The sequence below is a fragment of the Vombatus ursinus genome, unplaced genomic scaffold (assembly GCF_900497805.2).
Source record: "Vombatus ursinus unplaced genomic scaffold, bare-nosed wombat genome assembly UNPS02014799.1, whole genome shotgun sequence".
Classification (NCBI taxonomy): Eukaryota; Metazoa; Chordata; class Mammalia; order Diprotodontia; family Vombatidae; genus Vombatus; species Vombatus ursinus.
The window spans coordinates 25689745-25761833 of NW_020954577.1; the positions used below are offsets into that span (position 1 = coordinate 25689745).

The 72089-nt window shown below is 39.8% G+C and overlaps 1 protein-coding gene across 1 annotated transcript; it reads right to left on the bottom strand.

Annotated features, from left to right (window-relative positions):
* Positions 1-18513: 18513 nt before the first annotated feature.
* Positions 18514-50918, bottom strand: LZTFL1 (leucine zipper transcription factor like 1). The gene is made up of 10 exons (XM_027872311.1): positions 50778-50918; positions 42063-42187; positions 38208-38402; positions 35615-35675; positions 33035-33109; positions 31432-31497; positions 31268-31345; positions 30216-30392; positions 22823-22926; positions 18514-20872 (listed from the first exon to the last, which is right to left on the bottom strand). The coding sequence occupies exons 1-10, from the start codon at positions 50778-50780 to the stop codon at positions 20854-20856; spliced, it is 903 nt and encodes a 300-aa protein (XP_027728112.1). The 5' UTR covers positions 50781-50918; the 3' UTR covers positions 18514-20853.
* Between the last annotated feature and the right edge of the window lie 21171 nt (positions 50919-72089).

The following is a 72089-nucleotide window of genomic DNA, read 5'->3' on the forward strand; positions in this document are numbered from 1 at the left end:
CCAGGGTCGCACAGCTAGTAAGCGTTATGTGTCTGAGGTTGGATTTGAACTTGGGTCCTCCTAAATCCAGGGCCGGTGCTCTATCCACTGCACCACCTAGCTGCCCCCATTTGTCCATTTCTCAAAAAGGACCAAGATATCAGGGAGGTGATGCCATGACTAGCAAGTGAATTGGATTTAAGTGAGTGAGGGCCGTGCAAAGTCACCAGCCTCAGTGGTAACATATAGATCAGGACGACTGGAGATGACTCCCCAAGACTTTAGCTAGGACTTGAAGAAGGTGAGGAAGGTTAAGTCGTTGGTTGCAGAGGCAGAGCTAGGACCCAGATTCCCTGGTTCCTTCCTCTGCTCTGTGCTGCACTGCTGGAGTGAACAGCTTGTTCAGAAGAAAAGGTTCCCACAGGGGAACAAACTCTTCCCCACTGTTCATGTGGGCCACCAAAGCTGAGGATAAGCCACTTGGGACGTTTTCTCTGGCCTTTCTGCCCACCTCGGCCTCATAAAGGATAAACAAGAAGATCTTTGTTTATAAAAGCCAAGTTTATGTGAATAGTCTGATTCCTAGCAGAGATAGGGAAGGAGAGGCATTGCCTTTCCCCCCACTACACTGTATATAGTATTCAGAATCCTTTTTTCCCCCTTCCATATGTATTCCTTGTGCTCAGCACACTGGGCACTAAACTTCATAAATGCATTTTCTAATCCAAACTAATTTATTACTATGTACCATGCACTGGACTAAACTCTAGGGATACAAAATTCTTGCCTTCATGAGGCAGACACTTTAATGGGAGAAACAACATACAAATAACTAGATCTGTATATGCTATCTATAGAATAGCAGGGAGGTAATCTCAAAGGAGATATTAGCAAAGGAGGAGGGTGGGGGTGGGAGACAGAGACTGGGAAGGACAGAAGGTGGGATTTGAGCTGAGTCTTGAAGGAAGCCAGGACAACAGAGAAGCAGGAGTGAGGGGTTGGGGGGAGGAGTTTTTCCAGCATGGGGAACAGCTAACGCAAAAGCAAAGAGTTGGGAAATGGAGCGTTGTGTTCAAGGAACTACCAGTAGGACAGTGTAGTTGGGGCGTAGCTTCCTGGAGGGGAGGAAGGTGTGAGGAGATTGGACGTGTAGTTAAGGGCCAGGATATGGAGAGCTTTTGGTGACAAACTTTATATTTGGACCTGGAGATAATAGGGAGCCACTGAAACTCATGGAGCAAAGGAGTGACTTGGTCAAATATAATCTTTAAAAATTTTTAAAAATTTATTTTATTTTTAATTTATGGAACAAAACAAACATCTCTATAACTTAGTACAATTAAAAAAAGGTTGCACGTGAAATTGCAGATTTATTATGTACAACTTGCTATTTATATCAAATACATAATAAAGTTATCATGTAAATTTCTTTTTTTATTCCCTCCTCCCACCCTGCCCTAGAGATGACTATCATGAGACACAAATATGTGTGTGTACATGTGTGTATATATGTATCTATGTATGTAAAATCATTCTATTTTCAAACTCTGAAAATAAATGACCAAAGAGCCACAGAGGTTATTCAACAACTGTTAACTCTGAAAATACCAAAGAGCTCATGGAGTTTGTACGCCAATTGTTACCTCTGAAAAATAAAATAAAATAAAATAAACCAAAGAGTCATAGAAATTAGAAGCAAAAAGCTTTCTTTATTCTATTAGAGAAGGGAAACCAGACCCGGTTGCTGGAGTCTTCTCTAGGAGGAGACCCAAAGCAGCAAGCCTGAGCCTTGATGCATGTAGTAGTGGCTAGACAAAGACCCAGGCAGTGAAGTGTAGCTGTGGCAATAAGGGATAACAGCAACAATGAGGCAAGTTTGATTCATGGTAGGGTTTCATGACAGGGACGTGGTTCCTACAGGTGCTTGTCTGAGCTCTGTGATTCTGTGATTTAGCTACAGCAGTGTTCATCCAGAGGGTGAGTGGAAAGGATTGTTGTCATGCCAAGCTCAGGGCACAGCTTGCCTGCTGGGCCTTAGCTCTGGAAGTCAGAGTGTCTCCTAAGAGTAGAATGAAAGGAGTGAAAAGAGAGGGGTGGTCTTGGCATGAGGATCCTGACACTATACATACTTCTATTTATCAGTTCTTTCTCTGGATACAGATGGTAGTTAATTTTATTTTTATTATTTTTATATATAATTATTTATTTCAATTTAATTAGTTAATTAATGTAACTACTTTGTAGTTAATTGGGATATTTATAATAGTCAAAATGACTTCTTTGCTCAGAGTTGTTCTTATAACAATATTGCTATTATTGTGTACAACATTGTCTTAGTTCTGTTCTTTTCGCTCTTCATTATTTTGTGTAAGTCTATCCATGTTTTTCTAAGATCACTGAGCTCATCATTTCTTATAGCATAGTAGTATTTCATCACAATCATATGCCACAACTTGTTCAGCCATTCCCCAATTGACAGGCATCCCTGCAATTCCCAGTTTTTTGCCACTACAAAGAGAACTGCTATAAATATTTTAGAATATATAGATTCTTTTCCTTTTTCCCTAATCATTTTTGGAAATAGACCTAGTAGTGGTATTGTTGGGTCAAAAAAGTATAGGTAGTTTTATACTGGCCGCACGCCGACCTTCTGCCGGCCGCACGCCGGTACCCGCTCCTCCTATAAGAAGCACACTACCAGAGTCTTACTCACACTCGAGTCTTCGGTCCTCAGCCGGATCAACACACAGAGATGAGCCATCGGGAGGAGCCAACACCAGAGCTTTATTCAGAGGCCATCACAGCAAGCCATCATAGCAAGCCCAAGCAGCAAGGCCAGAGCAACAGGGCAGAAGCCAGGAAGAGCGCGTGTGTGATCTGACCATGCTCGTTCCTAAATACCTACCTAGCCCCTCCTCCCCAGCCCGCTTACTAGCCAATGATTGTAGGGTCAGATACCGGAAGGGGCTGTCTGAGTTTAGCACACCAAGGGGGAGGGAGTGACATAGGAGGCTAGGACCGGATACAGGGAGGAGGCATCTGGGAATGGCGCATAGACAAGAGTACGTGACCTAGGAAGTCAGACTCAGGAGGTGTCTGGGGTCAGTGCTGCACAAAGGGACCCAGGAAGTCAGGAAGGTCACAAGAGGCGTCTGGGGATGACGTTGCCTATAGGGAGGGGACTAAGCAAAGGGAACTCAGTCCTCTGCCGTCCCACTCCCACGTGGCACCGCCCCTTGCCTCAGGAGCTCAAGCTCCAGCTACTTCCTTGTACCCAGCTTATCTCACAAAGCATTGCCCACTGTCTCAGGGCTTCTCCGTATCCAGCCCATCCCAGTTCACCACGACTCTGCCTACCACAGCCCCTGCCTCGACTTCCAAAATACCCAGATCTTACCCTACCCTTGCCACAGCGCCCAACCTGGTAGCTGCAAACATCAGACAGTCCCTCACATAGTTTAATGACTCTTTGGCCATAATTTCAGATTGCTCTCTAAAATGGTTGGATCAGTTCACAATTCCACCAACAATGAATCAGTGTCCCAATTTTTCCACATCCTCTTCAACATCTCTTCACTTTCCCCTTCAATTATTTTAGCCAGTCTGATAGGTATAAAATGATATTTCAAGGTTGTTTTAAATTGTATTTCTCTAATCAATAATGATTTAGAGTATTTTTATATGACTATAAATTGTTTCGATTTCTTTATCTAAAAACTGTTTGTTTATATCCTTTGACCATTTATCATTTGGGGAATGATGCATATTCTTATAGACTTTACAAAATTCTTTATATATTTTAGATAAGAGACCTTTATCTGAGAAACTGTCTATAAAATCCTCCTCCCCCCAATTTTCTGCCTTCTTTCTGATCTTGACTACATTTGTTTTATTTGTACAAAAATCTTCTAATTTAATATAATCAAAATGATCCATTTTACACTTCACACTGCTCTCTATCTCGTTATTCAGAAATTGTTCACCTGTCCATAAGTCTGATAAGTAATAGGTTCCACGTCTTCAAATTTTCTTGGAATATCTCTCTTTATATCTAGGTCAAGTTTCCATTTTGACCTTATCTTGGTAAATGGTATAAGATATTGGTCTATGCCCAATTTCTGCCATACTACTTTCTAGTTTTCCCAACAATTGTTACCAAATAATGAATTCTTATCCCAAAATTTTAAGTTTTTACACTTGTCAAATACAAGGTTACTGTATTTATTTGCTGCCGTAAGTTATATGTCTACTCTGTTCCATTGACCTACCTTTCTATTTCTTAGCCAGTACCAAATAATTTTGATAATTACTGCTTTATAATATCATTTCAGACCTGGTATAGCTAAACCTCCTTCCTTTAAATTTTTTTCACTAGTTCCTTTGATATTCTTGATTTTTTGTTCTTGAAAATCAATTTTGTTATTGTTTTTTATAATTCAGTAAAAAAATTTTTTTGTAACTTAATTGGGATGGTGTTCAATATGTAAATCAGTTTAGGTAAAATTGTCATTTTTATTATATTGACCCTGCCTGCCCATGAACAATTAATATTTCTCCAATTATTTGAATCTGATTTTATTTGTATAAAAGTTCTTTTTTATGTAATTTTGTTTACGTATATAGTTCCTGGGTTTATTTTGTCAGGTGTGCTCCCAGGTATTTTATACTGTCTAGAGTTATTTTAAATGGGGTGTCTCTTTTTTTGTAGGGTTTTGTGATATAGGAATGCTAATAATGATTTATATGGATTTACTTTATATCCTGCTACTTTTTAAAGACTACTCTTTAAATTGCTTTTTGAATTGATCTGGGTTGAATGACACTGAAAGAGAGAATGTAATCCCTAGCCCAGTATGTCAAACTCAAATAGAAATGGAACCTCAAATGGTACATAAAGATCCCTGCGGCTGCATATTGACCCCCATACCTATCCCTTTATTTCCTTTTAAATCACAGAAAACGAGAGAGAGAGAGAGAGAGAGAGAGAGAGAGAGAGAGAGAGAGAGAAAGGAAGGAAGAAAGAAAGAAAGAAAAGCAAACCAAAACCCCCAAACCAAATCAATTCCTTTTGTGTTCATATAATCTGGCCCTCACTTTCTCATCTTTCCTGAAGGCTTTTCAGTTTTAATCCTGAGTAAGAGATAGGTAGAGGCTCTACAGGGGGCAGCTTCACATTCCTATATCTCCTGCTGTGGAGCCTGGGAATTGCATGCTGCAATTTTATTACTATCGTTTCCATATCACAAAAAATAAGCACATAACATTTCCCATGCCCTTCTTATCTCAAGAAATCAAAAACCTCCCTCAAACACCTCTTTACTAAACTCCAAACTTTTGAGCCCTCCTTGCTTAAACTTTCTCTCTCCCTCTCTCTCTTTCTCTATGCCTCCAGTGGACTTCAATTACAACTCTTCAAAACAGGTCCTTTCTCATTCTCCTTTCATATTCTGATCTGATACCATTCCCTTACCTGCTTCTATTTGCTCAATTCCAGCATTCGCTATTTACCAATCATATCCCAGAGTATCTATGGAACTAATCTCTCCACTGAATTTTTTTCCTTAACAAATTTCCTTATATACATATATATCTATATCTATCTATCTATCTATATATATATATATATATAACCAATATAACCAATTAATTGCTAAACTTTTACTTCCTAAATTGCATAGTCTATTATAATTCCGGCAATTTAGCTACTAATTTACTCAAACAATTGTTTTAAACTAACTTCAATTCTATTTCTTCTCTAGGGGGTAAAATCATCTCTTTAACTAGCACAGTACATCTATCTCCTCCAAACAATGAAGAGGTTGTTTGCTTTTAATCTTAATCCTAGCTGCAAACCTCCAAAAATCCATTAAGATGTTTTAGCAGTTATAAAAACCTTTAAACCATAACATGAAATTCATCATAAAGATATTGCATTTCAGTTACAAATCCAGATTTCTGATTCATTTGTAATGCCACCTCACAATTTTTCATTAAATTGGGTGCAGTCAGAATGGGTGGCAGAGGTGGTAACTCCCAGAAGTTTAACAAGTCTAACACAGAACACAAGGCAGGAAGCCTGCAGTGGCTTATCCCTTCTGTGGAGGCACAGGAGAGGAGGGGGTCTAAGTTGTTCTGATAATGTTACAGCTGATTTTGTACTTCCCACCCCCTACAGTCTTCTCTTATCTAAGCTAAATATTTCTAGGTTCTTCAGCCAATCCTCATATGAGAGGGACCCAAGGTCCTTCACCACCTCTGTTGCCCTCTTCTGAACTCTCTCCAATTTATCGATGTCCTTCTTAAATCATGGAACCAAGAGTTGATCACAATACTCCTGACGAGGCCGCAATGCGGCGGTACCATCACTTCCCTCTTCCTGGCAGCTCTCTACCTCTCAGTGTAGCCCAAGATCTCATGAGCATTTGGGGAACTTCATCACGCTACTGATTTATATTGAGCTAACAGTTCCCTTAAAACCCCATAACATGATCAGAACAACCACGATCTATCCATGCCTCTCCCAGACTGTGCCTGTAAAATTGATTTTGATAAGAATAAAACAAGTGCCCCACCTTCTAGGAGCTTACATTTTATTGAGAGTAGATAACATATACACACATTAGGGATAAATACTGGACTCCTGGGTGAGGAAAATCCCTCTACAAGGCAGATCTGCAACTTTGAGTCTTAGAGAGTTAGTTGCCTGAAGTGCTGAGAGATTAAGTGATTTGCCCCAAGGTCACACTATACAGAAGGTATCAGGGAAAGGACGTGACTCTAGGTGTTACTGGCTCTGAGACTAGCTTTCTTTCCCTCTGCCATGCTTCCTCTCATACATTTAAGTATATAAAAATAAATACAATATTGGGGAGGGGGGATGAGGCACTAATAACTACTGAATAGGCTAATGTTGAATATAGAGCTTAAGCTGAGCCTCATTTAAGCTTCGGCAGCTTCAAAGGTCATGAGAGACAAAGGCAGAGACAGCAAAAATATGAAGGTGTGAAGGTGAGGTCGGTTTAGGTGTAAATGAATCATTCTACGCTTTGGAAGGCGTCTGAGGCTTGCATTGCTCACCTTTTTATGAACAGGACAGTAAAGACAATGAACCCGCCCAGGCAACAGGTGGCTTCAATACCTTTTCTCCTAGCTACTGAGACCCCAACGGAAATGAGGGAAATGTTAACTGACTGGTTAATATCAGGAAGAGTAGATTCCCTCACTAAGGGGATCCAGCTCTGAATCCGATAGAGGCATCAAATAAGAGAGGCCAGGATCCTTCCTGGGATGTGACAAACCTCAGAGCTGAGGCCCTGAGGGAGTTAACAGGAGAGGGTTCTGCCAGTCTTAGACTAAGATAAAAGAACATCACAGTGGGAAGAATACCGTTAACACCCAGTTGAACCAGAGGGGACAGAGACTACAGCTGCCCATCAAAGAGGAAACCCAGGGAGTCCAGCAGATAGACCTTTTCCAGAAGAGATGCTGTGTCCTTCCAGGAGGTAGCCCAGATAAGCAGCAGAGTTACTCATTCATCACCAAAACCACTCCCTGCAGTGAGGCCTCTATGGAGAAAGAAAGGATATTGAGTCCCTGCTGTCCCAGAGTCATGAGTTTCCATGACCTACACGTATTCTTTACTACTATTGTTGTATCTTAAATGTGTTCCTACCTTCTTTCCATGAACTTACTGTGTAGTCCGGAAGAGTGTGCTCCAGGTTGGAGGGAGGAAGGGAAGGAAAATGTTTTGTAACTACTGTGCTTGCTATACCACTCAAGTAAATGTCTTTTTGAAGCACTAAATGAGTATTTTGTTATTCTGTCATTTCAGTTGTGTCTGATTCTTCCTGACCCCATCTGGGTTTTTCTTGGCAAAGATACTGGAGTGGTTTGCCATTTCTTTCTCCAGCTCATTTTATGATGAGAAACTGAGGCAAACAGGGTTAAGTGACTTGGCCAGGGTTATACAGCTAGAAGTGTCAGAAGCTGGATTTTAGCTCAGGAAGACTTCAGGCCCAGCACTCTATCCATTGTGCCACCTAGCTACCCTAAAATATAGTACATGTTTTTCAATGGAATGCACACTGATAGGGGTTCATGAGCTATAGCATTAGAAGTAGTCATCCACAGACTTACCCCTAGAATCCAAGGTAGTAGTCACTCTTACGGAGACCCAACCTGCTGATAGCCGTAAGCCTAGAGGGGAAGCTACCAAAAGGAAACTAGGAATTCTGAGAGGTAGCAGTGAGGAACTAGAACATTCCAGGTATGGGTGAAAGCACAGAGAGATGTAAGATGGAATGTCACATGCTCAGAACATCAAGATCACTTTGGCTGGACCATACAGTATAAGAAAGGGAGTACTATATAACAAGGTTGGAAAGGTGGGTAGGTACCAGGTTGTAACAGGCTTTAGAAGGTAATACCTGTGCCCAACCAGAGTTGTTATCACACTGGGGCAGATGGGGGCATTGTCCCATTTGAGAGCACCCATGTCGCAGCTCAAGTCCCACCTCCTACTAAGTTATTTCATTTTTTTCCTGGTCTGACCACTATATCTATGGACTCTTCAATTTAAGATTTCTACGTCTGTTCTGGATTCCATCACATTCTCTTCAGATGGCCTGGAAGAGAAGATGTGTTGGAAACTGGCCACTAGGGGGAGATCACAAAGAATACATTGTTTTGGGGATTAATTACAGTTCTGGACTACAATGCTAACTCTTGGGATATCCAGATTCACACTCATACAGGGGGAAAAGACAAACTACCTTAGTGAGATGAGCACGTGCACATAAATCCATCTCTCCCTATATCTTTCTCTCTCTCTATACGTACACACATATCTCTTAGGGACTAATTTTTAAAATTGCATTTTACAATTTTTATTATTTTTCTTTTTAAATGATTCCTTATGCACTTAACTTTGACTCCAGAAGATCCCCTTATGTAATCAATGACTCAGACAAAGGTATGCTTATCAGATCTGCAGACGGCATGAGACTGGAAGGAATAACTAGCATGTTGACCTACGGAATTAGGATCCAAAAAGGGCAGGACACGTTCAACCAAGATGCTGCTTTTGAGAAGATGAAATTTAATAAGGGCAAATATAAACACCTACATTGTGGTTTGGTAAACACAGTTCACTGATGCTGAATGGACGGGACATGTTCAGACTCAATGACCTTTAAGATCCTTTCAGGTTCCCAGTGTATGCTATGACACCACTTTATAGGGAAAGGACATGGGGATTTCAGTGGACTTCAATTTCAGCATGAGTCAACAGTAAAGGCCACAGCGCCCTACAAAGCTGATAAAATTGTAGGCTACAATGATTGTGTCACTAAGGATGAAGGTGACATCAACAAATTAGGGCCCTTCTATAAAAGGATCGCTGGGATGGTGACAGCATTGGAGACAATGTCATATTTAATACAATAAAGGATTTTTTTTTAGGAAATAGATTTATTAGTTTTACTAGTTGCGGTTTTCTCATCTTGAGGCCCTGTTCAGTCTTATGGGGAGGCAAGGTGTTTTCTTAATGTTACCTCTGGCAAAACCCCTATGTGGACACTCAGAAAGACCGGAATTGATAAACTCGAGTTGGATTTCTAAAGCACCTTCTAGTTTTAAGAACCTAGGATGTTACTGCATTTTTTGTTTTTTACCGATTTCCTCAAAGATAGCTCCAGTGTGACAGTGTCTTTCTAGACACATATCATCAATAGAGCAGCTGCTATTCCCTATCACCTCCATATCTACTTAAATCTAAAGTCAGAGAAAGCCATCAGACACCATAAACATCACCTTTCCTAGAAAATGTATCCTATAGTCACTTAAATTCCTCAACTCTATTTAATGCAATTTTAACAGGCATTTATTAGGCACCTACTATATACCAGGAACTGTGCTAAATACTTGGGATACAAAGACAAAATAATCCCTGACTTCAAGAAGCTTAATTCTACTGGTGAAGATGATACGTCCACATAAAAGTATCTACAAAGTAAATACAAGTGAATTGGCAGGGAGGTAGTAGCATCTAGGCGTATCAAGAGAGGCATCATTCAGCAAACAGTGCTTGAGATGAGCTTTGTAGGAGGTGAAAAATTCTAAGAGATAGAGAAGAGGAAGGACATTCTAGGGAAGGCAAGGGGAGAGAGGAAACAGCCTCTACAAAGATAGGGAGGTGGGAGATAGAATACTAAAAACAAAGAAAAGGGGCAGCTAGGTGGCGCCATAGGACACAGAGCACCAGGCTGAGTCAGGAAGACTCATCTTCCTGAGTTCAAATTCAGTCTCAGACACTTAACTAGCTGTGTGACCCTGGGCAAGTCATATAACCCAGTTTGCCTCAGTTTCCTCATCTGTAAAATGAGCCAAACAAGGAAAGGGCAAACCACTCTAGTATCTTTGCCAAAAACAAACAAACAAACAAACAAACAAACAAAACCCAAATGGGATCATGAAGAGTCAGACGTGACTGAAAATGACTAAAAAGCAACAAAACAAAGAAAATCATATTTCTTCATATTGTGCTGTAAGCTTGACAAAGGGCTTTACACATAACAACCCTATGAGAGAGGTAAGACAAATATTGTTATTTCTATTTTACAAAACTGAGGTTCAATGGAGTAGGGAGACTTACCTAGGGTCACATAGCCTGTGTCAGCCAGGATTTGAACACAGCTCTTTTGATTTCACATAGCATTGTAATATAACATGTCTGGGCAGTTAAGTGGCACAGTGCATAGAGTACCCACTGTGGACTTATTCAGACTTCAGTTCAAATCTGGCCCCAGACACTTACTAGCTGTGTGACCCTGGGCAAGTCACTTAATCTGGATTACCACTCAAAAAAAAAAAAAAAACAAGATAAGAAAGTACTATAACATGTGGTTCCCATTCACCAAAGGGCCAGGAGCTGTTTCAGTCCTAAATACATCTACAGGTTTCTTTTCTATACTAAGCAGTTTCAAGGTGGGAGAGACTAGTCAAGTGAAGTCAATAAGCATTTATTAAGTGCTTCCTGTGTGCCAGCTATTGTGCTAAGCTGGAAATACAAATGCAAGAAGAAAAGAAAGACAGTCCCTACCCTCAAGCAGCTTACATTCTAATGGGGCTTACATACTAACACATAAAAGGATGCTCAAAAGGGTGGGAGGAGGAAATATCCGAGATGGGGCTCAGTGGGGAAAGAAATTCAGAAAGTCAAAAGTAGAGCCTGGGAGAGGAATAAAGGCATGAACATGGCTGGCCTAGGCACTCCCTTAATATGGAGGTTCTGGGAGGAATTGACCGGTCAAAGTAAGAAGCTAGAGATGCAGAGGGGTCTTCCAGGGTGAGAAGACTATTGGTGCCCAAAGAAGTCCAAAGAGTCAGGAGCAAGGCTCAGAGAGGAATGAAGGAGTGGGTAGTACCTCCCTCGAACCCAGGACTTGGGATCAGGATTCTTGGGTTTTAGACTTACTCCTAAGACTCAGTAACACTTTATTCCTCTGCTTTAATAAATGATTGTTGATTGACTAAGTGTTGTGGAGTTCAGAGAAAGGAGAGATAAAGCGTGACCAGCAACCGTGTCCTGGAGGACTTAACACTTTCAGCTCCAGAATTCCTGCTTTGGGATCCTGTTGTTCAGTTTGGTGAAGGTCTTACATGTCCTTCTTTATCTAGGCAGTACGTGTTTGTGTCCCTATTAGTAATAATGATGATGGTAATAATAATAATAATAATAGCTAGCCTTTCTATAGCACCTACTATGTGTCTGGCACTCTTCTAAGCATTTTACAATTATTATTTCATTTGATCCTCACAACAACCCTGAGATGAAGGTACTATTATTATCCCCATTTTACAATTGAGGAAACTGAGGCAGACGGGATTTAAGTGACTTGCCCAGGGTCACACAGCTAATAAGTGTCTGAGGCTAGATTTGAACTCAGGTCTTCCTGATTCCAAGTCCACCCTATTCACTTCATCAACAGCTTCCTATCACTTCACGCTGTGCTTGGCACATAGTAAGTGCCTAATAAATGTGGTTTCATTCATTTACCATTAGCTTTGTGGACATAACAACAGCTGTGAGGCTAATAATATTAACACTACCTCCCTTGCCAAGGTATCGTGAACAAAGATCATCATAAACCAAAAAGCTCTATGAACATCAGGGTGGTTGAAGGATGACGCATTTGGATTTCCTTCTCACCGCCAGTGAAAGATCTCATCAATGTGGTTAATAGATGGAGGCCCAGATACTCCTTTCAGGTAAAAGGCAAATCATCAAAGCCACTATCTGCTCAGTAAACAGTCATTTCTTTAAAATATCTGACCTGTGGCATTACAAAAGGTTCTCCCGACCTTTTCCCTCCTCTAACATCAGACCTCTTTATATAGCCTTGGTTACAGACGAGGAGAACCCAAAGAGAAGAACGTGGAGGGAAGGGGTGGTAAAGGAATGGCCAGGCCATCTTTTGTTTCTAATGTGGGTCATTTTTGGTTGGGATCAGTTCTGTCGTCAGTGCCTGATATTAGGGCTGACTTCTTTTCAGAATCCCAAAGCATCATCACTGGCTGCACGGGGATGAAGGACTTCTATCAAAGTCTAATCCATCCAATGAGAAGTGTTACCAACAAACAGAAAGAAGTATTTAAACATGAGACTGGGCATGATGGATCTACCCCTCAGTTGAGAAAATGACCCCTTTAGCTTTGGGAATAGCCTCCTTCTGATAGCTGGGAGTCAACCATTCCTTCATTCAGCATTTATTAAGCACCTACTCAGAAGAAGGATGGTCCCTGCCCTCATGGAATTTCCAAGTCTATTGAGTTGGGGTGGGGTGATAGATAACTATTAGGATATAGAATTCCATGAGAAATGAGTGCAATAGAGGAATGACTGAAAATATAAGGTGTCTTCCAATGGGAGAAGGTTCTTCCTGCCAGGTGAGGGGATCAGGGAAGGCTTCCTGAAGGAGGCAGCATTTGGGTTGGGCACACACCTATATAGTCACCATTTGCAACTAGGAATAAAACAACATTTTGCTGTTTGCATTCAGCTCTACAAGATTTATATGTTAATACACATCAGTGATCTTTGGGTTGATTTGTTTCCAGTTTCTTGAGGATGCTCTCACAAATTGTCTTTAGACCATGGAGACTGTGCCTGTTTGTTTTCTTAGGGATAATCAGCAAAGAGACTGTAAAACTCACCAAAGTCTGGGGGCCTGAGTGTTTCAGAAATCCTAAGCTCATTCCTCTCCAGGTTGTATTTCTTTGCTATGCCCCAGCTCTTCCTCTGAAGCCTTCCTGCAACCTTGGAATTTCATACATCAAAAGTACTTTCTGCCCCCTCAGCCTTTCCCTCTGATTCAATAATGTGCTGATAAAAAAATATTTAACAACCAGCTCTTCAGGAAAAAAAATAAAGATATGCAGGACACACTTTTAAGTTGTATCTGCATTTTAAGCATCATTTTCTTCAGTCTAGACATTCGATAAAACAATAAATCAAGCCCTCATTTGTAGTGTTTGCCAAAGTCTGAGGTCTCAATGTTCACACTGAAAATTTAACCATAGACTCTCTCTAGCTGGACTGAACTGTCTCCATTCCAGCATCCAATGGCTTCTCTCAGAACTTCCATATAAGAAGGGCTCTCAAGCCAGCCACGTCTCATTCCCCTCAAAGCTGCATACTCCTAACTTCCTCTTTTTTGTCCCTGAGGTAGGTGTCTTTTTCCTATCTCGATCAATTTTTCAGCTGTTGTCTTTCCCCATTAAAAGTAAGCTTCTTGGGGACAGGAACTGTATTCCCAGCCCTTTAGCACAGCCCCTGGCATTTTCTTGTTCTGTCACGTCTGACTCTTCGTGACTCCATCTGGGGTTTTCTTGACAAAGATGCTGGGGTGGTTTGCCATTTCCTTCTCCAGCTCATTTTACAGATGAGCAAACTGAGGCCAACAGGGTGAAGTGACTTGCCCAGGGTCACACAGCTAGTAAGTGTCTGAGGCTGGATTTGAATTCAGGTCTTCCTGACTCCAGGCCTGTGCCACCTGCCTGCCCATAGTAAACTCTTAATAAATGCTTTTTGATCAACTGAGTTCTCCTTTTGATGTATTAAAGAAATCACTATTTTAACCACAGGTGCTTCTGAAAATGGCTCTAACTTTACTGTACAGAGCTGGAAATGAGGGTAGGATACTTGCCACAGCTTCTCAGTCCTCCCGGTTCAAGGTCTTTCTCCTCAGATTTACCTGGCGTTCTTTGATTTCTCTCCAATCTCCCCCCTCCCTATTTCACAGTATGCCCACGTGCACACGTTGCCATCTTGTATCCCTACCTCCCCTTCAGAATAATGTAAGCCCCTTGAGGGCAGGCGCCATTTTGATTTCTGTAGCCTCAGGGCTTAGCCCACTGTTTTTCATTCAGGAGATACGTAATATCTATTTAACTGAATTGATTCAAGGACAATTTAATTTATATTTTCCATGAGACACATTTTTCTGGTGTTGCATATCTTTGTGGTCGTTTACGAATCCAAGTGGGTTTGTGATTGATAATCATTCATTTTCCAAAAATGAAGAAAGGCATTGATCGACGAAGAGTATTGGATTTGGAGTCAGAAAACAGCAGGCCTCTCGTGGCCACCTCCACGTGGGCCTGCTTCTGAAGACTTTGGGAGCTGTCTTTCTATCCAGACAGCCAGAAGGGAAGAAGCATTCATTCCCTCCTAGAGCTGGAGCTACGGAGGATCTCTAGGGAGGACATGGAGGGAAGAGGGAGGTCATGGGGGTCTTCCTCTCTTTTCCCTCCCCCAACCCCATGGAGAGGTCAAAGCTAAAGGGACAAGTGGGAGACGTGACTTTTTTTTTTTTTAATCACGTACTCTCAGGAGTCGGTAGTACTAAAAGAGAGAGACAAAAAGATTGTTATAGAGAGAAACTAGCTTTACCATTTACTAATCATATGGCTTTGGGATAAGCCACGTCACCTCCCTGGGCCTCAGTTTCCATATTTATAAAATAAGAGAAAAGGGCCACAAGAGATGATCTCTTAGGTTATGCTATTGCTCTGATCCTCATGAGTATAACTTGCTTATAAGTTAATTTCTTCCTCCACAAAATGGTGTGGGGAAAATACTGATCTATTTATATAGTCCTGGTAGACAAACATTCTAAAACACTTGAAAGTGGGTAAGAAAATAAACCCAGCCTTCTGCAATTGTCTGATTGGCCTGAAAGGCCTGGAGGAGGGTCTAAAGTGAAGGATATGTGGCCTCTGATCAGCGGCCTAGTGGAGCTGGGATTCACCTGAAGGTCCCTGGCCAGGAGGCTGTTTTGAGCTTGGCTCCTGACTTTTCTGGGCGACTTTAGGAAAATGAAGAGACAACTTCATTCATTCCACTTAAATCAGCAAGAATGCTATTTTAGACAAAGTTTTTTTTTTTAACAATCCTAAACAAAGAATCCTCTATGTGCAAAACATTATGGAAAGACTAAAATAAATGTTTCCAACCTCCATGAAAATAAGTGTTGGCCTGCATGCCCAGGGCCTGAAAGATATGTGGAAGCTGGCTAAAGGAAAATTCAATTCACTTCAATCTGATTTAGCCAACACTTATTAAGTGCCTTCTATTGCTGTGATTTGAGCCTACCAACTGCACTAATCCCTGGGGTACAAAGACAAAAAGGAAACAATTCTTGCCCTCAAGGGGCTTAAATTCCACTGGGACAGGGGAGAGAATACCTATACAGAGATAAGTAAATAACGAAAATCAGGCCGAGTCTTAAAGGAATTAGAAACGCTATCTCTCCATCTCGTTCCCTTTTCATTTGTCCCTAACCTGGACATCCCCTCCCCCACTTCCTTTCCCAACCCCCACCCCCCAGACAGTAATGTAGCACGACCTTGACTGTTTTTTACATAAACTGATGCGTAGGTTCTCATAAATAACTGGTGGGAACAGTACACAGCGGGGGCTGCTTCAAAGGGCCTGGACTGCAGGCCAGGGGAGCTCATCTGAAACCTATGGACAAAGTTGGCTTAATTAAAAACTATTATGACTTCTTTCTGGGTGCCCTCCAAAGACAAGCTACTTTAAATGGGCCACAGCCGCTCATTAAGAAATGTGAAGGAAACAGCGGGTAGCGGAGAGACGGCTGATTAATCCTTAAATTCTTTCCTTGACTTTGGCTAAATTTCTGATTTTTTTCCCCCAGCACAGGCAATCAGAATTAACTGGAAACTGTAATTTATATGAGAAAAATAGATGTCCAAGACCTCCGAAAATATTTTGGGGGGCCAAAGTGCACCAAACCATTCGAGTAAATGGTTCAGGCCCTGCTGTGATGCTACGTCTGGTGAGGCGCCACCGGACTGACTCAAACAAGGCCCTATTGTGGGGCCTGGGGTTCACTCCCTCATTTAATCCAAGGGAAATGGCTCTCTCTCAATCCCATGTTTGCAGAACACACACAACACATACGCCTCATTTCACAAGCACAAAAATAATTCAACTAAGATTTAATGTCTTGAGACTGTGGAATCCAGAAAAATCTCTCCCTCCCTCCCTCCCTCCTCTCTCTCTGTCTCTCCATCTCTCTCCCCCTCTCTCCCTCTCTCTCTCTGCCTCCCTCTCTCTTTTCATGTCTCTCCCTCTCCCTCCCTCCTTTCCTCCTCTATCTCTCTCCCTCCCTATGTCTGTCTGTCTCTCTGACTCCCTCCCTCTCTCTCTCTTTCCCTCCCTCCTTCTCTTTCCCTCTCCCTCCCTCTCTCCATATCTCTCCTTCCCTCTCTCCATGTCTTTCTCTCCCTCCCTACCTCCTTCCCTCTCTGTCTCCCTCTCCACCTCTGTCTTTCTCTGCCTCTCCTCTCCCTCCCCCCTCCCCAATCCCGGCCCCAGTGGGATAAAGAAACAGTAGAGGAATTGTTGCTCCAGAGGGAGATGAGCATTTCTGTGTTCAGTATTCTACCCAAGGTGAGAGCTTTTCCAGCTCTCACTCGGAGGCCATTCACTTTTATTTTACACGTGATTCTAACAAGCTTGATAAGAATGGCTAAATGCTGCAGGGTCAATGCCGTTTCTAATACAGATTGGCAGGAATGGGCAGTCTGAGAAAGCTGAAGGACACACCCAGACACTGATGTAAGATGGGGAGGTGGGGGGGCGATGATCGTCCTTCAAGGAATCTCAGATCTGCGGTGGCACCCTAGCATAGCCTTCGTTAGCCAGGCTGAGGGTGATTTGCAGGAAATGGTATAGATATTGAAAATCTAAAGTAAATCAAGACCTAAATGTAATAGATGTTTGTGAAGGGAGGTCACAGAGAGGAAAGAGGCAGGGTGCCTTCCATGGGTACCATATGGGTCCTTTGCCACTGTTCAAGTTGTTCCTGCTTGCCCTTCCAGTAAGATATCACTGGGTGAAGGACTGCCCTTATCCACTACTGCTCTCTCCAAACCCTCCCTTCTTCCATCTTCCCTATGACGGTGGAGGGCACCACCATCCTCCCTGTTCCCCAGGCTCCCAACCCTGGTGTCCCTCTCACCCCAACCCCACCCCATATCCAGCCTGTTGCCAAGGTCTGTCAATTTCCCCTTTACAGCATCTCTATAAGCCCACCCCTCTTCTCTGCTGCTGCCCTCATGCAGACCCTTACCACCTCACAACAGGTTGATCTGTCTGCCTTGTTTCTCCCCACTCCGGTCCATCCTCCACTCAGCAGTCGGTGATCCTCCTAAAGGGCAGCTTTGTCCACGTGCCCCCACCCCTCCCCTTTCCACCTTCCACCTTCTTGTACCTCTCGAGACCCCCACCTCCCCTTTCAATCCACTGACACCGGCCTCCTGTTTCTTGAACAAGACACTCTGTTTCCTGCCTCCTCCCTGGGCATTTTCATTGACCTCTCGCCTGGAATGCTCTTCCTTCTCCTTGCTTCCTGGCTTCAAGTCTCGGCTAAAACCCCACCTTCTACGTGAAGCCTTTCCAGATCCTCTCAATTCTAAAACCTTCTCTGTTAATTATATTGCTAATTTATCCTGTATTTAGCTTGTTTGTGCATGGCTGTCACATCATCTCCCCCATTAGATTGTAAGCTCCTTGAGGGCAGGGGCTCTTTTGTCTTTGTTGGGATCCCCAGCACCAAGCACAGTGCCCGGCACTTACTAAGTACTTACTACTGTCCAGATTCTGTGACTATTCACACATCCATCTTAACCAAAAGTTCTTTGAGTATTAGCTAATAATTAGGCTACCATAATCTACTATGGCCAAATTTCTGCAATCCATTTTCTCAACAGCAGCACAAGACTCTGTCAGGGGCACAGGATCACTGATCTGAGAGTTTAGCTAGTTCACCCCCTCATTTAACACATGAAGAACCCAAGGTCCAGAGACGTCAGGATTTGCCCAACATCCAACGTGAGTGAACGGGAACGCCGGGATCTGAGCCCCTTCCCACGGTCCAACGCTGCCTTTAACAGGGCAGAAGGAGCATCTTCAGTTTAATGTGTAGATATGAGTAACTCTTTTCCTCGTAAGAGAGTTAAGATTTATTTAATACATACAGATTAAAGGTGTCGTACATGATATGAATCAAAAAGATAAACATATAGTGAATAGAAGAAATTCACATGAAGACTCCTTAACTTTTTGATTCTTCCTACAAAGGGTCGGAGTCATTACAATTGAGCAGAAAACTCGTCCTTTCAGAGTAGATGCCGTGACGATAGGAGCTAGGAATAAAATAAGCATTATTATTGAATGGCATATCACTCAGGAGATTGAACTAATATTCCTAAAAGTGGAAAACAAGAGACCTAAAAGAAAAAGAAAACTTCCTTGTTAAATGAGGCATATATTAAAGCTAAAATTTGCAAAGAAATGAGAATTTTACATTTTATTTTGCTGAAGATTGTTAAATGCAGAATTCCAGCTTAGGCTATGAAGCAGCAGCGTGCTGATCTGGACCACATAACAGCCAATTAGTGCACCTGGTGGTGGGTGAGGTGAGATTGGAAGAGCCCAGAATGAAGGCGTTTTGTTAACCTGGGGATGTGCCAACCCAACATGACGGACCAATATTACACTATGCAGAATTACTACCAAGGAACTACCAAAAGGTCAAAGCACGGCTAATCAGTTCTATATGTGACCACTGCAAACATACTCAAACCCTACTAGTGAAAAAATTCACTCCCCAGGTAAGTGGGAGCACGGCTCTGGAATGATCGAGTTTTTGGTCCCAGGATAACATTACCTCTAAGCATTACTGTAAATAGTTAATAGGTCTTGAGAAAGACAATATTGCTAAAATCCGTGCTTAGGGTTCAACAAAAGAGTTCAAAAGGACACTGGGAAGGCTGAGTCACAGAGCTGTAATAAAAGACGCCAAAATCTAAGATAAATGCACATTGAAAACTCTACTTTTCTTCCCCATGGCAGATCGCTTAACAGTTCCTTTGTACTCTTCTGGGGAAAGTTCAACTAATTTTATTCTTGACTTCATAAAAAAAAAAAGTCAAGAATAAAATTTTTATAAGAATATTTTTATATTTTTAAAACACGTTAGAATACATTGTGAGATTAACACGTAGAAACATAATTCAGTGATAATAAGCCTTATCTTAAAAGCCAATTTCTTTCTGGGAGAAAATGATCATTTTGAGGAGAGGAATGACGTCTCTTCAGGCAGTGTTTATTAGGTGTGAGTGAAACATTCTGGTTCCTGAAGAGCTAATTCACTTCTAAAGTGTGACCAATTAACTTGCTGAATAATCAAATGGATTCTCAGGACTGGGTTAAATGCTGGATTTCTGTTAAGGAGATAAAAGTGCACATTCTAATGAGCAATGCAATGCCACCCAGCAAGAAGAAGAAGAATTGGGAGTGTATTTCCCAATTTTTGACACTGTGTGTAACAATGTGGGGTAAAAAATCTAGTTCTCAGGCTTTGACATTCTATGTAATTCAGTCTTAAAAAAAGTACTCTTACTTAGCATGAAGCTCAGGAGAAAATTCTAAGCACCAAAAACTAAAAATGATGCCCTGTGCTCATTTTTTCTAATAATTCCCAATATTCTGACACAGAGCTCTGATTCCTCACTGTGACTGGAGAAGTATAGAGCTGACCTGCCTCCTTTTTGGAAAAAATGGCCTAAAAGGCTCTCGGTAAGATCTCTCACAATCCTTCAAAGCATCCTACCAGGACATCATAGACACTGATTAGACTTGGTCTGATGCTGCTGTACAATAGGGAATTCATGGACATAAATGATGGCTGGTTTAGGTTTAGGCTTCCAATGACAGACAGACTCCTGCTACAAAAGTCCAGAAAAATGCATTAAGGTCAACTTTTAATAAAAATAAATTCAGTTATGTGGAAATAACTCCTTGTACTTCTTTTTCCCCTGGGGAATGCACAGACATATATTGTCAGCTTCCTTAATAGTTACACAAAAGGTATGATTTTTAATACTTACGTCAAAAGGGCAAGATTCTTCTTCCCTTTCCCAGAACAAAATCTTTTCTACACTGAGAAGGAACTCTCACTATTTTCAAAGGAAATTCTATATACAGAAGAGACTTCATATTACCTAAGTGCAAAGAAACTTTGGATGGCAGAGTGATAAGAATCATTATGTTGCCTTCTTTCTAATTAAACAAATGAAAACAGAAATCCTTTTTCTTGAAAAGCAAAAATTAACAACACCCCCTCCCCCTACATTTCCTGAAATAAACCAACGAACAGCCCAACTCATTTAAACATTAGAAAAAGAGGAAAGTGGGCCCAGGCCCTTTCAAGTCCACATCTGAGGATTGCAACGGTCTACATGTCACTTTGTGGCAGTTTCCAAATCACAGAATTTTCATATTTCTTAATCTTCTGTTTCATATCTGAGAAGAAATAAAAGTTCAGATTATGATGTTGACTGTGGTCATTTGGATTTTGAAGATACAAACAACTAAACTATTTTTTCACCTGAACCATATTTGTCAAAAGTACTTTTTACAGTAAAATACTGGAGGTCACATGACCTCTGAGCCTGTCATCTGATCTGTAAAATGGGGACAGTGATACAACCTACTCCCCGCCCCCCCGGAAAGTGCTTTGTAAACATTCAATCTATCATTGCTGATTTTGATGATTAGAGAGCTTCTGTTCCTTTAAGAGAACATTTATATATTTATGCCAATTCAGGCATACAAGTTACAGAACACAGGAACAACTATGGAAGCTGACGATGGCAGAATGGAAAGAAGAGTGGACAGAGAGTTGGACCTGGGTCAGGAAGCCCTGGGTTCAAATCCCATCCCATAAGGGGCAAATCTGTTAAGCTTTCAGCTTCCTCATTTAGAAAATGGGAACAATCAGAAAAACGACATTTACATACTAAAAAAAGCTGGCACTGACATGTGACCTCATCTGAGCCTCTCAAGCTCTGGAGAGGTCAGAGCCCCCATCATTTCCATAACAGAGTGGAGGAAGCTGAGGCTCTCCCCCGCCCCTCCCACCCTCAGCTTCCCCCCAGCAGGGGTCTGAGGCAGGACTGGAATCCAGGCCTTCCTCATTCTAAGTCCAGCACTCCATCCACTGTGCCAATGCTGTGGTCAGACAGGATAATGCATGAATATAAAGCACTCTGCAAACCTTCCTTTACTCTATGAATGTCATTAATGTTATTAATAATAACTGCCTTGTGAGGAGGAGCTCAAGGCGAGATGACCATTTGTCACTGATGCTGACAGCAACAGTCCCTGCCCTGGGTGGGAGGCTGGACCAGATGACCCCTAAAATCCCTTATAAGCCTAAAGGCCTCTAGAATCGTGTGGGAGTCTGAAAAATACCTGTTTGGGAGGGGGCCTTTCTGAGATCCAGAAGACTGACCTGCAAAAAGCTACCTTTGCTCTGGACATGCGTCCCACCACCTTTTTCTGGAAACTTTCACACCCCACGATTCAGTCACTTCCCGGTGACCTGCTAGGTGGGCCATCAGCAGACATGGCCCCCACTGCTCAGAAGCTCGAGAAGGGGAGGGAATCGTCAAGAGGGCCTGGCCCAACCTGAATGGGCAGAATCGCCCCCTCTGATCCTTTTCCTGCTAGCACCGCAGGCTCCAGGGGCCATCCTGGCTGCATCCCCTCTCCATCACGGAAGGCCTCAGGTCCACCCTGATGGGCATCCCAGGGCAGCTGCCTCTTCTGGGAAATCCTCTAGGTCCCCAAACTACTGCAATGGATTCAGTCAGTTTGGTACTTAAAGTATGGAAACTTGGCAAAAGTCTCTTTCCCATTGCAGGTTGAACTTTGTACACCCACTAGTTTGGGTGTGAATAGAACGGCATTCCTGAGAGGCCAGGCTACCACTGTAGAATACCAGGCTGTTAGCAGTTACCTTTTTTAAAGAAAAGATGTGCTTCTACACCAAGTACAATAGAATTTACATAATTATCTATATAATTCAATCAACTTACAGAGCTAATAGGGATAATTCAGGCCAAGGTTCACTTGTTTTTCTCAACAGAAGTCTACTTGCCTGAAGCACCTTAGTAAATGCTTTACTTGGGCAGTTGTTTGTCTGTGTAGGCATGCCATCAGAAGCAGCATGAGCCAGTGGAAAACCACAGAAAACCAGGAATCACGAGGCCTGGGTTCTAACTCTGGCTCCATCCCTTACACTATGTGACCATGACCAGATTAGGTCACTTGTGGGCCTATGTAGGCCCTAGATAGGGCAATGTTCACCCTATCTACCTGACAGGATGTTGTTGGGAGGAAGCTGCAGGTCCTGTGTAAATGTTAATGATCAGTAAGAGGGAAAATTGGCCCACCCAGAGGGCCCCTTACTTTGCCAGCCTTTTCCTCAGGTCTTTAATTTGCTCGTTCTTCTTGGTGAGAATCTCCTTCAGGCTGCGGTACGCGGCCGTCTGCTGGAACTTCTTCTCCAGCTCCTGCTTGTGGAAGAACACCGTCAGTTATGACTGATGACATGATGAAATTTAATTATTCTCTCTTGTTTCAAATGGCACCATCTTATTTAGTTAAGCAAACTCAGGTATCTTCAGGGAAATAATAAGCCTACACTATCCAAAGTTAAAGAAGTCATTTGGTTTCCTAACTACAAACCCTCAAACTAGCACTATTTTGCTGATTACACTGCTAGCCAATGACTCAAACAAGCTCTTTTGCTAGACATGTAAAATTTAAAATATTAAAAGAAATTCAGATGGCAGCTAGCCTTATGAATTCATTGGTACAGAAAACTGTCTCAGGAGGAAAGCCCCTCTGAACAATGTCCCCCAGCACCTTTTTGGAGGCCTGAAGAGCTGCTCCCAGTCCTGAGAGGTACAGTGAGGGGGCCCCACCAATGTGGGTCAGAGGTGGGCCTGAATCCAGGCCTACATGGCACCCAGGCCAGCTCTGTGGCTGCATCACCATGCAGGAACACACACACACACACAACTCCAAAACAAAAACAGTGTTTGTTTTTTAATGTGAATTTTAAGAAACGATTATTTCTCTCTTATAATTAATAACTAATTATTGTATTAGAACCAAGGTTTTTCCCCTTTTCTATTTCCTCATCCAGACATCAACCAGCATGGGAAATCTTAGGTGGAAATTTATTCAGGCCAAGCTCTAAGTTTGGGCTAATGGATGTATTCCTCCTTCATTGTGTTTACTCAGACAGGTCTGGGAAAATGTGGATTCTCCCTTAGGTCCGATAACTGATATGGAAATTGATAAGTCTCTTTATTTCTCTCTCAAGATTTAGGTGCTCCTAGTCACATTCCCCAAGACCCTCATTTTAATATAACCCACCTCCCATTAAAGTATTCATTCTCTATTATTACTTGTTAACCAATCAGAGTTGATTTTCATCCTCAGGTGCACCCCTTTTTCAAAAGATTTTATTTAAAAAAAATACTTGTAAAATAAAAATGTGCATACCCTATGGCCCAGCAGTAGCACTTCTAGCGCTGTATCCCAAAGAGATCATACAAATGGGAAAAGGACCCCCATATACAAAAATGTTTAGAGCAGCTCTTTCTGCGGTGGCCAAGAACTGGAAATTGAGGGAATGCCCGTCAACTGGGGAATGGCTAAACAAGTTGTGGTATATGAATGTAATGGAATACTACTGTGCTATAAGAAATGATGAGCAGGCAGACTTTAGAAAAACCTGGAAAGACTTGTATGGACTGATGCTGAGTGAAGTGAGCAAAACCAGGAGAATGTTGTACACAGTAACAGCCACACTGTTCGATGACTAATAGATTTAGCCCTTCTCAGAGATGCAAGGATCTAAGACAACTCCAAAAGACTTATGATAGAAAATGCTATCCACATCCAGAGAAAGAACTATGGAGTTGGGATGCAGATTGAAGCATGCTATTTGCTCTCTTTTTTTTTTCTTCTTTTTCATTTTGTTTCTTCTTTCTTGTGGTTCCTCCTATTGGTTTTAACTCTAGTTTATCATTCTTTTTTTAAAAAATTATTTATTTTTAGCTTTCAACATTCACTTCCACAAGATTTTGAGTTCCAAATTTTCACCCTATCTCACCCCTCCCCCTACCCCAAGATGGCATGGATTCTGGAATACCCCTTCCCCTAGTCTGCCGTCCCTTCTGTCTCGCCCCTCTTTCTCTTATCCCTTTCCCCTTCTATTTTCCTATAGGGCAGGATAGATTTCTATACTCCATTTCCTGTATTTCTTATTTCCTAGTTGCATGTGAAAACAAATTTTTTTCTTAACATGTGTTTTTAAAACTTTGGGTTCCAAATTTTCTCCCTTCCTCCCTCCCTCCCTACCCTCATTATTTCCCTTAATCCTATCCCGCCCCCCATTTATTCTATTCTTTCTTTTGAACCTGGCTTTCCTCAGAAGCATTTGCTTCTGATTACCCCCTCCCCCAATCTGCCCTTCCCTCTATCATTCCCCTGCTCTCTTGTCCCCTTCCCCTCCTATTTTCCTGTAGGGTAAGATAAATTTCCATATATTGATTCTAATTCTTCTTTACAACATGACCAATGTGAAAATATGTTTAATAGGAATGTACACGTAGAGCCTACAACAGTTTGCATGCCATCTTGGGGAGGGAGGGGGAGAAAATTTAAAACTCAAAAGTTTATGGAAGTGATTGTTGAAAACTAAAAAAAAAGAGTCAAAAAAAATTTAAAAAATACTTGTAAAGATGTTTACTGTCAAATATTGCCAAGATGATACACGACATAGCTATAGAGCATTTACTAATGAACTTCTTAATATGTGCCTATCTCTGTGACATATTATAACATATGATAATTTAATAGGGAAAAAGCATTTTTTAAAAATCACTTTTGTAAAAATGTTATCTGAATTGAAATTAGTAGTAAGTGCTGGTCCAAATGGACTTCCTAATCTTTAGCTTGTAACCTTTGAAAGAACTCTATTGTAATTCTAAGCTTTGGCCAGGGAAATGTGATCTGACCAAACCTGAGCAAAGAAAATGGAAGAGAAATAGCAAAGGTTTGCCATGGAGTTTCACCTCATCCATTGGCCAAAATGGCACACACTGTTTTGTTTGGTTAAACTCATGTCATCTCCAAAAACCAACTGGGCTGTCATCTCAGTCAGTGTTTGGCACTTGTTGAGAAGGTGAAGCTGCAGGTAAAAAAAAAAAAAAAAAGTAAAAGACTTTATAAATACCGAAGGTTCACGAGGTTTGATCTCTTTGGTTACTGAGGGGAAATGAGCCTGTTTTTATTGACTGCTTTCTAGATGTGGTCAATAAAACTGATTTTAATTTATACAGAAACTTGGTCTCTTAACATTTTTTAAATGTCCCAGAATTTAATGTGAATCTTGATCTCTTTCTAGTTCTAGAAATAAAATCAATGAACCACAAATTTTGGAAGCAAGGTTTTAAATTAAGTTCTATGTCTACTTCTGGTAGATATTTGAAATAAAGTAATTTTTCAAATGCAAACTTCATAATAAATTTACTCATATTCTTACCTAATTGAGAAGTAATTTATCCCTGAAGGTGGCTAGATTTTTTAAATTTAATTTAATATTAATATTTTAAATTAATTTAAATTTAAATTAAATTTAAATTAAATTAAATTTAAAATTAATATTTTTCCAATTGCATGTAAACACAATTTTTACCATTCATTTTTAAAAATTTTGAGTTCCAAATTCTCTCCTTCCCTCCTGTCCCCCTCATTGAAAAGGTAAGCAACTGAAGATAGTTTATACATGTGCAGTCATGCAAAACATATTTCTGTATTAGTCATGCTGTAAAGGAAAAGAGACCAAAAACAAAAAAACCAAGAAAAGTAAAGAAACTTCAAAAAAAAAAAAAGGATGTTTCGATCTACATTCAGATCACATCAGTTCTTTCTCTGGAGATGGATAACATTTTTCATCATGAGTCCTTCAGCATTGTCTTGCATCATTACATTGCTGAGAATAGCTGTCATTCACAGTTGATCATCGTACAATACTGCTGTTCCTATGCACAATGATCTCCTGGCTCTGCTCACTTCACTATGTATCAGTTCACACAAGCCTTTCCAGGTTTTTCTGAAGTCTGCCTGCTCATCATTTCTTATGGAACCATAGTATTCCATTCCATTCACATTCACATTCCGCAGCCATGCCCCAACCAATGGGCATCCTTTCAATTTCCAATTCTTCGTCGCCACAATAAGAGCTGCTGTAAATATTTTTGTACATATAGGTCCTTTTAGTTTTTGTCTTTTTTAAAAAATCTCTGTGGGATATAGATCTATTCGTCCTCTATTTCGTTAAATATCCATTTTCCCCCTAAAGGATTATATTCAGTTTTGCAGGGTGGGCAACTCTGCAAAAAAAAGTTGTAAGCCTAACTCCTTTACCCTCCAGAAAAGGTCAAAAGGTATGCACAATTTTATAGCCCTTTGGACATTATTCCAAATTTCTCTCCAAAATGGCTGGATCAGTTCACAATTCCACTAACAGTGCTTTAGTGTCCCAATTTTCCCACATCCCCACCAACACTTATCATTTTACTTTTCTACCATATTAGCCAATCTAATGAGTGTGAAGTGGTGCCTCAGAGTTGTTTTAATTTGCATTTCTCTAATCAATGGTGATTGAGAGCACTTTTTCATGTGACTATATTTGGCTTTGATTTCTTTACAACCTTTGACCATTTATTAATTGGGGAATGACTTGTATTCTTATAAACCTGACTCAGTTGTTTATATATTTGAGAAATGAGGCCTTATCAGAGAAACTGGCTATAATTTTTTTCACAGTTATGATTACTGTGTATTTTCCTCCATCCTACTTTTCACATCTCTCTCTCTCTCTCTCTTTTTCTCTCTCCTTTCACCCTGTGCCTCCTCAAAAATGTTTTGCTTCTGACTACCATCTCCCCCAATCTACTCTTCCTTCCATCATCGTCCCCTCCCTGCCTCTTCTCTTACCCCTTTCTCTGCCTACTTCTCTACAGGGCAAGATAGATTTCTATACCCAACTGAGTATGTATGTTATTCCCTCTTGGAGCAAATTCCAATGAGACTAAGGTTCAGGTAGGTGGCACAGTGGATAGAGTTCCGGCCTTGGAGTCAGGAAAACCCGAGTTCAAATCTGGCCTCACACACTTGATACTTACTAGCTGTGTGACCCTGGGCAAGTCATTTAACCCCAACTGCCTCACCAAAAAGCAAAAAAAAAAAAAAAAGAAAAGAAAAAGAAAAAAAAAGAGAATAAGGTTGAAGTGCTATCCACACCCCCCTCCACTATAAAAGCTCTTTCCTACACCTTTTCTGTGAGATAATTTACCCAATTCTACTTCTCCCTTCCCCCTTCTCCCAGTACATCTCTCTCACTCCTTAATTTTACTTTTTTAGGTATCATCCCATCATAGTCAATTCACATCTGTGCCTTCTATGTATACTCCTTCTAACTGATAAAAGTTCTTAGGAAGTACAAGTATCACCTTTGAAACAGTTTAACCTTATTAAATCCCTTATGATTTCTCTTTCCTGTTTACCTTTTTATGCTTCTCTTGAGTCTTATATTTGAAAGTCACATTTTCTATCCAGCTCTAGTCTTTTCATCAGGAATGCTTGAAAGTGTTCTATTTCATTGAACATTCATTTTTTCCCTCTGACAGATTATACTCAGTTTTGTAAGGCAGGTGATTCTTGGTTGTAATCCTGGTTCCTTTGTCTTCTGGAATGTCATATTCCAAGCCCTCCAATCCTTTAATATAAAAACTGCTAAAAAACTGTGTGATCCTCACTGTGGCTGCATGACATTTCAATAGCTTCTTTAGGACTGCTTGCAATATTTTCTCTTTGACCTGGGAGCTCTGGAATTTGGCTATAATATTCCTGGGAGTTTTCATTTGGGGATCTCTTTTAGAAGGTGAATGGTGGATTCTTTCTATTTCTATTTTACCCTTTGGTTCTAGAAAATCAGGGCAGTTTTCCTTGATAATTTCTTGAAATATGATGTCTGGGCTCTTTTTTTGATCATGGCTTTTACATAATCTAATATTTCTTAAATTATTTCTCCTCAATCTATTTTCCAGGTCAGTTGTTTTTCCAATAAGATATTTCACATTTTCTTCTGTTTTTTCATTCTTTTGAGTTTGTTTTATTGCTTCTTGATGTCTCATAGTCATTAGCTTCCACTTGCCCAATTTTAATTTTTAAGGAATTATTTTCTTCAGTAAGCTTTTGTACCCCCTTTTCCATTTGGTTAATTCTATTTTTTTAAGGAGTTCTTTTCTTCAGTGAATTTTTGTACATCTTTTACCATTTGGACAATTCTGCTTTTTAAGGAGTTCTCTTCCATGGATTTTTGCATCTCTTTTACCATTTGGCTTATTCTGTTTTTTTAAGGTGTTATTTTTTTCAGTATTTTTTTGTGCCTCCTTTACCAAACTGTTGATTCTTTTTTCATGATTCACTCTCATTTCTTTTCCCAATTTTTCCTTTACCTCTATTATTTGATTTTTTAAACTCCTTTTTGAGCACATCCCAGAATTATTTCTGTGCCTGAGATTGGTTCCCATGTTTCTTTTAGGCTTTGAAAGTAGCGGTTTTGACTTTGTTGTCTTCTTCTGAGTTTGGGTTTTGATCTTCTCTGTCACCATTGCAACTTTTTATGGTCAGGTTCTTTTTTGACTGTTGTTTGCTCATTTTTCCAGCCTATTTCTTTACTTTTAACTTTATGGTAAAGCTGGGCTCTGCTCCTGGAGTGGAGGGGCCGCTGTCCTATGCTTTAGGGTTTTTGTGCTACTGCCCTCAGAAATAGTTCTGGGAGTCTGTAAGTTTTCAATTCTTCCAAGTGATATGATCTAAGAGGTGAGGTCACGGGTCTTCCTGGCCTGGGCTCTGGTCTATGAGTGACCATAAGCACTCTTTTCTGCCCTGGAACTGTGACCAGGGTCTCTGCTCTTGCTAGTGCTCCTCCTTACCCCGGGACTGTGATCCAGAACCAAGCATGGACAAGGCAGCAGAGCCCTATTCCCAGTTCCAGCTAAGGGTCCCCCATCTGTGGTCTGGGAGCTCTGGGAGCCACCGCCAACTTGGGTGTCCCTCGGGCCTGCTGCTGCTAGGGTGGTCTGGGGGGTGGTCTGCTCTGGACAGTGTTCCATTCTCACTCTAGCGAAACAGACTTTTCCTGCCCTCCTTCTAAGTTGTCTCAAGCTGGAAAATTGTTTCATCCCATCCTTATGATGGTCTTGTTGCTCCAGAATTCATTTTGAAGTATTATTTTAAAGTTGTTTGAAGACAAACTTGGGAAAGGCCAGGAGAGTCTCTGCCTTTACCCCTCCATCTTGGCTCTGCTTCAAGGTGAGGCTAGATCTCTATAAGCGACTTAAAAAACTATGCCAAAGGCGTAGAAATGCCCTGACATTTAAGACAAATCCTGTTGTTCCACCTTCTGCTTAGTTACAAGGTACAGAAACATAGTAAGTTAGAAAGGAAAATAAAAATACTGATTAATGAATGTAGACAGGGGAGGAAAATTTCACCGAGTTGTTCTGCCCCAGGGAGAAAAGAATCATTGGTTAGCAAACGCTTCAGCATGAAAGGTAGGCCGACTCATTCATACTCCTCTGACCTTGAGAACTTTAGAACGCGGACTAATATCACAGTGTATCCAGTGAGCCCAGTATCTGTCCTGGCCACATTTCTCTAAACCTGATACAACAGATAAAATGAAAACTGAAAGACAAAAACTTTACACTCTGACCTTTTCAGCCACACTCAACTGTTCCTGAGCCTTAAGAAGGTCATGCTTCGTTGACACTAAGTTTTCCTCCAAAGTCTTCTGGTTTTCAGTGCTATCATTCAGTGTCTTCTGAAACTCATTCTTCAGTGCTGCGACTGTGTTTTCCAAGTCACTTATATCCTTTGATCTGATTATTGCCTTTAAGAAGAAGGAACCATAATAAATTTTATGAAGAAATTTGACTGCATGGTTGTATCTCAGAAAACCACAGCAAACTTAAATGATGCTCTGTCTTGGTGCCCACAAAATATACAAGATCTAGAGCAGGCCTTCTTAACCATTTTTGTGTGGTCCTTCCCTCTGGTAGTAGTCACGTGGTGAAACCTAATTCTACGGTGGTTTGCTGATCATAATTGGAGGAAATGTTAAATTTCAGTTAAAAGAGAAAATAAAGATGTCATTTTTTTCCCCCATCTAACTTCATGGATCCTACAAAATTTATCCAAAGACCCCTAGGGGTCTGTGGACTTCCAGGTTAAGAACTCTTGGATCCACAGGAAGAAATTCCGTCCACTGGGTGTATTTTCTATGAAGGAATCACGGCAGGATAGGGACAAAAATAACATGAGAACAGGAGAGGTCACAATCTGTACCAATGGTGGAAGAATCCACATGCCCTAAAGTATTAGGTCATAGCCGGAGAGCTGGACGGGACCTGGGAGGCCATGTAGTGCTGCAGCCTCCTCATTTTGCGGATGAGGAAACTGAGGCCTGGGAGATAAAGGCACTAAGAGTCAGAGGCAGGATCCGAATCCAGAGACAGCACTCCTTCCCTCCTGCTGGCTGAAATTCTGCCTGCCGCCCTGACTGGAGAAGCCCAGAGCGCATGACAGCTTGAGGGATGGGGTGTTCTAGAAGGTCGGAGTGGAAGCAAGAAGGGGGCCAGCTCTCCACACTGAGTGATTCACCTACTTGGGGAACGCAAAGTGAACAACGGGTAATTAAGGGCAGGCTTCTCAGGTTCAGCTGTGTCTAAACAATGTGGGGAAAAGGTCATTTGGAATGATTTCTACCTTCTGGTCTCCCTGGACAATCTGTAAATCCCTTAGTGCTCGCTCTAGTTTTGATTTTTCATCCAATGCATTTGTAGCCTGTGATAAAGTGGAGACAGAAATGTACAGTCATGTAAGCTGCAACTAACTTTTTTAGTAATTTTGTTAAGAAATTTTAAAGTTACCTGCAATTCTATGGCCTTTACCCTTGATTTCAATTTTTCATTCTCTTCCTGAAGTCTTACAATTTCCTTTATAAGCAAAGACAAAGAGAGGTAATTTGAAAATTTAATCTAATCAGATTTTTTTAAATACCAGAAATTATTTTCCTAATTTAAAAAAGTCAGTTTATAAAATATTTTTATAGCTAAAAAAAATTTTGTACATTGGTTCTATCAGTCACAACAACCATTCTCTAGTCTCCCAGGCCAGAAATCCTGGAGACAGCATACACTTTTCTCTCCATCACATCTACAAAGTCTTGCCAAATCCTGTCTTTCCTTGTCTGTGAAATGTCCCTCAGATTCCCCTTTCACATCCATCCTCACTATCAGCGCCCTCCTGGCTCACGGCTAAATCTCTCATTCCTCCCTGCTCTGCCCATTTCTACAGTCCCACTCCCTTTGATCCATGCTGAATGCCAATGCCAGAAAGTGTCCTAAAACACTGCTGTTACCATGTCATGCTCCTGACCATGGACCTTCAATGGTTCCATGTTACAGAAGTCTAGAGAACTAGACTCTCTAGAGAGTCCAGAAAACAAATGGGTACTTTGGTGGAATTTGGATATTAAACAAATATAACAATTGTTTTCCCTGGAATTTATCCCCTGCCTTCCACACTACATTTATATCTGAAAGGGATTCTCTTAGTGTCACAAGTAAAGCTTCTAGTATGAGTTGGCTAAAAAGGAAACAAAATAAACTGAAGGCTTAAAAAAATCCTTATCTTTTTTTTTTTTAAACAGGTAAAGATCTCCCTAGCCAGACAACCGTGAACACTGTATGCGTTCTTCAAGACCCTCCATAATTGTATTTTCTACACCTCCCCAGAATATAACCAGTCAAGGGAGCACACTCAGTGAACTCCAGAACATTCCACCCCCAGGCCTCTGCTCATGCTGTTTCTTCTGCCTGGACTGCCCTCCTTGGGCTGTCCAAATATTATTCATCCTGTGAAGAAAGCCCAGCTCCGATCCTCCCTCCTCTGTACTCTAAGGCCTCATGAATTGCTGCCTTCCCTAAACATTTCCCGCACATGTGTTGTCAGGAACCAAATGGTCAGCACTCACAGACCTAATTGGTCTGTTCTTATTGGGTTCCACCTCCCCAGCTACACTGTTAATACCTTAGGAGCCAATTGTATTTACATATAATACTAGGAACACACAAGATACTCAGCAAATATGTGCTGACTGAATGACATGACAAACAAAAACTTGTGAAATACCTTAGAGAACTGAAAAAGAACAACCTCGTAATCACAGTGAAAAGACAGAATGTTCAAATGTAGATGAATACGTGTCTCCAATCCCAACGAGAAATCATTTTACTAAAAACAGATTCACTAAAGCACTTAGCTCACCTGCTGGTCTTGTCAGGTACTTCCCTCTTCTGGGACACTGGGATACGATTTGGTACATTAGGATCACAAGGATTCAATATGCCCAGTGAACCCAACATGTAAATCATCTACTCTACGGCCTGGTCTAGCTGCCAAGGAATGACTTGAGCACCAAGACTAGAATTAGCTGATTTAAAACCCACTATAAAATGATGGTAAACTTACCTTGTTTAGGAGCTCTGACGTTCCACCTTCATTAAGTGGAACAAGTCTTGATGGCTTCATGTTCTCTGATTTAGACTAAAAATTAAATTTAAAAAATGAAAATGGAATAGAATAAAATTTTTATGATCTCTAAAATTAAGCGACCCTTCATACGTTATAGGTCATAAAAACAATAGCTAATATTTATATAATGCTTTGAGATTTGTGGTACGTGATGTGAAGACATCACCAATAACTGCCTGTGGAATTTAATAAGCATTTAACGAACATTTGTTAACTGACATTGTGTTACCCCTTATTCTTGAGGAAGGCTATAGTAAAGACCTCATTTTCCATATTAGTTGCTCTTCAGATAAAGAAAAAAATCAATTATCCAAATCTATAACACCCATTCATTTTTATAGTTTTATTGTTTACAAAGTGCTCTCATATAAACAGGATATACCCTTAACTTTTAGTTTTACTATTTATAATTTTAATATATAGATACATAATACATATATACGTGGGTATGTATGTATGTATATGTGTATGTATGTATACATAAAAACACATTTGCTCATAGCAGCAGCAGCCCCCTGAAGAAGCAGCTCAGTGCAGTGGGCACTGCGTGACCTTGGGCAGGTCTTTTCCCCTCATGAGGCCTCAGTCATCTTGTCTGCAGCTCTTCGAGGATGCTCCAGGTCACCCAGAGATCAGCAGAGCTGGGGCCAGGGCCTGTGGCCTTTAGCACTGCCTCTTGTGACAAACAGCATTATTAATCTATACAATTCAATGACTAAAGAAATTTCCAAAAGAACTTTGAGAAATTACTTATCCTGCACTTTACAATTTAATTTTCTTCAGTGTACAGTAATATTTCCATTATATGACAAGGGAAAAAGTATTTTGTTTAGCCTGATTTTCCAGTTAACTGACACAATCTATTTTGTCAATGACATTTCCTTTTCCTTACCAAGGATGTCCTGATACTAACTCAGAAAAGTCTCCCAGTTGATCTTCCACATGTTATTTTAAAATTATAGCATATCCTAGCTGTGTGACCCTGGGCAAGTCACTTAACCCCAGGGAAGTCATTTAACCCCAACTGCCTTGCAAAAAAAAAAAAATTATAGCATACTGAAAGAGGCCTGAGAAAAATAAAATTAGGAGATTCTCTGAAGGCTAAATTGAATAAATCTTGAAGGAAAAATTAAACCTTTCTTGAAAACATCACAAAAAAAACAGAAGGTTTTAGAGGTCACTGAAAAATTATACGTATTTCAAGAGTAGAGTTTAGTTAGAAATGTCAGAAGCTATGTGTGCTTCTGTAAAACAATGAGGTAATTATTAAAGTATTTCATAAAATAAATGATAAAAATGCCAATTTCAAGCTCTTGGTAATAATCATCACTTTCCATAATGGCTTCCTTACAAGAACCCTGTGAAGTGGCACTGTAATATAAGCATCCTCTCAACTCCCACCGCCATGCAAACGGGAGATACTGGAGGCAGAATTCAAACCCAAACCTCACCCCAAAGATCTGCAGTCTTTCCATTATGTCATGCTGTTTTTCAAGATCTGATCTCTTAGCCAGCTGAAAAAGGCCGAGAGAGAAAGGACCCTTCTTAGAAAAGGAAGGGCCGCTGGGTGAGGAAGCCCTGGCCAGAGCAGACCCCAGGTTTCCCTCCCCTCTTCGGTTGGCTTTATGACCTGTGACATGTGCATGTTCCTCCACAGTGACCTCTAAAGCTTTCTTACTTCATAGAAAAGATTCCAAAGGCAGCTTTTGAGCTCTTCTCTAGCTTTCTAGCTTAGACTTCAGGGTTCACTGTGGCAGAGGGGGCTTGAGGCTTTATTTGGCCTTTCAAGGCTTGATTAGTTAAAGCAGACACCTGGGTTTGAGATTTTCTAGACAATTGGTACTCAGGGAAATGATGCAATCATGAGCTTTTTTGTTATGTAGTGCCCCACAAGCAAGTAACCAGATTCAGGGGGCAGGAGAGAACAGGTTATTGGTGCCAGATGCAGGAGGGGATATTCCTAATCAGACCCCTAATATTCCTAATCGACTGGGGCAGAAAAGTTCTCAGGGTCCCTCATCGATGCTCAGGTAGGAGGAGCATCTTTACGAGGAGCACAAACTATAGGAGGGTCTGATGTTAACTCTAAGGCCAGTGCAAATAGATCAAGAGTTCGTGCAGTCACAAAGCTGCAAGCTCTGTCTGACACAGAGTTAACAAAGCAAACTGTCTGTTTTGCCTCTATGCTTCTATGGTCATTAGCCTGAGTGTCTCCATATTAGAGTTCTATTATTATAAATATAATATAATAAATATGAACTATAAATAAAATAATATAAAATAAAAATAATATGTTATAAATATAATAATTATAAATATAATATAATTACAAACTATAATCAAATAATCCCACATCAAAAATATAAAGTTTATAATTATCACACTTGAACATACTCATAGATTATCTAAGGGTTAGGAGCAGAAACAGGACAGGGAAGAAAGGAAGCACGGATTGGGGGATGGGGAGGAGGGTAGGACTGAGTACTAATATTGGGATTCTGAATAATCAAACTTTACCTTTTTATTTGAAGTGGTAAATTCTGCTTTTTCAAATTCTGCAACTTGTTCTAATAATTCTCTTGAAGAAATAAACAAAAATGCTTATACTGACAAGAAAACAATTGCTTTAACATGTCTATCCATTTAAGAAACATACAAATCCTATAATACACAAGAGTATAAAAGACAATTTCTTCAAAGTTTCTATTTACAACAACAAAACTGATGTAAAGAGACTGGCTGACACCATGGCCTCATGACAATGCAGTGACATAAAGAGTGGCCTGGGGCCTAGCCAAGTCTCCCCATCTCTTTGTTCACCTCACTTACTCCTGGAGTAGAGCAGGATGAACAAAATGCTGCCACACAGATTTTTTCATGCCCCATGATTTTATGTAAACAAAGAGAAGGGTTGGGGAGCTGGGCCTGGCACTATTCCTATAGGGGAGGAAACTCCCCTTCACCCACACGGTTAGATCTACGTCCCTCTAACTTACAGTCTAGACACTGAGAGCTAAGTAAGCCACACACGGCTCACATTTCCGTACGCGCCAAAGGCAGGACCCAAGCCCAGGTCCTCCTGGCTTCAAGGCCAGACCTCTCTGTGCTGCTCCATGCTGCCTCTTATTAACAGATACAGAAACAGTAAGCGCTAGCATTTACACAGCGCTTTATGGATATTATTACCTAGTTTGGTCCTCACAACCACCCTGGGAGGAAGGGGCTATTTTTGTTGTTGCTGCTCAGTTGTTTCAAACTCTCTGTGACCCCATTTAGGGTTTTCTCAGCAAAGATCCTGGAGTGGTTTGCCATTTCCTTCTCCAGATCATTTTACAGATGAGGAAACTGAGGCAAACCGGGTGAAGTGACTTGTCCAGGGTCACACAGCTAGTAAGGGTCCCAGGCCAGATCTGAATTCAGGTCTTCCTGACTCCAGGCCCAGGACTCCATCCACTGCGCCACCCAGCTGCCTCCAACTGAGGTGCTATTATTATCCCTATTTTACAGATAAGGACTGTGGTAGATAAGTAATAATAACTGAGGAGACGATCCAAGCTATGTGATTTACTAACAAAACAGGCACAATGAATGGTCAGTGGGTCACTGGACTCCGCAGTCAGCCCAGATTTCTATCAATTCAAAACTATCAAATAATTCCAATTAATTCTGGTATACAAGAGGAGGTAACCTGATTTCTAATTGGAGGAATGATTAGTGGCTCTTTGAGTTGAGAGGGGTGATTTCCTGAAATCAGAGAACAGGCATCCCACTCCCCTCAGGCGTCTGTATTCAATCAAAGCAACACGGAAACAATAACTGATTTAGTCCGGGGCCAGTTTTCAGGTGAGACATGTGGGTTGCTTGGGATATACAATTGTGAGAAAACTCCTTGCATCAGTCTGGATCTGACCAGGTCTCTGGTCAGCATGACCGAGGTCCTTGGTAAAAGGTCTTTAAGCGGCAGAGAGAAGCGGTCCGGCTTCCCAGCCATGCAGGGCTAGGTTCCAACAATGCAGTACAGTTTCCTCCCAATTCCCACAATTGAAATAAAAGTTTTCTCACAAGACAAATATTGGACTAGACCCATAATTAAAAAGAAAGGGAACTGAGCTAGCTCCAGAATTGAGTCACAAGATGGAGTCAGTGTGGTTTACTCAATTCCACAGAACACTTGAGACAGACAGAGGTTAAGTGACTTGTCCAGGGTCACATAGCTAGTGTCTGAGGCCAGATTTGAACTCAGGTCTTTCTGACCTCACCTTTCTGACCTGAATCAGATCTCTATTTCTGACCTCTATTCACTGTGCCACTTAGTTGTCTAAATAAATGCTAGTGAAGGACTGGGAAGATATAATAATTTATCAGGAATCCATGTGACATTAATGGAGAATTACTACAGTTTAACTCTAGATTATTTGTGCCCAGATGATATACTTGGTGGATAATAAGTTTTGAGTTGAGGCAAATTCTCTCTCTCTATCTCCTCCACTCCAGTCAGTTTCTTAGAGGCATTTCCAACTATTCTAAAGTTTTTTGTCTCAGTCCCTGTCCTGTATCTCTCAACACTAAGTAGACTGATTTATTAAGTATAAATCTTTATACTTAATGTCATATAATGATTAAATTTAGTCAAAGCATTTATTTTACCTGAGATCCCAAAAAGATCACTAATATCATTCAAAGAGATCAAGAAGACTGATATTTCCATATAACTGCACTATGTACTGCTAGGAGTTTTCAGATGATCAAAAACTACTTATGTGTCACTTTCTGTTTAAGGACAAATTGACAGATTCCTAATGCTACTCATTAGAAAAAAGAACCTCTGAAATAGATGTCATCTTTTACATCTTTCAAAAGATGTTATCTTTAGAAAAAGTTTTCAAATATTTAATGACCTTTACCTTTCAGATGACTTTTGTGTAGAACACAGATAACACTAATTCTCACAATTTAAGAGATTAGCATAATCTAGCACTTATGCAAATATTTTCCCCCTTGCCCTAGTTTCTTCACACACTAAAAGAAAATCTGATCTGCAATAACACACCTTCCTTAGGGAAACACTATAGCCTGCTATGCTTACAATCACAGGCGTAAGTGATCTTACCGATTTTCCAGCTCTGAGATGTCCGTCTGGAGCTTAAGGTACCACTTCTCCGCCTGTGAAAACAGCTGCCGGAGAAGCAGCACGTTGGTACAGGAAGTGTTGATGAGCTCAGACTCTACTTCACTGTGAACCACACCCTGCAATTCATTCAGAACATGGGTTACTTCATCCGCGGTGAAGGTCTCGTCTACCAGCCTACATTTAGAAAGGAAAAGAAAAGAAAAGAAAAAGACAAAAAACTACTTTTAAATAAAATCACCAAAATGATCGACAAAATTGAACTGAAAATAACAAGTCTTCGCCTCATGTCATTTATCACAGTACTTGGCATATGGAAAGGTGCTTAACAAATACTTTTTTCAAAAAGAGTAGATTATCATTTGAAACACCTTATAAACAATTTTCTAAATAATAACAACTCATATTTCAGCAGCACTTTGAGATTTCCTCCCAAAAACACTGAGAGGAGAGTAGTGCAAGTATTATCAGTGCAGTCAACCAGCATTTACCAATCACCTCCTGTATCAGGCCCTGTGCTAAGCACTGGGAACACAAAGGCAAAAATTGTCCCCACTCTCAATTCATCTATGGCCTCTAGACTACTAAGGGTCATGGCTGGGCCTTGAACCCAGCCTTCCCTGCTTCCAGGGCTGGGCTCTGTCCACTTAGAAAAACACCAAAAGAAAGTTGAAGGTGGATCAGTCCATCCCATCAGTGATTAGAGTGATTCTTTAATATATGTACATAAATAATACAGTATCTCTGCATCCTTAGGCATACTTCATTTTTTTTTTTCAGCCAGGGACAAGGTTTATTAAAGGTCCACCATATTGGCCAGACTCTTAAGGAATCTGAACATTTATGAGCTAATGGCTAGGTTCTTAAGGAATCTGAGCTTTTGGCTAGACTCTTGGGAATCTGAGTACCTTAATGGAGACAAGATGGACCTCATATACAGAAGGGCTGTGGGAGGGACCTAGGGATCCAAGGGAGAATGGAGTCTAGATAGGATTAGGAGTGGGAAGTGGCCAGGGGTAACAGAATTGGGAGATAGGGCATAGGCAATGAAAGGCCAGTGGATGGGATTATAGGTTCCGGCAAAATCCAGAGATTTGGCCATGTGAGAAAGTCCAGGGCTTTTCCTTTCTGGGGTCCAGATCCCAACCCCATCATCTCCCCCTCAAACAAATGGGACCCAAATTCTTTTGGGGTAAGTGGCGAAGGTTTCAGCTTCTGAAACTGCTTCCTGCTGGCAAGGGGCGTAGAGCTGCCCCTGCCTCTCTGGGTCCTGTTTAAGGGGTCAGACTTCGAGTTCAGTGGGCGAGAAAACCTTGGACTGAGTTGGAGGTTGGTAGCCTGAGCAATCATCTGGAAGTTGATGGCTAGGTCCTGGGAGGAGACAAACCTTCCAGTCTTGGCTGGAGAAGAGATTGGGATTACGCAGTTCTTCCCGGCCAGGGAACCACATGATGAGGTCTAGAGGTTTAGGGGTGCTGGGACCCCAAAATCATGACACGAGGGTCTTGCCCAAATGAATTCTACCCAAGCCTTCTTTCAGCCAGAGACAAGATTTATTAAAGAGCCACCACACTGGCCAGACTCTCAAGAAATCTGAACATTGGTGCGCTATTGGCTAGGTTCTTACGGAATCTGAGCTTTTGGTTAAACTCTTAAGAATCTGAGCCCCTTAGATATACTTTAAAACCTATCACTTCTTTTCTTTAGTTGAGCTTTTCAGCTGAAAAAAAGTTCAATTCTCTCTTAAATGAGTCTGATTTTTATATATTTTAACACTCAACCTGAGTGGTTCAGCAGTTCTTTTTTGCTGTTTTCTCTTTCTAAATAAATAAACAAGAGTATAAACCTACTTAAGTTTTGCTATGTGTGTATGTATAAAAAAAGTTCAACTCTCCTCTTAATAGTCTAAAGGCCCAAAGACAGAAAAGGAACCCATTTTGAACTCCAGCAACAAAATCTATCCAGTTAAAACCACAACTCTCTCCTCTGCCCCTTCAAACAAAAAGGCCTCCTCTGGGAGATCAGAATCAGTTCTCACACTCAACTCTCCTGTAATGTCTAACAGTCTTGGAAAAGAGTTGAGAGCCTAGGGGAGATCCTCCAGAAAGCCTCTGAGCATCATCCTTCCTACCCTTCAGAAAATACAAACCAGACATGGAAAAAAAAAAATCCCTAAAGTGATGCTCTTCCTCTTCTCTCAGGCCATCTTTTCACTAGTTAGAGTGGACTCCCTTCCCCCTCTCACTCACCAAAGCATTCCATAAACGTTAGCTGCTGTTGGCACTAACAGCAATCATTCTCGTGACTTTTTCAGGATTTAGGGACCCCCATTATCTTGTCACTGAACTGATTCTGAAAAAGGTTATTCAGTAAAAACTAAGTTGCATCAGGGTATCATCATACTGTCATAATTCAGGTTATCCACCAATGCATCACCACCTTGACTGGACTATACAGAATGACTTACTTATCCAGGAGAAACCAGCTATTTCCCTTATGTGAATTTCCTAAATGATAGAGTCTTATCCCTTTAAGGACCTCACCATTTTAATTTTAACTACTCTTGACAGAAACCTCTTAAGAGAGCTGGTTGAACATCCTTTAATGATTTCTTGAGTACTTCGGGTTGAGGACTGCACTGGTGGAGAGTTTCCTCACCAAGGACTTCTCTGTGCCATGAAATCACAGGCCCAGTCTCCATCCCTAACCTCAGTGCCCCAAAGTGCCAGAAGTACAGCAGGCACTTAATAGAGCTGGTCGACTGATTAATTAGTGATGTTAGTAGGGACTACTGTGCTGTGAAGGGCCACTTTGTCCTACTCAAGACAACAGATTGCTGTGCTTTGCTAATTCTGTGCTCCATTCTTGGTTTTCCTATTGCTTATAAGCTGTGTGACTCTGGGCAAGTCACTTCACCCTTTTGCCTCAGTTTCTCATCTGTAAAATGGGCTGGAGAAAAAAAAAGGCAAACCACTCTAGTATTTTTGCCAAGAAAATCCCAAATGGGGTCACGAAGAGCATCCATGACTGAAAAATGACTCAACGACAGACTTCCCATTGTAGGCTGTCATGGTACTTGCCTCTAACAGTCTCCCCTCACCCCATGCCTACCGTATAATTTCTTCCTTTGATATGTTGTGTGACAAGAAATAAGGCAGCCTAAGTTGTTGAAATTGTGTGTTAAACAAGAGTTAATCTGATAGTTTTTCCTGATTTTGTTTTGTTTTTTATAAAGGAGGCTACTGTGAGGGTGATTACTGGAAAACATCTGGGGTTTAAAACCAAACCAAACCAAAATGCATTAATACGGTTTTTTAAAAAAAGAGAACCAACAAGGTTTTAGCAGAGGGACTCTTTTATGGGACAACTTTGTGACAGCTGTTGATCACTGCAATAGCTGGTACGGCCATGCACATACACCTGAACCCACCAAGTGCTGAGGTTTTCAGAAATCTGACCTCTGGATAAATGGGTGTTAATGGTACTTTCATTCCACTCTATTCCTTAGTCTCACTCATGTTTTCATTGGCTCCCATTAACAAATACTAACTTGTCATGGGCTTTAAGACCCTCCATGAATTTGTCCAGCCACAATAATAATTCTCATCTCCTGCTATGTAAATGTCTATGTTGATTTTATGGTTTCCTATGTCTCATGAACACATCAACTCTTGACTATTATTTCCTAGCACAGTGCTCTAAACAATTCAGGCCCTCACTAATAATATTCCTGGAAACACTGCAATATGGTGGCAGAAGCAATACCCTCCCATTGGCCAATACAAAGGTCCCGGGCTCTTCTTGGGTTTAAAATTATTTCCTTATTTTCTCTGGTACCTGCTCTCCTTGACATCCTGGAAGCAGGAATCAACAGTCTTGAGTCTCAAACCTCTTTTTGAACGAGCAAAACGCATGTAGTTGATAATTTCATTTTGATGGTGATCATTTAGACCCAATTCTGCCTGGAAAAGAGAAAAGTAAAGTTATTTATTACTTCTGAAATTGATTATAAATTCCATTAAGTATAGGATTCTGATAATGCACCTGGGTTACAGATTTCCATTGCAGAACTGCTTTACAGAAAACTCACAATGCAAAAAATATTTTAAAAAATAGTACGGCACAAGTATGGTATACTGGAATGAGTTGTGTACTTCAAATTCAGAGAAATATGGATTGGAATTCTACCTTCTCAATTTACAAGCTGGGTAATCATGGGCTAGTCACTTCACTTTTCAATTTCCTCATCTGTGAAGTGGATAATAATACCTGTAGTATCAGCCTCATAGGGTTATTGTGAGAATCTCATGAGATAATGCATGGAAAGAAGTTTGTAAATCTTAAAGTGCTCTACAAAGTTAGCTTTTGTTACAGATTAAGACGAAGAGCATACTCTGAAACAGATCATGCGAGTGGTAGTTTAAAAGCAGGAGTGGCAATAATGACATCAGAAAAAAGTGAATTTAAACTATAAAACATAAAAGAGAGAAACAAGAGTATAATATAATGATAACACACTAAATTAATAAATATTGTACAATTTTTTACTTGCATGTACCAAAGCTTTGATAGTGAAATTCACAAAAGGTTAACAGTAATATAAGAAATGGGCATTATAAAAAAATATGACCAATGTAGAATAACTATAAAGGCTTCACAGATATTTATACTGCTGACTCAACAAGCAGGGAACAAAAGTCACATACCTGTAACCTTCTTCCTGCCCCCATCGCCTCTACACCCTAGGAAAGATAATCTATATCAAGGGAGCTGAGCTGAGCTGATCTGGCTGAATGAGTATCTCAAACATGCATCAGTCTTCTCTCTACAACCAGCCCAAACCCAGGACCACCTTGATCACCAGGACTAGACAATCCTCTGTCACAGATGTACAAGCCTGTCCCCTCATCTCCACCCTCCCTTCTCTCTTAAGGATTGAGAATCTAACAGGACCCTGGGCTATAGTGAAGGTTGTGACCTTCTGCTGCCCTGTGGCTCCACTCAGCATAGCTGTGCTTCTGAGGTACAGGATGACTAGACAAAGACTCCTTTCCCTCCCTTCCCACACTACTCTCTGCTCTCCCATATTCATCCAAGTCATTCCCATCCTTCTGCTTCCCTTCTCTTACTCTTCCTTATTTTGTAATGTGACCTTTGAACTCCTTTTTTCCCATTAGACCCTGTGTGCTCTTCTTAGAAACTCCCTTGTCCCTATGTACCTGTTGTTTCCCTCAGAGCATAAACTCTTTGAGAATAAATGCGAGATGCAGGGAATGCACATTCTTTCCAAGAGCACTTCGAGCTCAAATCAAAACTAATCCCATACTAAGTCATGACAAACCAAAAGGTATAATAATATGTATTCTACTTTCAAACCACAATGTAATAAAATTATTTTTTAATGTGTAAAGATAAAAAACCCTAAAAAACATTAAAACAATAATTGAGTTAAATCAGGAAACTATAATAATAATTAAAAGATAATAAAAATAATACTATAAACCAAAAGCGATGGAATGCAGTCAAAGTCGTTCTGAGGCAAATTTCAGCATTTCAAGCCTAGTTATAAGAGGGGAAATCAGGACTAAATGAATTAAGTTGGAACCTAAAGACACTATAAAAGGAATAAAGAGTAATTCAAAGCAAAGTAGTAAATGGGATTAAAAAAAAAGAGCATAAATAAACAGAAAATAAAGTGACAGTTAAATTTATATATATATATATATACACACACACACACACACACACACATACACATTTTTTTTTTGTGAGGCAATTGAGGTTAAGTGACTTGCCCAGGGTCACACAGTTAGTAAGTGTCAAGTGTTTGGTCTGAGGTCGTATTTGAACCCAAGTCCTCCCGACTCCAGGGCTGGAACACTATCCACTGTGCCATCTAGCCGCCCCAAGAGCTTTTTTTCTAAAAGACCAATTAAATCAGCAAACTATTAGTAAACAATCAAAAGAGGAGAGAGAAAACACAAGTCATAAGATAAAAAATTAAAAAGCAGAGTTCTCAAGCACTAAAAAAAAAAAAAGGATTAGTGGAGAACATGTTGCACAGCTATATGCCAGCAAGTTAGAGAAATTAAATGGATGACTATTTGCAAAGATATAAAATAATAAAAACTGATGCAACAGGAAAATGACAACAAATACTTCAATGGATGGGAAAAAAAATAAGACAAGCTGTCAATATGACTTCACCTCCACCTCCCCAAACCCTAAATCTAGTCCTGAAGGATTCCATAGGGTTATTTTTTTTTTTTAAAACTTTCAAAGAACAACCAGGTCCTACAATGTGTACCCAAATAAAGCAAGAGATGGAAGGTAGTTCAATGTCTTTCATCTGGCAAATACAGTCACTTTTTAAAATCTCACAAAGAATTTACTTACTGCAGACAGACTTGTTTTGTCTAACAGGTTTTGTTAGACAAAAACCTAAATAAGACGTAAGATAAACACAGAAGAAAGTTTTAAAAAGTAGACCCCACGAACAAAATTTATGACAAATATGCAATGATAGCTCAGTGTTTACAAAAATATGTAAAGAAAATAATGACGCCAAAATTCCTCTCTGAAACAAAGACTCATCTTCTTAATATCAATATTTTTCAGGTGTCGTACGGCTCCAAGACACATGCACTGTAGTCTCTCGTTTCTATCCCCTTCTGTATTCATTCGTATCACCATGACACTCCTTCAGGTCCTCACCACTTCTCAACAGGCAGAATGTACTGGCTTGGTCATTTTTCTCCTTGTGTACTGTCTCTTATCTCTTCAGTCCATCCTCTACTTACCTACAAAAATGATGTTTCTAAAGCACAGATTTAAACCTCTGCTCAAGATGCTTCGTATGGAGTCTATTCCTTTCTGGATGAACTAGAGGGAAAACCCCCAAACATCTCTATTTGGCATTTAAAGTCCTTCACAATCTGCCTCTGCCTATCTTTCCAGGCTGATTACACACCGCTTACCCTCCTGTACTCTACACACAGTCACAGTGGCCTGCCAGCTGCTCCCATACGCATCTTCAATTTCTCTTCATCTTTGTATAGTCTGTTCTCCAACGTCTGAAATGCTCTCCTTCCTGACTTCTGTTTCTTGGAACCACCAATTCCCTTCAAGGCTCACTCAGCTCAAGGGCAACTTCCTTCTAGAAGTCTTTGCGGAGTCCCCACCAAAATCAGCACGTTTATTTCGTACATCTCTGTAAACACGTCTCAATTTTGTATCACTAGTGTCTGACACAATGTCTGGCACCTAGTAGGTACACAAATGCTTACTGACTGATTGAAAGTATATTACTTTAATGTATATAAATAGACAAATTTTAGTTTTATAAAGTAGGCATTACTGAAGTCCTGACTTTGGAACATTATAGTAATATCAATAAGGGAGCCCTAGCTTTTAGGAACCCTCACCCCGGGGCTGAGTGCTTTTGATTGGTGAGTAAGCAAAAACTGACAAAGAGCAGACCATGCTATATATACTCCTCAGCATTCCCACCCGAGACCCGAGTTCAAATCTGGCCTTAAGACACTTGACACTTACTAGCTGTGTGACCTTGGGCAGGTCACTTCACCCCATTGCCTCACCAAAAAAAATAAATAAATAAAAATGGGTCCTTGGGTTTCACCAGACTGTCAAAATCAGTCAATGAATAAACATTTATTAAGCTCCTACTATGCGCCAGGCACTGTGCTAATTTCTGCGGATACACAGAAAGGTAAAACACGGTCCCTGTTCTCAAGGAGTTTATAATTTAGTGAGGTCCATAACACACACACACAGACACACACACACACACGTCAAGCATCTTTGTGCCAAAGCTCATGCTCTGCTGCTATGGCCCTGGTGATCAGCTGCATCATTTTTCACACCCAGATGAGGTGTCAGAGAAGGATTTAGTGGAGTGTATCCCATTTGGTTTTTGGTCTCAACCTGTGATTTCATTTCCCTGACTCGCACTTTCTATTTTGTCTCACAAAGCTGCCGGGCATACCAAGAGGTCACATCACTTCATTTAGGGGCTTGTTCCCAACTCTCACTGAGATCATGCCCCTCCAGGATTGCCACCCCCCCCCCATAGCATTAGAAGAAGATTGTTGCTGTTGCTACAAAGTAGGGCTTTTCTTGGCAGTGAGCACCCACTTGGCATCATCAAAAAACCTGCATCATCACTATGCCCAAAGGGCTATAAAAATGTGCATACCCTTTGACCCAGCATTAGCACTTCTAGGGCTATATCCCAAAGAGATCATACAAATGGGAAAAGGACCCACATGTACAAAAATATTCATAGCAGCTCTTTTTGTGGTGGCAAAGAACTGGAAATTGAGAGGATGCCCATCCATTGGGGAATGGCTGAGCAAGTTGTGGTATATGAATGGGATGGAATACTATTGTGCTATAAGAAATGATGAACAGGCTGACTTCAGAAAAACCTGGAAAGACTTGTATAGTCTGATGCTGAGTGAAGTGAGCAGAACCAAGAGAACGTTGTACACAATAACAGCCACGTTGTGTGATGACTAATATTGATAAACTTAATCCTTCCTGGTGATACAAGGATCTAAGACATCTCCAGGGGCCTTGTGATGGAAAATGCTATCCACACCCAAAGAAAGAACTATGGAAGCCGAATTGCTATTTTCTTCTCTTCTGTTGAGTTTTGTTTCCTCTTTCTGATGGTTCCTCCTATTGGTTTTAATTTCTACTTACAACATCACTAATGTGAAAATATGTTTCATATGAATGTAAATGTATAGCCTATATAAGATTGTGCGCCATCTTGGGGAGGGTGGTGGGGAGGAAGGGGGAGAAAAATTTTAAACTCAAAAGCATATGGAAGTGATTATTGATAAATCAAAATAAATTAATAAAAATTAAAAAAAAGAGAAAGTGGGTTCATTGATGGCCAGGACTCTGCTTTTTACTCATATCTCTAAGATAAGCATCCTGCACGGCACAGCATATCCTAAGTGTTTAATAAATGCTTTTCATTCATTTCTATAGAGGCACAAGTGTGAGGTTTACATTTTGGGCATACCCTCCAGTGACAAGGTACCTAGCTCTGCTATGTAGGTGACGTTGTAAGGCACTTGAGCGTGAGGCAGCAGATATTCATAACGTTCTATGCAGTTTGGTATCATACAAAGACATTGACTTTAGAGAACACAGTAAGCATTTTTCTCTGTACATGTTTCTCATCCCACACCTTATATAATGGAAGCTATTTGATGGCATAAACGATTCTGATTTTGTCTTTGGATGATTTGCTATAGGCCCGGTGAGAGCAATAAAGACCCAAATTATGGTTAGGGCAGATTATAAAGAAGGGGACAGATTGATAGATGTTGTGAAAGTAGAACCAACAGGAAGAGCCAACTAATCGGATGTGAGGGGGTAAGAGACTGAAGACTCAAGAGGTCATTCTGGAATTATGCTCAAAAAGTCACTAAACTGGGAATACTCCTTTACCCATCAATACTACTCTACTAGGCTATACCCCCAAAGAGATAAATGAAAGACTAAAAGGACTCATGTGTTTGAAAAATTATAGTGCTCTTTTTGTAGTGACAAAGAACTGGAAACCAAGGGTGCATGCATCATTTGGGGAATGGTTAAACTAACTGTGATATATGAATATAATAGAATATCATCGTGCTGTAAGAAATGATAAAATGGATGACTTCAGAGAAGCCTCAGAAGATTTATATGAACTGATTCACATATGAAGTGGGAGTACAACCAGGACAACTATTTACACAATAACTACATCGTAAAGGAAAACAATGTTGAAAGATTTAAGAATTCTGATCTATGCAATGTTGTTGTTTAGTCATTTTTCAGTCGTGTTTGACTCTTCTGGACCCTATTTGGGGTTTTCTTGGCAAATGGAGTAGTTTGCTATTTCCTTGCCAGCTCATTTTACATATGAGAAACTGAGACAAACAGAATTAAGTGACTTGCTCAGGGTCACCCCGCTGGTAAGTATCTGAAGCAAGATTTGAACTCAGGTCCTCCTCACTCCAGGGCCAGTGCTCTATCCCTTTTGCCACTTAGCAGCCCAAAATGAGCTATGTAATAACCACCCACAATTTCAGAGAACTGATGGTTAAGCAGGCTATCCATCCCTGACAGAGAAGTGGTGGACCCAAGATGCAGAATAAGATATACATCTTTGTACAAGGCCAATTTGGGAATTTGTTTTGCTTGACAATGCATGTTTGTTCCAAGGGTTTCTTTTTTCTTTTTCTTTTCAATGGGAGGTGGGCTGGGAGACAGAGGTAATCTAGGGATAGGGCAAGAGGAAGAAAAGGAGAAAGAGGAAGAGTTAAAGGAGAAAGAGGAGAAGGAAGAAAGTAAGAAAGGAAGGAAGAAAGGAAAAGAAAGGAAAAAGATTCATCCAATCTTTTTTTTTTAAAGCAAATAAGTGAACAGAAGGGAGGCCAGAACGAATCACAGACAAGTAGAAAAACTTTGAAATTAAAAAAAAAATTTAAATAGCAAATTATATATAATAGTTTCATGTCCAGTAGTCTTTTTTTTTGTTCAGTATCTGTAAAGTTCAGAACTTAAAAGTAAAATTAAAAATGCAAAAAAAAAAAAAAAGAGGCAAACTTATAAGCTATCACCTGGTTGTAAGCCTAGGTGACCAGAAGGATGAGAATATTCTCAACAGAAACAGAAAAATCATGAAGAGGGAATGGTCAGAGAAGGAACACAAAGCTGAAGCCCATGAACTTGAAAACAGTATTTCAATATAATTGGTTTCCTTTGTATCCCAGGTATTTTAGACTTCTAAAAGCATTCTGAATGGGGTAAAGAGGCTTCCCCAGACTGCCAAAGAGGTCCATGACCAAAAAAAAAAAAAAAAAAGATAAAGAAACCCTGCTTTAAAAGGAAAGATATTGAGTTCTGTTTTGGACATGTTGAGTTTAAGATACAGTATATTCAGTTGGAAATTTCCATTAAGTAGTTGGTGATGAGGGACTGAAGCTCAGGATAGGGACAAGGGCTGAACACTGTGTATAGATTTGGGAGTCATCTGCAGAGATAATATCTGCAAACCATGAGAACCGATGAGATCACTTGAGAAAAAAGAGGGCTCAGAACAGGACCCTGGCATTTACCCGCATCTGGAGAGCAGGACACAAATGGTGAGGGAGCAAAGGGGACTGAGGAGGAGTAGCCAGAAGCCAAAGTGCCAGAGGCTGAGGAAGCCGAAGCAAGTGCACAGAGATCACTTCTCAGCTCTTCCCAACCTAGTGTCCAGCCTCAGGAATAAATCGAAACTCTCTTCAAAGTGACTGCTGACCTTTTAACTGCTGAGCCTGAATGGCTTTTCTCAATGCTCATTCTTCTTGACTTTTCTCCATCACCTGGCACTGTTAACCCTTTCCTGCTGGAAACATTCTCCCCTGGGGATTTTTGTGATTTCTCTTTTTAGCTATGCTCCTCCCTATCCCCAGGCATCCTGAACAGCATCCTCCCACCCAGTTACCAAATCTTGTCCTTTCTTTTCCCCAGCGTCTCCTGGATAGCTCCCCTTCTCTGTACTGCACAGCCACCACTAACTAGCTCAGGCTGTCACTACTTCTTACCTGGATCCCTCCAACAGCTTCCTAATCATTTCCCCCTCACTTTCCCACTTTCCCTGCAGTCTCTTCCCACTTCAATCCATCCTTCACACAGCTGCCAGAGTATTTTCCTAAAGTTCAGGTCTTACATGCACTCAAAGAACTCCGGGGGTTTCTTATCATCTCTAGGACCGAAAATAAAATCCTGTTTGGAATTTAACCCTCTGCACCCCCTGGCACCCATCTACCTTTCCAGCCTTCTTAGACTTTACCCCCTTCCAGGGACTTCTTCCACACCAGGCTTTTCTTGGTCCCCCCAGCAGCTAGTGGCTTCTCCTGCACGGGCCCTTTCCATTCACTCTCTCTGTATCTTGCACGGCCCTAGTTATAGACTGGTCATCTCGGCACTGGAAGGTAAGTCCCTCGAGGGCAGGGGCTGTTTGGGCCTTTTCTCTGTATTCCTGGCCCTTAGCAAAGTGCTTGGCACACAGTAAGCGCCTATCATGCGCTGAATGACAGCTCTAAACGTGTATTCCGGAACTTTCCCTTTACCAGCTTGCAGCATTTTGGGTGCTTTTGGGGAGGGGGTGTAGGCACATGGGGGGAGGGGTGTAGGCACGTGGGGGGGGCGGGGATGGGACAACTCTGTCCCGGCCCAGGTCAAGCTTGGAGGAGGCAGGAACGAGACCCGGGCATGGGGGTGGGGATATCAGGGATGGACGGCCCGAGCTTGCTGACCAGGGCTCTGGGGGCCTCCTCCCTCCCCGTGCCTCAGTTTCCCCCTCTGTAAAACGAAGGAGTCGGCCTCGATGCGCATTGAGGGCCCCGGCCCGCCCAGATCCAGGACGAGATCCTGACGAGGCCGCCTCTCCAGGCCCGGGCCAGGATGATGTCCCCAGCCCGGCCCCGGCCCCTCACCGGGCGCAGCCCCCGCCGCCCCGGCGGGCTCGGGCAGGCTGGGACTCACCATGGCGGGAGGGAATCGGTCACGCCGAGGGGAGAAGGCCAAAGACGACCACGACAAGTCCGGGGGCTAGGGGAGGCCCGCGAAGAAAAGCTGTTTAGAAGCCGCCCGTTGCCATGGAGAGCGGAGGCTCGCGACCCTGCCGTCCCTGCGCCCTCATTGGTCCGGGGGCACCACGTGAGCGGAAATGATCTAAAAGGTACTGACGACTTCTTCAGCCCTGGTGGCAGAACCAGGTGCGTGCGGAACGTTTCTTCCAGCTGCGCAAGCGCGGGTAGATCGTTTGGTCCAGGGGACTTGTTGCTAAGGTGATCGACAGGAGCGAACCCTGTACGCATGCGCACAGGAGCATTCAGCAATTGAGTCCCCGCGATCCAGTGGACAGACTCCCGTTATTTTCCCAGGGCTCAAGGTGCAAGTGCCAGTCGTACGGCTCTGGCACCTACATATTACACCAGGGGCAAGGAAGAATACTTCGGCGAATCACCCGGGGCCATCTGCCTTATTCCACCACAGTGTTCCTGTGTCTATGCTGTTTCCTCCGGTAGAATGCAAGCTCCTCGAGGGCAGGATTTTCTTTCATTTTTGGCTTTGTACCTCTTAAGCTTAACACAATGCCTGGCACGCAGCAGGCGCTTAATAAATGTTTGTTGATTGGTTCCTCCAGCCCAGGGAGCAATGGTGCAGTAAAGGATTGAATCTGGCACATCCCAGGGAGTCTTTAATCCAGGGGTGGAAGTCTGGAGACTTTTGCATTAATTGTTATTTCTTTACTAAGTAGAAACTGAAAAATGTTTTCCACAAGTTGGAAAATGGTTTGAAAAATGTGTTACAAATGATGGTGGTTATTTCAAAGGTAAAAAAAAAAAACAAACCACTACTTTAAAACTAAAATTTTAATTTTTATATCGTGTACATTTAAAGTTATTAAAGTTTAAAGCCATACAAGAACTTTATAACTACCTGGTACATATAAAGATACATGAACATATATGTAACAAATATTCTTTCCAAAATTTTTTCTTTTTATTTTAAAGATAGTAGATTTTTTAAAAAAATAAAACCTCTTTGTATGTATGTAATCAGAACTACCAATTTTATTTCCAGTAACTTTCTCTGATTAATAACTCCAAATAGACATTACTTTTTTCCTATTTTATTACTATTATTTCTTTTAAAAATTTACATCATTATTCCAGTTATTTCAGCAGTGATATGATGTGAATTGAGTATAGGTTACCCAACCTAGGCTAACTAAACTTGCAGAATCTCTTCAGCAGATTGACTACAAAATTATGATTTTTTTTAAACCACAGAAACTGTGAAAGACCATTTAATAAGAGACAGAAGGACTGCAATCAGCTTCAGTAGAGAGAGTACTAATAAAATTACAGATCTTTGAAATACGGAGTACGGTGTAAACTGATGATTTCCAAAATGGATGTAGTGTTAGTCCCCTTTCATAAGAAAATATTTTTCTCCCCCTTTTCATAAACTAAGCTATATTAATGATTTTCTTAGCTTGTATTTTATTCGAAAACAGAATTTATTATAATACTAGCATAAATATGAAAATTAATAAAATAAAAAGTAATAAAAATAACAGCTATATCCTTTGTCACTTACATGTTTATAGCACACTAATGTGATTGATGGGTTTACTTGGGGGTTCAGTTTTTCATAAATGATTTTTGCCACTAGGTGGCGTATGCATAGGATTAAATTTAGAGGCTGGAAGACTAGAGCTCAAATATTGTCTCAGGTACTTACTGGTTGTATAACCATAGCCAAATCACCTAAAACTCTGTCAGCTTCAGTTTCCTCAGCTGTAAAATGGACATGTAAAATATAGCAATAGTTCAAATCCAACCTCAGACACTTGACACTAGCTGTGTGACCCTGGGCAAGTCACTTAACCCCAATTGCCTCACCAAAAAGCAAAAGAAAAATTAAAATTAAAAAATTTAGCAATGGACTCTACTTCACAAGGTTGCTTTGAGGATCAAATAAAGTGACATAGGTAAGGCACTTTGCAAACTATAAACATGCTAACTATTGTTATTATTATTATATGGCTACTTAATTATTTTTCAACAGCTTATCAAAATCATGTTTAATAGCTATGGGAGAAAACCCCATTTTTCACAAATTAGATGGGATAAATTTCTGTTGTTTTGTTCACGAAAAAAATCTGTATTCTCTCATAGTCAAAACATCAGAATTTTTAAAAGTACAAATGTTTGTTTCAGTATATTATCATGTCTATTTATTAACTGTTCTTATTCAAATAGAATAAGGCCTAATGTATTATATTAGTCTGTGGCAAACAGGTTCCTTATCCGTGTATTTAGATAACTAGCTAGTATCTCCAGCATGAGATGGCTATGGGAAAAGTCTGGAGAATCAAGAGTGTGGCTAGGAGAGATTGAATTATAGTTTTGTTTTGTTTTTTTAATAAAGTGAGAATTGCTTCTGTAGACCTGTCAGGTGATTAATAAACAGATCTTTATTTTCTTATATTTCATTTGTGTGACAAGTATTTTTTAAATCAGGAAACACTTAAAAATATTCTTTTAAATTTATTATTCATAGCCCCCTATTTTTTCATAAATGTAGTTCACCTTATCTTTTTGTATCATTTAAGGATCTTGCATTAATTTAATTAAGAGTATTCAATTTAAAAATTTGACCAAATAGGCAAGTTTCAGATGGAAATTTTTGTCATGAAATGCATTTGTTTTATCTTTATGATATTACAAAGAAAAATGACATTTTTTTTTGTTTTTACTTTGGTACTTACCAAAATGAATAACATCAAGAAATATAACAGATATTTTGATATCCAAATGATATGTTGCAAGTTCATGTAAAGATTGTTTAACTTTGAGTTTACATAATTTAAATCAACTTCATGTAGCATGGTAATTGACATGTACCTCATCAGTGTTGTGACTGGATGTTAATAATGACGGGGCGGATCCTGCCTGCATTGATATTTAATTTGCACTTCATCAAGTTTGACCTTTTTTGTGTGTATTGTACTCACTAATTTTTGAGTGGTGCTTATGGTCTTTTGAAGCAGATTTATGCTTTTGTTGATTTTGATTTGAACTTTCTCTTCATTGAAAAAATGGAATATATCTATGTGTGTATGTATGTATGTGTGTGTGTATATATATATATATATATATATATATATATATATACACATTTGCTTCATCCATTCCCCAATGGATGGGCACTCCCTTACCTTTTAGTTTCTTGTTTTTCTTTTTCTTTTTTTTTCTTTTAATTTCCCCTTTAGCATTAGGAAGTCTGTTTTGCTTGTGACTATTTCCTCTTGGTCCATATAAATTTAAAACTGTTATATTCTCATTCTGAATAGAACCTTTGAGCATAATATAATGTTCCTATTTAGTTCTCTTAATGCTTACTCGTTTGAATTCAGTTTTGTCCTGTATAAACAATGTATAAACAACACTCCTCATGAGTAGATAAGAAACACAATAAATTTAATACCTATCTTTCCCTTTATTTTTAAAAATTAAATTACAATTTTTTTCAGTTGACAAAAATATTTTCTCTTCCTCCGCCTTCCCCCAATGACAACAACAGCAACAACAAAAAACTACTGTAACAAATATACATAGTCAAGCAAAACTAATTCCCAAATGGGCCATATCCAAAAATGTATATGGCTCAAACTGTACCTTGAGTTCATCCCTTCTGTAAGGAAGTAGATAGCATGTTTCATCATGGCTCCTCTGGATTTCACTTTAAATCTAAATCAACTCTTTTTTTTTTCATTCATCGTGCTTATATCTGTATGCAAATATCACTGTATTCTGACATTCAATATACTAGATACCCCCTCTGTCCTTCTATTAGCATTACCATCACCAGTCATCTTGACTTATGTTTTACCACTGAACTCCAAGGACTCCGGAGGAGAGAGTGAGGCTGATGACTTTGTACAGCTCTGCCTCACTTAAATCCAATTCACTTGCAAGTCAAGACATCACCCTCCTGATGTCACTGGTCCTTTTTGAAGGACAGACAACAACAAACCTTTATTAGCAAGTTCAGTTCATTTGCACTTAGCATTAAAATTGATAAATTTGTCTTTCCATCATTCTACATTAAATTCAGTTGATCAGAAACGAATAGCATTTTCCTTTTCTTATTATTACCATTATTAACCCCAAATCAATAAAACTCTAAACAAAACTCCTCTATCTCATACCATTAATTACACAGATTTCTTGAAATGTGGACTTCCCCTTTAATCAAAGATGGAAGATGTTGGGATCGTTGTGACATCCCTCTCTCTCCTTCTGGACTTCTATTTTTTTTCTTTGTTTCAATATATTGAACTACTGAAGAGTTTTCTTTGTTTATCTAACATACCCTTCTAAAACATTTAGTAGTTTAATCAGTATTATTACTGAAAGATTCTTATATTAGTTAGCAAATAGTTTATCGTGATTTGAGAAATGTCAGTTTTTTTCTTGAAGTCTTAGTTGTTTTTCAAAACATTTTCATTTCTTTGCAATGGACATCTTTCTTAGAACTCTTCAAAGTCCCAATGTTTCACAAGTATCTATATCTTGAATTCAAAACAACAGAGTGAATTTTGCTAGCTAGGTAATTCTGGGTTTGTTTGCTTCTTCATTCTCCACATCACATTGCACATAGCATAGTCTCTGACTATTCTTCTTCCTCTAGAAACATGCTGTAATCGTTGATGTCATATTTGTTTTATAGCTTACAGGTTGTTGTTTTTCCCCTGTATTATGGAGCATTAGTGTTTAATTATAATATATTTATGAGACTTAAATCTTCAGGCTTTTTTTCCCCAGGTGAGACCACTGTGAATTCTTTCTATGTGTGTATATTATTTATTTTAAAAATGATTTCCTGAAATAGAGTGCTCAAATATTTTTAATAAGTTTTCTGGTAGGTCAGTAATCCTGAAGATGTAGCAATCTCAGGATAACTGTCCTCTGAATGTGCTACTTACACTTAGTTACACTCACTTGGATTCCAGTTTTTCCCAATAACTGTCTAATTTCCTGAGCTTTATTCTCTTTCTCTATATTTTCTGAAACTTTGTTTTCTGTTATAGTGAGTTTGCTATTACTTCAAGTGATTAAAATTTTTTTAAAGAAAATTTTATTCTCCATATTGGTCATTAACAATTTTCCTTCTGATTTTTAGAAAATATGTTTAAGATCTGGTTTAATTTTTACATCTGGCTTTAGTGTCTCCAATGATTTTTTTAATGCACAAAGTATTTTATTTTTTCCAATTACATGTATAGTTTTCAACATTTATTTTTTATAAAATTTTAAATTCCAAATTTTTTTCCCTCCCTCCATCCCCAAGACAGCAAGCAATCTGATATAAGTTATACATGTGCAATCACGTTAAACACATTACCCCTTTAGTCATGTTGTGAAAGAAGAATCAGAACAAAAGGAAACACACACACACACACACTCACACAAAGTGAAAACAGTATGCTTCGATCTGCATTCAGACTCCAGCAGTTCTTTCTCTGGATGTGGATAGCATTTTCCATCATGAATCTTTTGTATTTGCCTTGGATCATGCTGTTGCTGAGAAGAGCTAAGTCTGCCATAGCTAATCATCATATAGTGTTGCTGTTACTTGTGTACAATGTTCTTCTGGTTCTGCTCACTTCACTCAGCATCAGTTCATGTAAATCTTTCCAGGTTCTTCTGAAATCTGCCTGCTCATCATTTCTTATAGCACAATAGTATTCCATTACATGCATATACTGCAACTTGTTCAGCCATTCCCCAATTGGTGGGCATTTCCTCAATTTCCAATTCTTTGCCACCACAAAAAGAGCTGCTATAAATATTTTTGTACATGTGGGTCCTTTTCCCTTTTTTATGATCTCTTTGGGATAAAAGTCCTAGTAGTAGTATAAACATTTTTATAGCCCTTTGAGCATAGTTCTCAATTGTTCTCCAGAATGGCTAGATCAGTTCACAACTACACTCATAATGCATTAGTGTTCCAATTTTCCCACACCTTCTCCAACATTTATAATTTTTCTTTTCTGTCATACTGGCCAATCTGATCGATGTGAGGTGGTACTTCAGAGTTGTTTTAATTTGCATTTCTCTAATTAATAGTGATTTACAGCGTTTTTTCATATGACTATAGATAGCTTTAATTTTTTTCATCTGAAAACTGTCTATTCATATCTTTTGACCATTTATCAATTGGGGAATGACTTGTATTCTTTTAAATTTGACTCAGTTCTCTGTATGTTTTAGAAATGAAAGCCTCAGACACTTATGAGCTCTATGACCCTGGGCAAGTCACTAATTTATATTTTTGTAAATATTCATCCATTTCACTTAGATTGTCAGATTTGTTGGCATACAGTTGGGCAAAATAGCTCCTAATTAGCTAACTGTATTCTTGTCTAGTCCACTTAGTTCTTTGTTAAAGGCTAAGAGTTTGTCATGAGAACTTGACTCTTGTTTTGTATATTTATTTGATCACGTTGATGGCTATTTCATTTGTAATTTTTAAATTTTAAAATAATTTATTATTAGCTAAACTTAAGATAAGGCAAATAAAATATATTTCACTATTCAAGTGGGAAAAAATGGAGAAATGTGGACGAGACAATAATACACTTGGCTAAATTCAGAAGTGGTTGGATGGCCAGACTCAAAGAATGTTAATGCCATGTCACCTTGGCAGGAGGTCTCCCTCTCATGGCACACCTCAGGGAGCTGGGTTCTGTTTAACATTTTTGCCAGTGGATAACAGGGTGGACAACATGTTCATCAGATCTGAAGATGGCACAAAGCTGGGAAAGATAGCTAACACACTGGAAATCAGAATCAGGATCCAAAAGCATTGGGTTAAATCTAATAAGATGAAATTCAGTAGGGATAAATGTGACATTGTGCACTTGGAGACAAAAAAAAATCAGCTTCACAAGCACAAGGTAAGGGAGGTATGGCCAGACTATAGATTATACGAAAAGTATTGAGAAATTTAGTGGATGCCATCTGACAACATACCTAAATTTATGGGATGCAGCCAAAGCAGTACTTAGGGGGAAATTTTATATCTCTACATGCTTATATCAATAAAATACAGAAAGAACAGATCAATGAATTGGGCATGCAACTAAAAAAGCTAGAAAAAGAACAAATTGAAATTCCCCAATTAAACATCAAATCATAAATTCTTAAAAATCAAAGGAGAGATTAATAAAATTGAAAGTAAAAAAACTATTGAACTCATAAAAGTAAGAGCTAGTTTTGTGGGAAAAAATAATAAAATAGATAAATCTTTGGTTAATTTGATTTTTAAAAAAGATAGAAGAAAACCAAATTACCAGTATCAATCAAAAATTAAAAGGGTAACTTCACTACCAATGAAGAAGAAATTAGACAATTATTATTATTCTCCACGTGAACAGTGAAAGATATTTTGTTTGACTTATCTTAAGTTTAGCTAATAATAAATTATTTTAAAATTTAAAAATTACAAATGAAACAGCCATCAACATGATCAAATAAATATGCAAAACGAGTCAAGCTCTCATGACAGATTCTTAGCCTTTAACAAGGAAAAACTAAGTGAATTGAGTAAGCAAAGCAAGCAAGCCAAGAAGATGCTTTCATTTTCTTTGTTCCCTCCTAGACTTGCCCAAAGTTCCACTTCTGACTTGTTTTTCCTTCCTTCCCTCTTTCTTTTCTAATATGGACTTGATGAGAATATATATAATTACTGATGATTTCACACTTCATCATTTCCTTGTACCTTTCATATTTATCTTTTTAACAGCATCATCATATTCTAATACATGACTATATAATAATTCACCCATTCTCTAGCTTTTGCATATAAAGTTATTCCAAGTTTTTTTCTATCATAAATAGAACACTGTGAAACATTTTGCACTTTAAAACAATAATAATCATTTCTAAGTAAAGTTTTAGGAACTGAATCTTTGGCTTGAAAGGTCTAATCAATTTTGTGACTGATTTCATATAAATATTGAGTTGGCAAGACAAGAGAACATTTCTAGAGAAAATTAGATGCTTTAAATAAGCAAATGCAACCTTGACATCAAAATGATTACTTGCATCATATGAGGTTACTCACAGAATAACCAAGTGTAAAAAGCCTCATTTGATAACAAAAACAAAGGTGTTATTTGTAGCTACTGATATAAACAAAATGATGGTTGATGAATCATATGCAAAACAGCTTCAAAGGGCTTCCTTTGCAGATATGGTGGGAAGGAGAATTGTTTGTACGTCCTGAGGAGCTTTGTGATCAGTTAATCGAAAAACTAGAATCTCTGTTTTGTGTTGCATGTGGATGAAGTAACAGATGTAATGAATTTTGGTGTAGGGACCTCAATGTGTAAAGACTCCCTCAACCAATGCAGACTAGCAACACGTCTATTACATAATAGAGAGTTTCCCTAGAAGGATGATAAGTTAAGTGATTTGCCCATGATCACACAGCTAAAGTGTGGCAAAGGTCTTGAATGTAAGTGTTTCTGGATTCCAAAGCAGGCTTGTTATGTACTATTTCATGCTGCTTTTCAATTGCTATGCTAAATTATTAAAATTAAAAGATTCCTCCTGAAAATTTTTTTATGGTGCAATAAATGTACCTGAATGTTTCATGAAAAAAAAAAACCAAAAGGAAAGGTATAAACTCCTCTGATCTAATGACTTCAAAATTATGGCTCAAGAAAGGGCTCGGGTTTTGTTTTTTTCTACATTCATTTGATTGAACTCTACTGAGGCATGTCAATGTGTGTTTATTTTACAAAGTGGTTGTACCAAGAATCAAACTCCTTACAACAACCTTTTTAAGCAAACTTCAAACTGGTTTTAGAGCAAAAGAGTGGGATAAAATACATTCTTTAGAATTAAAGGAATGAGTAAGTATATATTTCTTTTTTTTTAAGTATATATTTCTTAAAGGGCCTTGATTCTCTCCATGATTTCAATATCTCCCCTGAGTTTCATTATCATCTCTTAGCAAATAACTCTCAAATACACAAATTCAGAACTCATCTGTAGGCTGAACTTCAGTCCTGACATTACCAGTTATTGCTTGTTGGATAGCTCCACAGGGATGTCTCATAGATATCTCAAGTGGATATCTAAAGTGGAATTTGTTGGCTTCTTTCCCATTTCTGTCATTGGATGATCCCCCACTATCCTCTTACTGATGAAGATTTACAACCTTGGGGTCATCCTCAACTTTTCCCTATCCCTTACCTCACACACCCAATCAATTGCTATGTTTTGTCAATTCCACCCCAACGTGTGACCACTACCCAGGTTCGGATTCTTATCACCAGGAGTGTTTCAAGAAACTCTTAATTGGTCTTCTTGCATCCAGTCTCCCTCCATTTCAGTTCATCCTTCACAATTTGCCAAATTCATAGTACTAAAAGTCAAGTTTGACCATGTCATTCCAGGAGTGGATGATGTTGTATCTAGAAATGAACTCGGTGGGTAGCATGTGTTGTAGCAACCACTTTAAGTTTGAACTCACTTTCCCAAGACACCAAAGTGGTAGAGGAAAGAGTGGTCATCCCCAGTTCAGGGGGATGTGTTTATATTTCTGTTCTTGATATGTCTTGTCAGTAAACATCCCTTTGTAAAAGCTAATTGATGTTACTCGCTTACCGACAATATCAGGAAGATAGAAACTGAGTTCTTGAATCTCCTGGAGACTGAAACACTGTATGGAAAGGCTCTGGCTCATAGATAACTCAGATCAGTCGGTCCCTGCCTGACCATTCAGACATGTGCCTCTCTGCCTTCTGCAAAAGTGGTGAAACAGAAAGAAAGGAAAAATTTGACTCAGAAGTGAAAGAGGCTGGAGAAAAAACTAGAAGTAGTTGGTTTCTCTGCCACATGGTGTAGACCATGTAAAACAATTAAGCTTTTCTTTCATTCACTTTATGAAAAGTACCCAGATGTGTCTTTATAGAAATGGATGGAAATGACTGTCAGGATTTTTCTACACAGTAAGAAGTGAAGGCATGCCAACATTTCAGTTTTATAAAAATGTACAAAAGATGGGTGAATTTTCTGAAGTCGATAAGGAAAAACCCAAAGCAACCATTAATGAATTGAAATAATTGTGGATCTACAGGGTGAAAAACCGTCAGCTGTCTAAATTATATAGCTTAGAATTTTTTTCTATTTCCCAAAAAAGATCAAGTGTAACAAGAGTATATATCCAAATACATTTCACTATAAATAACAATAAAATGCAAATTATATATGCATGTGTGTGTGAGTATACATATACATATACACACACATATATAAGTTAAATTGATGGTAGCATGTTAATTAGTGGTATCAGTGATTGTTGTTCAGTTGTTTCAATCATGTCCAACTCTTTGTGACCCCTTTTGGGATTTTCTTGGCAAAGATACTGTAGTGGTTTGCCATTTCCTTCTCCAGCTCATTTTACAGATGAGGAAACTGAGGCAAACAGGATGAAGTGACTTGCCCTGGGTCACACAGGTAGCTGAGGCTAGATTTGAACTCAGGAAGATGAGTCTTCCTGATTTCAAACCTTATACTTAGTTGCTCCCATCAGTGATACTAAAGAGATATTAGCTAGCACTGGTGATTCATATTAGAGGAATGCACTAGAAAGAGGGCATAAGCTGATAGCATTAGAAGCTCACTGCTCCTCAGGGCTACCCCTAGAACCTTGAAAGAGACAATTTGCCCAATTTGCTGATGCAGGTGGGAATTGGCTTAAGGACCTCAGAGCCTCTATAAATGCTATACATTTAGAAATTAAAAGATTTATATCAGAAAAAACATAAAATGCATTACATTTTCAATTCATAGATTTTTTTTAAACTGTTTCATCGTCTTGTTAAGTGTCCTTTATATTATAGGGGAGGAAATGAAGATATAGAGAGATGATACATCTTGTCCACATTCACAAAGTCAACCCAGCCATGACTACACTATGTCGCCTCTCACAGGCTGATTCAGATTATCGTTAATCCGGGCGGGGGTGGGGGGCAAAAGACTATTGAATTCAGATTAAAAGATCTGTTATAAACTCTATGACCTTGGGCCAGTCCCATCGCTTCCTTGGTCCTCAGTTTGCTCATCTGTCTCTAAAATCTTATGACTCAACCATGGAAAATCCATTCCCACTTTATTCATTTACGCATTTAACTGACTTAAAACTACTGAAAGAAGGCAGTCGACCTAAAACCTATGAGAAAACAAAGATTATTCTTTGGGTTGGTTGAAGTTTGTGTTCCTGGGGTTATTCAAATATATTTGCAACATGAGGGTGTGGTGGTGGGGTGATTATGGATGTGGATAACAGATATTTCACTGATGAACATTTTGTGGTTTGGAGTTTTTCAGTGTTCTGTGAAATGGAATCAGTTTGTTTTTTGAAATATATTTATGAAACGTTGATCCTTGTTCTCACTTGTTTTGGTGAAAGAGCATGTGATTAGAAAGGTATAGACAGAATCCTAGTGTGACTCCATGTCTGGGCTCCATGGTAGGGGGCATTCCTTCCCTCTGTATCCAAGAAGATAATTAAAGCTTTTCTTGAGTAATGCCCCATATTTAACTACTTGTGACAAACCTAGTGCAGAAACAGATTATTTTTTCCATTGCACGATATACCCCAAAAGACCTTGAAAATGAATACATTTATTTCACGTGTTCAATTCCTCCTGAAATTGTTTCATGAAAAAGTTGAATTTATGTTCTAAGCTGTTTACCCAATTTTGGGTGACCGCTAACGTAGAAAATCTGAGCTGCTAGGAGGGTGACCACACCCTCCTGTAAGTAGGACGGACCATGTCAACGACACCGACTTTTTCGTTGTTTTGTTGTTTTGCTTTGTGAACCTTTTTTTTTCCATTTGGGGATGTGTGTTTATTTTGAAAGGCAAACAAGGTCACTGTGTGCCTTTTGGGACAGCTCACCCCCAATGAGACCAAGAGTAGCAGTTTGAAAACAAGCAAAACACAGCATCAGCATCTTCTATCTGGATTGATTATGAAATGAGGCTGTGCTATAGAAACTGAAGCCCACTCCAACCCCGTTCATGTGGCTCAGTACAGGTCATTCTACTGTGCCTCCGAAAAACCCCATTATACCCTTAATGGATTCATGGTAAATCCCCATACTTTTCTTTTTAAAAAACATTAAATTTTCTTTTATTTTCAGTTCCGAATTCTTTCCCTTCTCCCTCCATCTCCCCTACCCTTTGAGAAAGCAAGAAAAACAAAACCCATTACTATATGTATAGTCAAGCAAAACAAATTCCTGCATTAGTTATGTTTAAAAAAAAAAAGTTTTAATCTGCTCCGTGAATCCATCACATCTCTACTTGGAGATAGATAACATGCTTCATCATGAGTCCTCCAGGACCGTGGTTGGTTTCACTGTGTTAATCAGAGTTCCTACGTCATTCAAAGTTGGTTTTATAGTTTTGTTATTGTATAAATTGTTCTCCTGGTTCTACATATAACATATATGCTAGAGAGTGTCATGAAATTGAGAGATGTTTTCTCCCACTAGAGATGCATGGTATACAACTTCACAGATTAAAAGCTGGAAGGGACCTTAAAGATCATCAAATTCAACCTCACCATTTTACAAATAAAGATACCGAGGCCCAGAAAGAGGAAGGGGCCTGCTCACAACATGGCGGACCTCAGACTTGACTCCAAAGCCTTTATGCTTTCCACTAAACCATGAGGGGTGTGGCGTAGTTCTCCTGCTCTACCTATCCCATTTCACACAATGACCATTCCTTTTTCTTCTCTGGGATGAGGGTGGTCATGGTACTCTTTGGGATTTTTTTAAAAGAAGGAAATATGTGCGTGTGTATGTATATGTATGTATACATGTATGTTTTATATATATATATATAGTGTATATTTTAAATACACATACACACACACACCTATGTAGCTCTTCTTGGGCCATTTTCTCCTTCTGTGTGTTTTTTCTCCTCCATTCTCCAATCCTTCTCAGTTCATTCTGTTATTGTTGTTGTTGTTCTTTCGTGATAGAAGAAGACCATGACATCAGGAAGGTGATGGCATGACTTGCAAGTGAATTGGATTTAAGTGAGGGAGGTTGTGCGAAATCACCAGCCTCACTTTCTCCTCTAGGGCCATCTGGATCCAGTGGCCAGATATGCATCAGGACAACTGGAGATGACCCCCAGTTCATTCTGTATTAGAAAGAATAAAGAGGCCTGAGAAGAGGCTAGAGATAGCTATATGAGTGTAGTTTGACCAAATCTTTCATGAACTCGTCAGTCACATGAGGCATTTGGGCAGGTCCCCTGTTGAGAGAAGACTATTTCTCAGTTCTTCTGCTGCTGCATTACACCTGTGGAAAGTCTGTTTCACAGGGGGTCAGTATGCGGCAGTCAGCGGGAAGAATGTGATTGCTATTCTAAAAGTGGTCTGGCTAGGAAGTGGTATACCCTAAAGCATTTGAACTCCCTTCAGAATCAGGTGGAAGGATATCTTTGCTCTTCCAGAGTTATAGGTTGGTTTCACTAAAATCTGTAATCCACACGTCAAAATTAGTCAAAGAAGATTAAAGAACAAAACCACTGTTAAAAAGCCAGGTCTCTCTTGAGATATTTGAGCTGTTGGTCATGAGAAAGATGTGACATTCTGATTTCTCAGGCCAAAGATAATAAAAATACATTCTGGACCATACTAGTCTGAATACATCCTGCATGTCCCAAGCCCCCACCCCTAGATCTGGCTGTATTAAAATATGGTGGCCTGAGTGTTCTCTATGTGATGCCCATTAAGAGAATAGTAAAAATAAAAATGAAGAAAACCTTGGTATCTGAAATAACATTATGTAAATACCTTTCTTAGTAAACATATCTTAAAATATTAATTTTGCATAATTATTTGTCAACATACCCTTATTCCTCTCTAGGCTACACTCTGTATATCTTCCACCAGGCCCCAGAAACCTCTTCATTCTAGAAGCTCACTCTAACCCTGGAACTCACACATAGAAGGACCCATCCTTGGGAACTTTCTCTCTCCTCTCTCTGTGTTTTTCTCTCTCTCTGTGTCTCTCTTTCTCTGTTTCTCTCTCTCTCTCTTTCTCCTCTCTCTCTCTGTCTCTGTCTCCCTGTCTCCCTCCCTCCCTCCCTCCCTCCCTCCCTCTCTCTCTCTCTCTCTCTCACTCTCTCTCTCTCTCTCTCTCATTGGATGGCTCTTCCCAGAACCTTCATCCCTTAGGAGGTTTTTAGACATGACAACATCAGATTTTTCACTAAATACTGAGGGAGTATGAAAGGCAACAAACATACCTTTGGGAAAAAATTCTGTTTCATAGATCTAATGACAGTTAAGTTACTCAATAAATAAATGATACAATAACCAAAGCTATAACTAAGGTGTGGTCATGGGGCTTGTCCCCAGGGTGTCTAAATTTTGAGAATGCTGACAGCATTGGTGGTCTTGCAGCCGTGCAGAAAAACCAAGCTTGCACCTAGTTAGAAAGAATTACTGAATTGCAGGACTGGGAGGGAATCAATGGTCATCCTGCCCAATTTATAACTGAAAAGAAATTGCCACTATAATGGACCTGCCAAGTGCTCTTCTAACCTTTGCTTGAAGATGCCAAATGAGGGGAATTTTCTTCCTTCCAAGGCAGCTCATTTTATCTGGGGTCAGTTCAAATTATTAGGAAACATGAAGCCTAAACTTGTCTCTGCAGTTTTCATCCACTGGTCATAAGGCTGAATCATTTCTCCTCCAAGCTAAATACCCCAGTTCTTTCAACTTATCCTCATGTGACATGTACTCAAGACCCTCCACCATTCCGATTGCCCTCCTTTGGAGGGCAGTACCAATTGCTTTCTAAACTGTGGTGCATATAACTGACCAATAATTTGTTACAATAGGAGGCTTCAGGATCTTCCTCTGACCAATGGCCACATTCCACATGACCTGTTCCCTAACCCCATCTTGTGCTTACCCCTCCCAGTAGCAAACTCCTCAGAAGTGTCCTCCCAGTATCCCAGGGTATGATTCCTTCCTCTCTCCACCCTGACTGCACCACAGGTGAGCTCCTCCCTAGCCACAAGCCTCCTCCATCTCTTCTGTGGCAGCCTCATGGTATTGGGGTTTCCCCATCCTTTCATGTTCTGGACTATTTATCACAGGCACAGAAATTGCTATCTACAGTTCCGAGAACAGCTCGACGTCTCCAACAACTTATCCAGGTATGAGGAACATTGTAAGATCATCCTTTCTGTTACACTGGTACCCAAACCAGTGACAATGTTAAATGGTTTACCATCCCCATGATTCTTCAAAATCTTAAAATGAGCATAAATCTGCCAATCAAATAGGTTTTTGGTAGTTGCATTTAACTAAATAAGCATTGATAGGCACAATTTTACAGATTATTAAGGGAGGATTGTACTCTTCTCAGAAGATCTAGCTAAGTACTTTGGGGCAGCTTGGTGACACAGTGGATAAAGCACTGGGCCTGGAATCAGGAAGACTCCTTTTTGTGAGTTCAAATCTGGCCTCAGATACTTACTAGCTGTGTGATCCTGGGCAAGTCACTTAACTCTGTTTGCCTCAGTTTCCACATCTGTAAAATGAGCTGGAGAAGGCAATGGCAAACCACTGCAGTATCTTTGCTGAACTGGATCTTCATTTTATCTCCTATGTACCTTATAACCATAGAGAAGGAAATGGCAAACCACTCTAATATGTTTGCCAAGAAAATCCCAAATGGGGTCACGAAGAGTCAGATACAACTGAAAAACAACTGAACAACAAGCTAAGTGGCTTACATGACTTCATAATAGCGTCTCCACAATAGTTGAATAAATAATAAAGTTGAGTAATAAAGTGTTAGAGATGGGATTTGAACCCAGGTTTTCCTGACTCCAAAGTTATTTTCTCAATTAAATTGAGAGAGTAATAAATATTGAAGGAGTCCTTTTAAATGACCTTTTAAATGTCATAGACCCTTTGTCATGGTGACACCTGGTAACCCCTTCTCAGAATCATGTTTTTAAATATGTAATATCAAATGCCTAGGATTACCAAGGAAACAATTGTATGAAATACAATTCTCAAAATATTTTTTTTTTAAAAAAGCTCACTGATGCAGGTAGAGCACTCCTGCAGGATACTGACCTCAGGAAGTAGCACTTATGGAAATATACTACTCGGATTTCCATATAAACCCACTTTTTAGACAGTTGTAGAGACTGATGTGGGACCTGAGTTCAAATTGGGCCTCAAATACTTACTAGCTATGTGATCTTGGGTGAGTCTCTCAAGCACTGTTTTCTACAGTTTTCTCAACTATAAAACGAGGATAATAACCCTGAGGGTTGTTGTGAAGATCAAATGAGATAATATTTGTGGTATTTTAGAACAGTGCCTGGCACATAGTAGGTGATATTATTATTTAGGCACTCAGCCAACACTGTCTTTTGCAAGATTGGGTTGGCAAGAGTTTCACAGCTTTAGTAGACATTTATGAACTCATCTGGACATGAGAGGCAAACCAGGCTTATGGGGAAATCATGACATGCTAAAAAGAAAAGTTTTATAAATATATCTACCATGTTGATCAGTTTCTTTTATCAATGCCTCTGCTAATGCCTAAGATATCCATATGGAATAGGAATCGAGGCAGGTTATCTTTCCAGGAACTGAAAAAGTGATAGAGAAAGCCTATAAAACTTAATGATTTACCTGACTTTAGTCATACTGTAGCCTGGCATTAAAAGTATATTTACTGTGTAAGTAGCTGTGTGGTCTTGGGCAGGTCATTTGACCTGTAAGGTAGAATATATAGAAATGGAGAAATGAATATTTTGAGCATTTAGAGCACTGTAGTGAGGAAAGTACTCTATAATCTGCAAAGCTATTATGATAAGGGAATTATTGCTGCATAGATGGCCTTTGAGGTTCCTTTTATTTCTTTTTTTTTTTTTTAGTATTTTCTTTTTTTTTCTCTATATATGTCCTTTCCGCCTTTAGAATGGGTACTCTTGGGCAGCATGTCTGGGAGCCAGCATGTCTCTGATCTACTTCAGGGCTCCACTCATCGGATATACAAAGGGACCAGTAGATGGATATGAGATGTTTCCTTGTCCATCTCAACAAAAGGTCTCCAGTCTGTCTCTGAGATGAGTTTAGCAAGTGAATGCCTCTTCCCCACATCACGGTACCAAGCAGTGGGTCTCCTATGTGGTCAACAACTCCAGCTGAGTCTTTCTGAGGTTAGGGATAAACACACACACCCCTTTCTATGTGCCCTTTCAATTCCTGTCCTGTTTCCTAATAGGTACCGCCTGGCCAAATTGTTTTACAATTTGTTTTGCTCTTTCAATACATTTCCCTAAGGCATTAGAAACATTGCAGGTGGGGGCAGCTAGGTAGTACAATGGGTAGAGCACTGGCCCTGGAGTCAGGAGGACCTGAGTTCAAATCCGGCCTCAGACACATAACATGCACTAGCTGTGTGACCCTGGGCAAGTCACTTAACACCATTGCCTAGCCAAAAAAAAATTAAAGAAAAAAACAACAAAAAAAATAGAAACACTACAGGGAGGAGCAAAAGAAAGCCTTTGCCTGGGCTCCTGCCATCATAGCAGAGACCACGTCCCCTTTATGATCCTTAAAAGGATAGTTCTATAGAAACAGTATTTTATTTTTTAAGCTCCTTGTGAGCAGGGATTGATTCATTTTTCTGTATTTGTATCAGCTATATCTACTGTACTGCCTGGTACACGAAAAATTTAATGAATACTGATTGATTAATGTGGCTTAAAATCAGGATTGTGGTATAGTCAGTTCTTACAGGTTCTCAAGTGCCAATTGTTAAATTTTCAATGTGAGCATATACACTTTAGAAATCCACAAATGCTATAAACCAGGGTTTGATTTATTGTTTTAGTGATTGTCTATACTTAAGAAAGTATAGACAATGTTAATCAGATTAAATTTAAAAGTGTGCCATTTTACATTTTTCCAGAGAGTCAGTTGTTAAATATTTGTCTTCACACCCAGCTTAAGATAGAACAAAAAGTTCTGTGTTTGATTTTGCATATAAGATACCACTAAAACTTAAAGTCTGCCATTAGGAAGGGCTGTGCTGGTATGATGTTAAGAAAGTCATGTTTGCTGGGAGAGCAACATGTTTGCTGTTCATCAGGGACTTGTGACTTGAAATTATCAAGGGCAGACAGATGCTCTCTTACCATCTCCTGACTTAGCTTGGGCATTAATTTCTTATTACTTATTTTTGTTGACCTTTCCCAGCCAAAGATCTTAAAGTTGGAAGAAACCTCTAAGATCATCTAGTCCAACTAAAAGTTGAATAAGAACACCCTCTACAACATTCCGAATGTGTGTGGAGACTGTCCAGAGCAAAGGAACTTACTCTTGCCTGCCACACTTCATTGCATTTTGGACAGTTGTCATTGTTAGGAATTGTTTTCCCCCTTATATCAAGGTTTAATTTGCCCTTGCGACATTTTCCCATTGCTCTAATTCTATTCTCTGAAACCAAACAGAAAAAGTCTAACCCATCTCCCACAATGCAGCCCTTCAAACGCTGGAAAATGGATATTATGTTCCCCTACATCTTTTCCAGGCTACACAACTCCAGTTTTCTCAATCAAGTTGACACCAAACCATTCATGATCACTTTTTAGGTCTTGTAGAGTGATACTGACCAGAGGACACAGCCTAGGACCAAAATCTTTCCCAAGACTGGACAACCTCAGTTCCTTTTCCAGTTGGAGGGCATCATGGTGGCTGCTGGGGTTTTTTTTTTTTTTTGGTTTTTTTGTTTTTTGTTTTTTGAGAAGTCTTCAGAGTAGGAAGCAATATGTAGAGATTGAAATGTGTGTAAAAGGCCAAGGGGGTTTCATTTTAAGGGGTGGTTTTTTTTTGCTTTGTTTTACTTTTAAAGTAGAGAGATTGTGAGTAAGTTTAAGAACAGAGGTTAAAAAGGGCAGGCTAAGAGAAAACCAGATAGCTTGCTCAGTATTTGACCTCACCATAGCTCAAAGCAAGCTCAACTTGCCTTTTTTATCCTTCAAAGCTTTTTTAAAAAATAAGATACTATTGAAATACACACACACACACACACACACACACACACACACGCACGCACGCGCGCACACACACATCTTCCTAGAATTGTCTGCCTGTTTGGGACTATTAAAAAAAAAAAAAAAAAAACACATCCACTGCCTTGTGCTTGCAAAAGCACTGATGCCCTCATTTTGGTCTTATTAGTTTGTTTTCTGCAGATATAAGGAACCAGACTGAAGTGCTATACTAATAATATTACGGAGACTTATTATATGTCAGACAATACCAATAACTAAAGGTCTGTTTCTCCCTTAGAAATTGTGAGCTGTTCTCTAAATGCTACTTGGCTGTTCTGAGAGAACTCATTCACCTCACCTATGAGAGAGTTTATTTATAAACCCATAACAAGAATCATCAGGCAGAGCGGCATAATGACTAGAGAGCTAATGCCAGAGTCAGAGAGACCCAGGTTCGAGACCTAGCCCTAACACATGCTGGCTGGATGACTCTAGGCAAGTCATCTAACTAATTACCTAACCTATCAGTGCCCCATGCAACTTTCTAAGACTGTAAGTTGTAGAATAACTGCCAATCTCCATTGGTAGTGGAAATGTCCTCATTGGAAATTCCCTTCACTGATGAAATCACGCGTCGTTACATCCTGCTCCTATAAAGTGACATCTATAGAGCTCCTTAAAGTATTCAAAATGATTTATACACATTATTACATTTGTGCCTTGTGAGGTAAGCACCACAGGTACATATAGATTTTTTTTTTTTTAAATCAGGACCTGTGATTTTATTGGCATAGGAAGCTCCCTGTGAAAAACTTGCTCTTCCAATGCAAATTGTCATCTTCTTTGCAACTTATAGTCTCAGAGAGTGGTCACAGTGGCCCATGGTCTTACAACCACTGGCAGAATCTGAAGAGAGGTCTAACTGAGACTGTACACTGCCATATAATTCCCAAGTAGGAATAGAGCCTTGAGATCATCTAGCCCAACCTTCTCAAATTGCAGAAGAGGAAACTGAGGCCCAGTGGGGTTAATCAATTTGCCCAAGGTCACCTAGTTAGTTGGAAAGCATAGGATGATGATTATTTTTACTGAATTTGTTTTTAATTGGAGCTGTTCAAGAATGGAAATGGCTCGACAGGAGAAGTAGTGGGTTCCACTCCTTGTAAGTCTTCAAGCTGTTGTTATTATTCAAGGACCAATGACATCCCAAGGGTGATATCTTGACTTGCATGTGAATAGGGGCAGAGCTGCGCAAAGTCATCAGCCCCTCCTCCAGAATCATCAAAGTCCAGTGACAAGACAAAGGTCAAGATGACTGGAGTGGTCCAGGATGCCAAATCTTCAAGCAGTGGATGGACAAGTCAAGCGTGTTATATTGGGGATTCCTTTGCGTGTGGTTTGGACTCCATGGCCATTGAGTATCTTCCAACTCTTCAATTCTGTGGTTCTGTCTTCTAGCTAAGCCCTATTCTCACTATGTACCTAGTTCATATTCTTCATTGCTAACACATTTCTTTGATGGCATCTTTTACTCCAGCAATCCATCTGAATCCCTTCTTTTGTCAAAATAATTATTGTTAAAATACAGCAAGTGATTTCTTCCCTTCTCTGCAGCAGTGGGGGAATGTAGTTGTAGACCACTGCATGTATTGTCATACTTGGCTGAAGTATTGGTTGGTTTTGATAAACTTTTCCTCTCTTTCTCTCTCTCTTTTTTATTCTTTATTATAAGAAGTGGTTTTCTAGACAGGGAGGTAGGAGAGATACATTTGGAAATGAAGGTGATGCAAAAAAAAAATATATATATATATATAATGAAAAACAAAACAGGAGGAGAGCAGTTAGGTGCTCCGTAATTGACGGTATTGCTTGTTTGCAGTCGATAGTCATCTATAACCACAGCAGATGTAACTATTTCTGTATATGGTGGTTAAAAAAAAAAAAAGAAGAAAGAAAAGAAACTACTGGTTTTACTCATTCCAGAAGGCTGAAAGTTTAAGAGGTGAAAAGTTCAAGATTTGAAGCCCTTTGCCCTTCTCAGAATGAGTACTATGCTGAGAAATGGGCTTGAAAATATACTTGCAAGTGAGAATCACCGATGTGAAGTGACTACTTACAGAAGAAAGCCCTCTTTGAAAAAATGTT

Bases quoted from the DNA above. Each gene is read 5' to 3' on its own strand.
- LZTFL1 (XM_027872311.1), bottom strand. The intron at 35,676-38,207 runs GTAAGATCACTT...TATTTCTTCAAG, and splicing joins ATCTCAGAGCTGGAAAATCG to AGAATTATTAGAACAAGTTG. The intron at 30,393-31,267 runs GTAGAAATCATT...TTCTTCTTAAAG, and splicing joins TTGTCCAGGGAGACCAGAAG to GCAATAATCAGATCAAAGGA.